The sequence below is a fragment of the Cheilinus undulatus genome, linkage group 9 (assembly GCF_018320785.1).
Source record: "Cheilinus undulatus linkage group 9, ASM1832078v1, whole genome shotgun sequence".
Classification (NCBI taxonomy): Eukaryota; Metazoa; Chordata; class Actinopteri; order Labriformes; family Labridae; genus Cheilinus; species Cheilinus undulatus.
In genome coordinates this window covers 26,420,840-26,491,908 of record NC_054873.1, presented here as the reverse complement: position 1 = coordinate 26,491,908, position 71,069 = coordinate 26,420,840, and the positions used below count along the sequence as shown (strand labels likewise).

General features: G+C 39.2%; 1 protein-coding gene across 2 annotated transcripts; it reads right to left on the bottom strand.

The window, feature by feature from the left end:
* Positions 1–11,430: 11,430 nt before the first annotated feature.
* On the bottom strand, positions 11,431–42,814 carry sema3ab (sema domain, immunoglobulin domain (Ig), short basic domain, secreted, (semaphorin) 3Ab). Of its 2 annotated transcripts, XM_041795425.1 has the most exons (18): positions 42,722–42,814; positions 42,258–42,626; positions 31,560–31,720; positions 31,050–31,112; positions 25,801–25,920; positions 23,829–23,919; positions 22,950–23,069; positions 21,339–21,481; positions 19,546–19,660; positions 19,379–19,448; positions 19,136–19,280; positions 18,842–19,061; positions 18,628–18,719; positions 18,495–18,536; positions 17,778–17,935; positions 16,615–16,682; positions 15,445–15,590; positions 11,431–13,850 (listed from the first exon to the last, which is right to left on the bottom strand). In XM_041795425.1, exons 2-18 carry the CDS (start codon positions 42,373–42,375, stop codon positions 13,314–13,316), a joined length of 2,409 nt encoding a protein of 802 aa, XP_041651359.1. In that variant the 5' UTR covers positions 42,376–42,626; positions 42,722–42,814; the 3' UTR covers positions 11,431–13,313. The 2 variants fall into 2 exon arrangements, with proteins under 2 accessions (XP_041651359.1, XP_041651358.1); XM_041795424.1 differs by lacking the exon at positions 42,722–42,814 and having other exon boundaries at positions 42,258–42,682.
* Between the last annotated feature and the right edge of the window lie 28,255 nt (positions 42,815–71,069).

The window sequence follows — 71,069 nt, the reverse complement described above, 5'->3', positions numbered from 1 at the left end:
GTCTTGTTTTGGGCCACATATTTTGAGCCACACATGAACACTCATCAACATCGTCTCACACAACCAGCAGGAACCGAAGATTGTGTGGTGGCAGAGGGAATTTCTTTCTTTAACCACTAATTGGATAATGTGGCAACAGCACAAAACAGATGTGCTATTTTCAAACGTTTGCCACATCAAAATGTAAGCTGAGGGTTGAATTTAGTTAACACCTGCGACTGACGCATCTGTTAAACAGCACTTCAGCTGCAAAAGTGTCATGTCATCCTGACAGGTATCAATATGTCAAAGTGAGTCTGATTTACATAGTCATACATAGTTAGGGTGCTGTTCTAGGACATCAGGGCAGGGGTTTCCTAACGACAGCCTGGGGGCTGACTGTGGCCCACAGCAAATTCTTCAAGTAAAATTAAATATTGCCTGCATTGGAACATGGTGCTTTTGCTTGACTGTCTCAGGGTGAACTAACTTTGATGCACTAAGAGTGAGGTACAGTGTTCTGAACATCCTTAGTTTTCTGTATTTGCCCTTAGCTCAAAACGTTCAGAAGCCTCTGCTTAAATGTGGCATTCATTTCTGTTATATCTGATTGACATGTCTACATTATTTTTTACTTTTTTGCCTTAAAACTCATAAAATGCCTCACATTTGGCCTAACTTCATGCAAGCGTTATAAAATATTGATTGAATATTATTAAATATTGAGCACCTTGTGCAGGTTCTCATGCTGACTGTCTACACCAGGGGTGTATGGCCAAATGCGGCCCCCAAGCCATTTTTGACTGGCCCTCAACAAATTCTTGAAATGAAATGAAAAATGGTCCACATTAGAGCATGATGCTTGTACTAGACTGTATTATTCTTAGTTTCAGCACAAAGCAGTGATACCATGCTAATTCTGTAAACAACCATTCTGACAAGATAAATGTATTCATGTTTATTTTTTTCATGACCAAATTGAGACAACACTGTAACTGGTAAATATACTGGCAACCAAAATAATAATATCTTGATTCATAACAATCTGATGCAGTACAACACCAAATAGTCTGATTGGCCACGCCCCAAACTTCTTAAAATGACCTTGTCAGCCATTGAATAACCATTTTAGCATGCCCAATCACCAAGCCTGTCTTAACCTACATGAGACTAGTTTTTATTAACTTTAATATCCTCAAGGTGAGGTATATGAAAGTGGCCCCACCATCCATATATATTTCTTTAGGTGACCCCCATGTGTTTAATGAGCTAACCAATGATTAACTAGTAGTTAGTTAGTTATTTGTTGACTAGTTGTTAGTTACTCATGTGTTAATGATTAACTAGAAGTTAGTAATACATTTATTACCTGCTAACTAATCAACATTTGTACACCTTATCTACTTGTTAAGCAGTGGTTAACTAATGGTCAGCTAGTCACTCTTTGGATTTCTACTAATTATGCAAAGTTATAGTACCATATTTTAAAGTTGCTGATTTTGTCATTGATGCTGACTTGGGTCACATAGAGGTCAGAACAGGGTGTTATATCCTGGCAATAGAGTATGCACCATTGTTGAATTTTAACTCACATTGCTGAGAGAAATTGTTTTGCATGCTAAACAGAAACACTGACAGTTAAATATACCAGAATCAGCTCCACTAAGCATCCTTAAGGTTGTTTGGGATAAAATGTGTGGAATTTGTTTTGCACAGAGATAAAAAGTCAAACTGAATAGCTCACAGCGCTGTCTGTGCTCCTGTTTGTTGTTTTTGTTTTCATTGACTTGACAGAAAATTAAAGGCAGTAAAAGAAAATGAGCTGTGAATGTGTTTTAGTTTTTCTTAGCCAATTAACTTTGCTTTGCAAGCCATAGAAACATGTGTGCTGTAGATTGTGAAACACTGATAAGGTTGTTATTTGTCTTGCTGCCAAAGTTTTTTAATTACATCTGGTGTGAGATAGAGTTTTGAGTAAATGTTGAAGCTTTTGCTCAATGCTCTTTACATTAGCTGCGTTTGCTAATCTGTTCTGACAAGGATTAAATTTGGTGGGGAGTATTTGAGCTCCTTGGTCTGCAATTCATCTTAGATTACATCAACAAAGGAAGCAGAGAAAGATGGGGATTTATTCTTATAAACTTTCCATATTTTAGAGAGTTTTGGAAACTTTGATTGCCTTAGAGAAAAACTTTATATTCTGACCTTTCTGGTGAACTTTTGTTTGCTCTGTTGAGCTCAAATGAGGAGTAAAGTATTGCTCATTCTCCTAATATTTAGTAAGAGGAGCTGAGCTAGCATGTCAAAGCTAAGCCTTCTATAGGGTGATGTATTCCAGGAGCTGCAGCCAAACCTCAATTAACAACCCTCAATCAGTCACAGATTAGACGTGTAGAGCAGCCAGGCAACAGTCAGACACACGGCAGGCTACCTGGACACATTACTCAAGATATATGACCTCTGCTTTTTGGTGCACAAACCTTTGACCCATCTCAGGGTCTACAAAGGTCAATCCTGAAGCCCCATTCATCCATTGTCTGATCCTATCTCATCCGCTCCTTTCAGCAGCTTTCATGTTGGTGTTTTCATTGCCCCCTCTAAGGCCTGAAGTCTGATATCTGCTCTACCCCCGAAGACTCGGAATATCATCCTTCCTTTGATTCAGACATTTTCTGCATTCTTTAAGTCCAATAAAACAATTTACAGGAAACATAATAAAATGTGTAAACAAGGAGCGGAAATTGAAAAATGTTCTCTTGCAGTGCCCACATTTTCCTGCCTCAGTCTGACCACCAACAACATCCTTATTTAGATTCATCCCAGGCTTACGCTATTGCTGATGCTGGTAATGTACAGTCTAGACCATAACTCCTACAACTCCATGGTAAGATGAATTGACTGGCCTTGTACATCATAGATGCTGCATAAACAATTCAAGGAGCCTACAAACAGACTTAGGATGATTGACCACTCATGGTGAGGTTTACTTTCGTCTAATTGCATGTTTATGAGAGCTCTCCATGAGTCAAGTGAGGGCCTATAAAGGTGAAGGAAGTGAAAGACTTCACGTTTCTTTTGTTTACGCCGTCTGTAGGATGTTTCCAAAATGCCTGTTGTCATCCATCTGTTGGCGGGGAAAATGGACAGATAGTTTTATTTAATGTGTGTTCTATATTTGTGATCTGACAAAACAAAAATTGTAATAATAAAAGATGACAGCTGCAAAATGACTTGCTCTTAAGGGAAACCAATAAAATACTTTGTGTGTTCATGGTTTACTGTGTGAGGAAAAAGCATTCGTGATATTACATGCATCCAGCTGTAACTTATGTAAGCTTGAACTCTGTATGCATGTTTGTCTGTGTTTTGTAACAAAGAATTGCACATACAGTTGTGGGCACAAGTTTTAGGAATGTAGGCCGGTAAGGAGTCATCACAGAGCCCAATGTGCCACAACCTGGGGCTGGTGGTGCAGCCGGAGTCAAGCTCGACACATGTTGACAAGGCCGTACATAAGGGGGGATTAAGTGGAGAGTTTTCTGGGGCTCAGCCAAATGGGGGGCCCATGAAGGTCAGCAAAATCATGGTCTATTGTAAAGTTAATCTGTGATGACCATGTGAATGCTAACCACTTTTATCATAGCAACAAGAATGAATTTTATTTGTTTATGCTGTAGTAAAGTATTGCATTTTGTCAAAATTAAAAGCCTTTTTCTTAAAATTGAATTATATTTTTTGGGTCATTTTATCACTGTGCATTCGCACGTAACGTCATGCCTCATCGCTAAGCCACGATGTGCACGAACATAAGGATGCTAGAAAATAAAGTAGAAGGAACTGAGACAACTTTATGGGAAAAATAAGAAAATAATTACAAAAAAATTGGTGGGAAAAGTGGGTTAAAGGGGTTTAAATAAAACTGGGATAAAAGTGGCAAAATTGATTAAATAGCCAATATAGGAGAAAATTAAAAAAAAAAAAAAAAAACTACAAAAATGCAAAAAGGATCAAGTGGTTGGGAAAAATGGGGAAAGTGGGTAGAAATAAAAATAAAAAACAGTTGAAGTGGCAAAAATACTTTACAAAAATGGAAAGGAAAAAGTTGTTTAAAGAGGCAAAAACTGTGCAAAGAAGTAGCAAAAATAGGTAAGGAAAATTCAAATTAAATTGGCAGAAAAGTTGTTTGGGGGTGTTAAAGAGGCTTCATTTGGTTTTAGTGTTAAAAACTGACAATTTTTTTTTTCAAAGAGGCAAAAATTAAAAACAAGGTCAAATGTTGCAAAAAGTCAGTGAAAATGGGTTACAGAGTGGGAAAAATGGGCAAAAGGTTGCAAAAATTGGTTATAAGTGGGAAAACTGACAATAATGAGTAAAAACAGTGGTGAAAAACGGTTAAAAAGTGGTCAAAAGTGGCACAAATAAGTAATTTCATAATAGCTTTACGTGCTTCATCTCCAACTAAGTGATGTAACTGTAAGCAATTTTAGTCAATCAGACCATGCAGATAAAGATATCTGCATGATCTAATTATCTCTATCAAGAAATTTTAAAAGAAAACCCCCTTTTGTCTTAATATTGCCTTTTTGTCTGTTTAACCAGCTTTTGCCTATTTTTGAGCAGTTTTTACCTGATACTTTACAAAAGATTTCTCTGTTATAAATTTAATTTATGCAAAGGAACTTTAAAGAAGACAAATCATGAAAAAGCCCACTTTTTCTACATTTACACCTAATTTTAAACCTTGCAAATTTCTCTGTCTGACATAATATATACAACAATAATATATATACATATATATACAACAGCCTATATGGCGTGTCAGGTTACATACCTTTGTGTATCTACAGTCCTTCACAATGTGAATTAAGCCAACTCAGTCCTCTGTTCATGATCTACCTTTGTCTGAAAACATGTAAAAAAAAAAAAAAAGGCATTATAATATAAGCATCAGTTCTGCAATTAACATGAGTCACTCTAAAGGTGGTAAAATAAAGCAATAACCTTGAATTAATGATTTTGTATTTTGGTCATTTATATAGTTTTAAGCATCTTTTACTGTTTTCAGATTTAAGATTTATGTAAGAGCTAAGATTCATGCTCATTTATTTGGACAGTTTTCCCTTTACTATGATAATTAAGAGACAAACAAATCCATTTTTCCCGAGACGCCCATGACTGTATGAGAGTCAAGAGTACAACAATGGAGCAAACTTCCTCCAGATATCAAATGAGCAAAAGGTCTTGCCGCACCTCTAGTCTTTGACTCTTGTGCCTCTTTGTCACTCATCACAGAGAGCCAGTCGAGGTTCCTGCCAACTGCACAGCTCTACAGCTGCCAAGCTGTAGAGCTAAATACTCTGTCCTCTATTTTACCCCAGTCCAGGGATGTGCCCCTGCATGCTAACAAAACGCTAACAATGCTAAAACACTGCTAGCATTTGGTAGGGAAAAGCAAACATAGACACATACAAACTTGATCACATTTCAAAGCATAATCTATCCATGATCTCATAAATCTCCCCAGGCCTGCTAAATTAGGTTTTCTAGATAATAACATTAACACTTACACTCTAACGCTATACACACACTTCAACAACCGGTCTTGACTGTATGACACAGACAGGGATACTGCCAAAATATGAAATGCCTTGGAGGACTGACAGCTGGAGGGGGAGAGAATAGATCATTACCTCACTCAGACAGGGCTGTGATATACCATACTCTGCTTTAAGATGACAGCACAGAGCTGTGACATGTGAATGTTATTCCTCACCTCTCTAATGGGCTTAGTGCTGTCTGGGTATATTCTTAAGTTGAGTTAATGTCGAGCATGTTGTGGCTGAGGAAGTTGTGCTTGGCTGAACTAGAGCTCTGCGATACAGCTCGTCCTGGCCTCTCTTTAAGTTTAATTGCCTTTTAAGCTGCAGGAAGTATGACTTAGAAAAATAATGCACATTTGATATCAAAGTAGGGAGTCGATATGCGCCAAATAAATGCGTGAAGTACACATTTGTTATAATAATGCTCAGAAACAGCTCCTCTTGCTGAAAAATGTAAGGCATGGAGGATTGTTCTTTGTTTGACATCTTACTGATTTCACTAACAACAGTGATGCATGTGACAAATGAGGATATTGCAGCCATAAGTATTATGTTTGAGTTATTCCAGTCAGAATCAAATGAAAAAGTAAAAGCCCTTAAAGGTATTTGTATACAAATGATTCAAGAAATCTATGCATTCCATATCATAATTAGCTGTGAGTATAGCAAGCTGGGTTTACAGAAATGCATCTATTTGTTGTCACAGTCACAGAGTAACTCTGATGACCACCCGACAGTCACAGAGTAACTCTGATGACCACCCAACAGTCACAGAGTATCTCTGATGACCACCCGACTTTCACAGTTACACTGATGACCACAGGAACATTGTTTAATTCCTCTACATTGAGAGCATGTCAAATTTCTTGTTGTGTAAGCATACCTGACTGCTAAAGCTGATTCTGGTTTTCAAATCTACGGATATCATACTAAATGAAAGCTGTTATTTTTTCACTGAACTCGACTTCCTCTGATAATTCTAGTCGCATGCTGACAAAACTATAATTTGTAAAAGGATGCAATAAATCAGCTTCCAACAAAAAGAAGACCATGGTTGACACTTAACAGCCAATACTGTCATGTTGCCCAGCAGGAAAGCTGACGCTGGAAAATAAACTTTGGGAATACTGTGTGACTTCTTCATGTATTTGTTTCCCAGATTATTAGAGTAATTTTGTAATTAATATCCAAACACAGCCATGCCCAAGCCAAACACAAATATCAGGAAAGTTTACAGAAACTTAAATGGATTAAAACTATTTTTCAACTCTTTTTGATTCTCACAAACCTTTAATTACATGGAGGGTTTTTCAGTTTTTGGTTTCCAGGAGCTTTAAGATAATAATCCAGACTGTTGGGAGTGTCACTGCTGTTTGCTGTTTATGTATGTTAATGGTAAAACTTTCATCCTTACTTTAACTGAATCTTCTGCGTTTGGAATTTTCCATCAATCTTCCAGATAAACTAACGTGTTGTCTGTTGAGCTGACCCAGAACAGAGCAGCTGGAACACGCCAGTGATCTGTGTATGCCTCCAGCAGAGCCCTACTGGGCCCAATGAAGCATCAACCCTGTGTATGGTATCTTGTTAAAATAAATGGCCCCATCTCTGCTCCATTTCACTTTTTCCAAGCCTCCTGAAAGAAGGGAATACACTGATGCTCCTTTCCCATAGCTGCAGTAAAGGATGCAGCTGCAGTAAAAGATGATGAGTGGCTGTGGGAAAGAGTCTGATGCAGTAAGTGTTGCTGCATCCAAACCTGGGCTCCTACATGTTCACCCAGCTGCCCGCCAGATGACTGCTGATCCACACATTTCCTGTTGCACATCTATAAGGCACAAATAGTGTTATATGTGTAAAAGTGCAGTAATCACATTCAATTGTCTCAAACGTTTAAATCTCTCCCCACTCATTCATTAGTCCAGTGAATAGTTTTTTTTATTTAATTTAATTTTTTGAATTTTTTAATAACTGAAAAGGGGAGCTTTTTGATGTGTTTGAATCCATGCAAAACTTTCCGAATTCTGACAAGTAATAATCTTTTCAGAAGAGACTGCCACACTGCTGCCATAAAAATAGCCACAACACTGTTCATAACTACTCCCTAGTCTTGGTATTCCCACCCTCATGTGTCAGATTTTCCACTGAGTTTAGTAGTCTTTAGTGTCAGGGCATCTTTTCTCAATCATCCATGGCCTTGGCTGGGAGTCGGAGGGGGAGCTGTTATTTTTCCACTTGACAATTAGGAGTTGAACTGTATCAGAAAAAAGGTCCTCTTAGCCACCAGAGGGCAGTCATATCCCATGTTATTGGTCCCACTGTATTGCCTCAGTGCAAAACTACTGGAGCTCATTTGAGCAGTAGTGGTAGTTAATACTGGAATTTTGTTTCAAAGAGACTGAATGACATTTGTACTAGTCTATACAAGCGACAAGTAAAACTGACCAAAAATGGGCCAAAAGGCAAAATGGGTGAAAAGTAGCTTAAAAGTGGCAAAAAAGGGCAACAAGTGGCAGAAAATTTGCAAAATATAGTCTAAAAGTCTTGAAAATGGGTTAAAAAGTGGTGTAATGGGTTGAAAAGTAATAAATAATTTTAACATCAGAACCTAGTAATTGATTCATATACTTTTCAGCTCCAAAAGGAAATAAAGAGTTAGCCAGAATGCAAACATCAATGCTACTTATCCAACAAACTTACATTAACATGATCATTCAATACAGCTGGGCAGAGCCCATTCTCTGGCCTTTTTAAGGGTCAGCTAATTAAGCCTGATGTACAGGAAGAGGGCAACATGTTGCTTCCGAAGTATCTTTTATTATAGAAAAAAAAAAAAACTTGAATAACTCGTATAATAGTATGGTATTATAGGGTTAGCAATGTCTTTATCAATTATGAATTTTATTTGTATAAAAGCAGCAAACCCATCATAAAAACTGTGAAACAAAAATAATGGACAACATACATGCACAGTTTTAAAAGCAGTTAGAAGTCGGACCAATGATAAAAACATAGTAAAAATGCTCATGAGTTTATAAAAAAATGTACTGGGATTGCAGCCAGACTGGTTTAAATATTAATGAGTCTATGGAGGGGGGGGACAAAGCTAGAAATGGCGCTGAGAAGAGAGATCTGAACTGGTTGTGTGGAGTCTGAGGCTATTTGTCATTCTTTCTTTTCAGTCCCCTGATAAAGATACTGCTCAGACTCCAGATCCAATGATTTACTGCTCATTTTGATGAGAGGGAACCAGGGTGTTGACTTGAAGGTAAGACCTGAATCAAGGGAGCACATGAAGAGTGTGAGTTAAACTAACTGACTGAGGTGCATAGCATGAAGTTTCAGCCAGAAGAAGATCATTCTGCATCTCCATCAGCCTAAATACTTGGATCAAATTCAGCGGGCTCACACATCCTCTGTTGAATACTTCATTCTGATTGGCCTGTCACAGAATTCTAAGTTCTGTTCTCTGCAGTACCACACATTAAACCCTCGACTCTTTCCTTTTGAAGTGTTCTAGGCATTCAAGACTTGAATTCCCCTCGCAGCAGTTGAACTGGCTGCAGAGGTGAAGGTCAAAGCCCAGGTGAGACATATGCTGCCTGATCTTTGACCTTGGACCAGAGGTGCCTTTAAAATGTCATCAGAAATCCCATATGATAACAAACATTTGTTGTGCTTTTTAACTGAAGCCTAAAACTGTTGCACTAGTACCTAGCTCCTCTAGCCATGATTGTACTCTATCAGAATGTGTATAACTCTTATCCCTATGAAGATGAAGGTGTAATTTACTAGTATAACCAGCAGAGGGCAGTAGTAAAGCACAGTTCAAAAACCGATGTGGGGCCTTTTAAAATCAAGTCCTCAAAGCCCCTGAGAGCTACCACTGATTGCAAGACTTAGTTCTCTATTTTTCAGAAGTTCTTCTAGGGAAACCAAGCCAGACTGTATCTCTTACCACCATGCTCTGCCTGTATGCAAATGTATCTGCTGGGTTTCAGTAAAAGACTGTGGGGGACCTTATGTATTATTCACTTCACATCAAACATCGAGGTCTGGCAGTAATTCCCGTACTGCCTGAGGCACACCATCATGCCCAGCTTCATTTCTCAATACCAGTTAAATGCTCTTGAAGTTACTGGTATTCTGCTTTTATCATTTTGATCTGTAATATATCATCTCTTATGTACAGTGCCTTTAAAAGTATCCACCCCCTGGGTGGTTTACCCTTTTGTTGATTTTACTGTCAAAATGAAAACATATGTCTACAAAATCATGTCAAATGAGTAAAACTAAGTTATTTAAAGTAAGTGACTGCATAAATATTCACCCCCTTCAAGTCAGTAAGATGTACCTTTGGCTGTAATCACAGCACTGAGTCTGTGTGGATAGGTCTTAATAAGGCTTGCACATTTGGACAATTTTACTCCATTCTTCTTTGCAAAACTGCTCAAGCTCTGACACGTTGCACAGGGATCAGGCATGAACAACCCTTTTCAAGTCCAGCCACAAGTTCGCTATTGGGTTGAGGTCTGGGCTTTAACTCAGCCACTCCAGAACATTCACCTTGTTGATTTTAAACCATTTCTGTGTAGCTTTCGCTGTATGCTTCAGGCCAATGTCTTACTGGAAAACGGATCTTTCCCCAAGCCTGAGTTCTCTTGCAGACTGAATAAGATTGTCTTAAAAGATTGGCCTATATTTTGTCACATTCATATTACCATCTACCTTTACAAGCCTCCCAGGGCTGGCTGCTGAGAAGCATCCCCACAGCATGATGCTGCCACCACCGTGCTCCACAGTGGGGCTGGTGTGTTTGTGGTGATTTACAGTGTTCAGTGTCCACCAAACAGCACTATTATGTGATCATCAGACCAAAGAACTTTTTCCACTCTCCCACATACCTTTTGGGGATATCAGTGACTTTCTCTTTGCCACTCTCCCATAAAGCTTTGACTGGTGAAGAACCCGGGCAGCAGTTGCTGTATGAAGAGTCTCTCTCATCTCAGCTGCTGAAGCCTGTAACTTCTTTAGAGTGGTCAATGGTGGCCTCTCTCACTAGTCTCCTTCTTGCACGGTCACTCAGTTTGTGAAGACAGCCTGATCTAGGCAGATTTACACATGACATATTTCTTCCGTTTCATGATGATGGATTTAACTAAAATCTGATGGAATTTTCAGTGCCTTGGATTTTTCTTTTTTATCCATCCCTTGACTTATACATTTCAATAAGCTTTTCTCTGAGTTGCTTGGAGTGTTCTTGAATGGACCTTCCAGACACAGGTGTCTTTAAACTATAGTCACTTGAGACACATTCACTGCACTCATGTGATCCCCATTTCATTAATTGTGAGACTGCTAGCACCACTTGGCTGGACCTCTATTGAATTAAGTCAGTCACTTTAAAGGGGATGAATATTTATGCAGTCACTTTTTTAGTCAATTATGTTGACCATGATTGATGTATAATATTAACAAAAGGGTAAAACATCCAAAAGGTTAAATACTTTGTAGGCACTGTAGGTGACTTTGGCTAATGTAACATTTTACATGCACAGCACATATGTAGAAAGTACATCATCAAAAAACTCCAACATTAAGGATGTATTAAGGATTTATGAGGACCTTTTTTCATTAATATGGAAATTTTGGCAACCAGGTGTGCCAACATCTAATCTTATAATCCTCTCCACAGGAAACTTTTCTGTACAAAACCACATGCCACGATAGCAGCAGGACATCCCACATTAAAAATAGATTAAATGAAAGCAGCACTTTATGAAGAGACATTTATTAGATCAGTAGAATACGTCACCACCATCATCATCATGCCAAAAAGCAGCAGCAGCACTTCATTTCCTCACTTTTATTGAATGTCCAAAATAGATGTAGTGAGGCATCTTTTTCCTCTTTAATGATAATGATCTAATCATATGCACATCTCTATTGAAAGTCCCATGACTCTGGTGTTTCACTTCCTGCACTAAAAGACTTTCTGGTTTGCAAACGCACACTGAAGAAGATCAAACATACTGATGTGTTGCAATGTTCAGCTGACATTGTTCGTTGTTGGTAGATATTTAAACCCACGTTAAGACCCTGTGTGGGTCTTTTTTAATAATTTTAATGACTATCTACTTTAGGAATTATCATTTATACAGTTCATAGTCCTAACAGAAATAGTATGTACAACTTTAATATCACATACCGCAGAATAACGCTGACAAACACCAGACGAGTATATCATCACTATGGCAAAAACAGGAGCACTACAATAGTATTCACATGCACTAGTAAACAGTGTCATACTAGTAGAACATACATCATAGTATTTATATTTACATAATGTTCACAGCTACATTCCAGGTTGTGTTTGTATTTTATGATAAAAAATGTAATGATTAGAAAATTTTATGTTACATGCAGTGAAATGAAGTTTTGACACTGCGCTGCCTGTGAAGAATATGGAAAAGAGGCAATCCATGTAGAAAAATATTCAGTATGGACACTGGGTTATTGCTCAGTGTGTCTGATATGTTATGCACGGTGGTCTTAGTGTAAAAAAATGTTAAAAGAGTAGTTTTAATACAGTATTTGTGATGATACCTAGATAGGTGGTGTAAACAAAAATGTGTAAAAGCAAGTGGGAAGAAAAAAAGCCTGAACATGGAAGACTATTTTCACAATTTACATATCTGTATATCAATAAATACACATGTAGTTAAAAAAATGCATGTTTACAAAGCAGAATGAACATGAAGGAAGCAGATATGACACACAAGAGGCAGACACCCATAAAATGTGACAGGACTGCTGACATTGGAAGGAATCTGATGAGTCAAATAAAGCAGATAAACAAAACAGAATAATAAAACCTGACTGAATTTATGGGAAGCTTATCTAGGGCGTAGACACAACGATTTATACAATATCTCCCTGTTTACATCTGCTTTCCAAAGATGTTTTTTCTTAAAGTTCCATCTAGGGAATTAACAAAAAGCAACAAGACAAATGCAAGCCATTCCCTTTTATATGAGGAGAAGTCCTAGAGTACAATATTTACACATATTAGCTACATTATCATATTTACTGATAAATAGTAAATGTCCCTAGTTTCTTGCAGCGTTTGGGCATTTATCTGTCCTATATTGACTGATTTAACCACCTTTACTTCCAAAAAAAGACCAAATATCCAACATTGTGCTTGAGTTTGACCTATTTTGTGCTTGTTATCCAGATACAAGTCCATTTACTCTGCACAGTTTTTAACAGAATCCCACTACCTCATATTTTCTTAACTGTGTAGTAGAAAATAAATTATTTTCAGGCATCTACTTAGTTTCACACCTAAACAGCATGCCATTAGACAATGCCATTTAAACAGTGATGTCAACATGGAGTCAGTCAGGTCTACATGAGTGGATGTGTGCAGGTCTTGCGCTGGTTGACACTATCCCTCTGAAGTGTTCAGTCCCCAGCTGAGATAATATGCTGCGATGTTCTGGCGTGATACAACATCCTGCGTCCTGCAGTCCTCTGAACTAGTGTTCTGTAAACATGGCTGCCCACGCACGAAAGCATCAACTATCTGATCGGGATAGTTTACCAGATCAACTTTTCGATCCTCATGGACGAATCTTGGTATGAAGGAGAAAAGTGGGAAAGTTAGTCAGGACTACAGGATGAGAGCTGAGTGTGCTTTCAGGTTGGGTGTTTAAAGTCTAAGTTTCTAGGTTAGACACTGCGAGGGGCCCTCTCCAGTTCATGGGTCCTGCGGTTGCGTCCCTTCTGTCTCTCTTGCAGGTGCTTCCACTTGGCAGACAGTCCTGGAGCATGCATGTGGGGTAGAGGGTTCACCACGACCTTCTGCTGCTGCTGCTGCTGCTGATGTATCTGTACCTGCTGCACCAGGTGAGCTTTCTGCTTCCTGTGCTTCCTCTCCCTTTTCCATACCTGCTCACAGAATTCATCCACGCTGTTCAGAGTCGGGTGGTTGACCAAAGACAGGAAGTCTCTGTACCACAGCTTCTGATTGGGCGACTCTTGAGGTGAGGAACGGTCCTGGGTAAGGACCCCAGCTGTGGTCTCTTTGTCGCGATGTAGTAGATCCTCCAGGCGCTCTGTGTCTATGACCTCTAAGGTGACCTTTAGGAGTGTCTGCATGAAGCCGTGCTCCACTGCCTGGCACAGATAGATCCCAGAATCCTTCTTGTTTAGAGTGCGGATCAGGAGTCCCTGGTCTGTGCGGATTAAACGTTCCTCTGATTTGATCTTTGGAGGAAGAAAATGAGAAGAATGAGACAGAATGAAGAAAACAAATTAAAACCTACAAGAGAGAAAGATTCAGATCTGTCTAGTTATGCCATATGGTTATTCTCAAGACAGTCTGTCTGCACATATCAGACCCCCTCCCATCCTTGCAGACCTTCATAGTTATTAAACATATTATAAATCAAAGTAAACAGTCTGCTATCAAGAAAAAAAAGCTTGGCAAAATTGGCTGTAAAAGGGGTGAAAAGCAGTTAAAAAGTGGCAAAAATTGGTTACAAGGGGCGAAATAAAACTGGTGGCTTAAGTAACAAAAAGAGGTTAAAAAGTAGCAAAAATTGGCTAAAAAAGCAAAAATTAGTTTTAGCGTGGAAACAAATGAGGCAAAATTGGTAGAAACAGTGATTAAATGGGGTTTAAAAATGCTGATTATGATTCAAACCTGAGAACCCAATTACAGCTCGACATGCTTTTTTAGCTCCAAAATGAAATAACTGTTAGCCAGGATGCTAGCACCAATGCCACTGGTCCAACACACATGCACTGATATCATCAAGAAATCACAACTGGGGAAGACCCATTCACTGGGTTTTTCAGGGGCCCAGCCAATTTTTGTTTGCAGGCTTGGCCACATAGCAAAAAAGTAAAGATGACAGAGCAATGTTAGTTGTAAAGGTAACATAGCTATATGATGTAGCCAAAGCTAAAGCAAATAAAACTTTATTAGATTAAGTTGCATTTATTCAAGCTAGACTCATTTTAGAAGTAGTTATGCAAATGGTGGCTCGTTTTAGCTGTGTGAGCTTTAGCTATAGCTAATATAGCCATTAGCTTACATCTTATGTCCCACTAGTAGTAATGTTAACTATGTAGCTAGCAAAGCTATGTTAGCTTTAGCTAAAGCTTACGGAGCTAAAGTGAGCCAACTTTGCATAACCGCTTCCAAAAAGGATCAGTACAGATGATACATCAGACCGTTTTTCTGTTTTATTTATTTATTTATGTACGTAATTTTCCTTCTTCTGTAATGTTTGCAATGTGGTTATTACCTCTGCCATGGAGGTTATGTGATCGGCAGGGTTTGTTAGTTAGTTTGTTAGTTTGTTTGTTAGCAACATAACTCAAAAAGTTATGGACAGATTTTGATGACATTTTCAGGAAATGTCAGAAATGGCATAAGGAAGAACTGATTAGATTTTGGGAGTGATCCGGATCACCGTGTGGATCCAGGAATTTTTTAAAGGATTCTACTACTGGGAGATAGGGCTAATGGCAGAGGTCTGTGCTCTCCGAGTGCTTTTCTATTTTCATGAATGTAACTGCCAGACTTTGTTTAGAACCAAAGTTGAATTAAAAAAAAAAATCTTAAACGTTGTACCAGCAAATTACGGCCCTTCTGTTCTAAAAGAGGCGGTGGGGCATTTTAGATCTGCGCTCTGCAGCCATGCAGACCCCTCTTGATACTTTGATGTTACTGATTTAAATGACCAATGGCATGTAATACTATTAATGTATAAATCTGTGTGCTATCAAAAATAACCCCTGTGGTTATATCTGATTGTATTTCAGATCAAATGTGTGCTTAAGCAGTACTTACCTCTATTTTGCGGTCATCTGCTGAGCGCTGATACTGCCAATATGTCAGAGCTCTCTGGGATTTGGGACTGCACTCAAGGAAAGTGCTGCTGTTCTCCACACCGTACACCATTTTATCCACAAGAGTTGACTGCCCAAATAGTTCATCTAGTGAAAAAGCAGATGGATTATATTTAAGTCAGCTATTTTGTTTCGGATACACATTATCAGTAGTTAATGGGTAAAATCTGAGACAGTAAAATCATTTTATGTACGCAGTTGTCTCTTCTTTTCCTCTTTTCTCTGACTGAAAGGTTAAAATAAATCTAGTGCTGCCTTTGGTTTTTGAATGACTGCTTCTGGAATTATTTTGTCACATTATCCTGTCTCTTCTCTCATCACACTCCATCATGAGCAGCTTCCACCAAAGAGGCAGTCACTGGAGGAAATGAGCTGTAACCAAACTCTGGCTTTTATATAGTAGAGTAGGTGCAGTGCTATTTAGTCAGAGAGCTCTGGCACTTTGAGGTCAGGGCTCTTCTGCTTCATCTCCTAAATCCTGTTGTAAATTTTACAACCCAGACTCAAGCCCGATCAGCTAAATAATAGTTACTGGAACTCTCTTGTTAATATTCTAAAAACAAATATATTTTTATCCTTTCCATCTAGATTGCTTGGGTGTTTGAATATAAAATGTCCAAATCAATGAAAAACAGTCCTTCTTTGTGTCTGGCATCCCTCTTATGAAATCAGCATTTTGGGAAAAGGATTTTTCTTTAGTTCCTGTCAGAAAAATGAAGGAAACTCACACTCAAGAGAGCAGAAATTGTACTAGACAGCAGTGGGAATCCTGTTTTTGGACTGAGACCGCTAACAGGGCAGTGGGGCGGAGGGCTTGGCGACAGAGAGGAGGCTCAGAGGAATCCTGCCCATGTTAATTATAAGGTTCACATGGACCAACTCTTATTTTCACACCACCAGGAAAACATAAAACACAAGACAGCACCACACACATTCAACTGGCTTCTTCCTCTAGTATTTGGACCGCTTTGAGGCCGTTTTTGCTCAAAGAGGAAATTAAAGCTTCAAAGCAGAAGCACTCCACATTCTTTCTTGTTGATAATTGACATGTTCTGATTGGTATTTCCCACAGTAAGACATTTGGAGCAATAATAATACAAAACTGGCATACCATGGTGCTGCAGATCTGAGCATTGTGTGAGTGGGTCTCCGTTCCTGATATCTTGCCTTCTTGTTCTCCTGCAGGAATAGGGAAAAAAATGAGTCAACAGACACAACAGCTTCTTTGTATGTGTTTGCAGGAACTTTGTGTGTAGGTGTGCATTTGCCAAAACAAATAGATAAACTAACAGCAGGCACCCATTCTCATCGTGTAAAAGCCTTAATTATAGGGTGCGTATGACGGGGGAATTCAGTCAATCACCTGAGGAAAAGGATCATCAGTCACAAATGCAACCGTTGCAAGCATGATATCGTGGATTATTTCCTATAAACAATAATTAAAGGAACTATGGCGAGATCAAATCAGACTGCTAACTTCCCTTCCCTTGCCTCGCATTGCTCTAAAGCAGCGTTGGTGTGCTGTTGCTAATTGGAGGAAAGAGATTGCTCTGGCTGTCTTATTTTTAAACGTAGGACTCTGGAGCCCAACTAGCAGAGAGAACAGGGTCCTGTGCAGCTAGCATTCAAATCAATAAACCTCACAGAACTCTGAGTGGGTGGCTGCGCACACATGCATGCACTCTTACACATCTACAAACACAACCACCAAGCCTCTAACAACCAGCAGCTCACCCCTGGTTCACCCAGACAGCCTCCAGACATCACCGACACTGCTTCTCATTTACAGTAAACACATGAGGCAGGTTGTATTTCCAGCTTTCTGGTAGAAACACGATACCGGACCTTTAGGGGGGTTTTGGCAAATACACAAAGTCTGCAGTATAAGTGTGCCTAGCCGAAGCCTTGAAATGAAGTATACAGCATATGTCCTCAATCTGTGAGAAACCTTTCTATATAATCTAGTTTGCCATTTGTGAATACATCAAACATAATTGTTTCACATACAATCCAACATTTGTTTTAAATTTAGCATGCTTAAAGTGAAAGCTTGTTGCTTGTGTGCAAAACCCAAATATACCTCTCTGTATATATTTTTCCCTTCTTTATGTAAATAAACTTTCAAAGAGTATGCACCACATTTACTTAAAGAAAGTCCATTACTGTGCTTGGTTTTCAGTTTAGGCAAACTTAAAACACCAGCGCAGTGTTTAAATCACTTTATACAAGGTGTTGAGTGTTCAAAAACATGGATGCATGGTTTGTGTGGAGTACCTCTTAGCCATGGGAAAGTATCTGGAGCACTCGGTGCCATCCCATGCACAGTAAGGGTCCCTTGCCAGGCAGCATTCAGCACAGGCCTTCCCATACACCTCACATCGATGCAAAGGCATCTGGGACACACCAATGTCTGAGCCGAGGTAGAGTTGTTGCTGTGTGGGTTAAAGAAAGATTAAATAGTAAGCAATGACATCTTAATTCTTATCAGCCACAAGTTAGGTTTTACGTCTGATGATTTGCTTTGGGGTTACACAGATGTTACACTCAGTGAGGAAATGATGCCAGTCTGGAATGTGGATAGACCATCACTCTGCAGGTTCTGAGCACCCTCCTAACTTTAAACTAACTGACTCATTTTATCTCTCCCTGTAATTTAAGTTTACGAGCTAACTGCTGCTGAAAAGCTTATAATTGAGATGTTCATGTGATAAAGTGTGTCATTCTAAATTGCTTAGAAAGTGCTACCAAACGTGCATGATCTGCATTTTAACTGAGCTGCAAGGGTGTCATATATGAAGAAAAAGCTCTTGATCACTGTTTTATTACTATCATTCTGTCACTGTACGGACACCTCAATTAAAACTGGTACATCTTACCCCACTCTTCCCAACTGAGGTAGTGTTATTTCCATATTTCCATATGCTTAAGCCTGATTTCTCTACATTGTTGCTTTAGTTCTACTAAATATTCATGAATAACTAAAATATGTACCTGTTTGGTTGACAGTTCCATGGCTGTGATAGCTGTTGGCTCCTGTAGGGAAAACAAGGGCAATTAATACTTATCAGCCACTTTGTGCTTCTGCATTCAGTCATCCTGTAAAAGATGAGAAAAGAAAACTTACTCTGAAAACAGTCATTTCCTCCAATAGGACTTCTTCCAGGTCATGCCAGGAGCCCCGGGGGATGGATACAACTTTCAGTATCGTCCCAATGTCTAGCATAAAATATAGGCACACATCAGTTAATATGAACTTAATGGAGCATGCCTATAATCATTTAATCACAATGTTTCTGTATGATATAAAGAATAATAATGCCAATAATTGAAGGGTGTACCTGTGCCAATGAACATGACGTCATATAAGCCATCTTCTGCTTCCACTTTATCCACCACTATCTGGGTGAACTGGTAGTCCACATCTGTCTTGACTATGATTGGCCGATTGTTAATTGGGTATACTGGGTTGAACATGGCAGGGTGACTTCTGGCAAATGTAACCACTTCATCAGGGAGGTCCTTGGTTGTATCAAATCCTCCAAATGTTTTACTTGGGCACTGTAGAAATAAAAACATTTTAGTATAACTCTGATTTTTGCTTAACCATTTTACTTAGGGAATAGTGTACCCACTGTGCCAGGTCGGGGGTAGGGAACACGTCCTTGAAAGGGCACCCATTGGTAGTTTGGCCCATCTCTATGAGCATAAGGGCCCAGGAATACTCTCCTGATGTCTGTCATGCTGTACATGCACACAGCTGAACCTTTGAAGATGTTGCTGATGGACAGAAAGAATGATTCAGATGAAGTTTATTGTTAAAGCAACATAGTGAGGGATTAAAACCAGTCAAACCATTTCAGTGTTTGCGTCAGTACCTGGAAGTGGTAAATACTGCATAGATGACTGGGCTCTTTGGATCCTTTGTGCTCATGAGAAAAACATCCTCTAAAAGCCAAAGAGATTTAATACATCAGATATATTCCCCTTTGAAAAGGCTGTATTTGAACTCCATAATAAAAGTGTTTTATGGTGCACCACTCACGTAGTTCATCAAAGTGTGTGTCTATTCCATTACTGCCAGGCACAGAGCAAATAAGTCGAGCCTTTAGGAAGGTGGTCCACTTATTTACCAGACTCCTGTGACCTCCCAGGTCGTTCTGTTGGACAGAAAATATGAAAAAGTTGAGCTTGAGTGTTCTTTAAAGATGGCTGAAAGGTTTACTCTTTTTCTTTCCCTTTTTATTGCAAATGTGAACATATGATGGAATTATATTCACCCATTCAATTGTTTGTCATCATATGCATCTTAACTCTTTATAGGGCACTCATTAAAATAATGTGACATTCAAAATTAGAACCCTGGAATATTATCAGTGGACATCCAATTGCCAATAAAGGTAATTGAAGTGACCATTGCCTATTTTTGGTAAAAAAAAAAAAAAAAAAAAAAATCCATAAAATGCCTGCACATAAAAATGTTATTTATAGGCAAATAAACACATAAGAACTCAAACACACATTAAAAATATTTAAAACAAATAATTTGTTAATATATTTTCTTATTTCTGAGGTACATAATGACACTTATGAAGTGTTGTTAAGGGTTAATTGTCCTCCAGGTTGGATACAAAGCATGAGAACATTTAACTTTGCCCTTTCATACACCACAGGCTACGCACACATAACATGGAGACTGTAGCTTTTTTCCTTTAGTGGCCTGTGGTACGTAAAAGTGTAAACTTGTGATGTAATGTACTTTTATGTAATAGTGCATCTTTGTTGTAAGGTCTTAGTTAGTACCTTTTAAGACTGTCACAGTCCTCAGATCTGTATAACACATCCAGGCTTTCTAGGATATGAAATAACTGATTTGCTAATCTCATAATACTGGATTTATGGAGAAGATTTTTTGTTTTAATGGTCTATCAATTCATTCTCTACACTACTCAGTTAGTAAACAGTTCTCTAAACTACACTATACATTGACATTTTCTGTTATTAAATGCAAATTTCCCTGAAATTATGGATTTTTAGATGTCTTGAGGGACTGTCTGTAATTGTATGTTCCATTTCCAATGTGTGTCTTTGCCTCACAGTGTAGTGTTTGTTTTCCAGAACATAGCACACAAACACAGGGGCACAGAGTGCTGCCTCATAAAAACTAATCCCACATGGTTTTGATTTATGACAGTGAATTAGAATGTGTCCAAATATGCACAGGCCCAAATTAATACCACATCTTGCATAATGGATGGCTTGTGTTGTGTTGAGCAAGACAGATTCCTGACATTCTGGGTAATCAGGCTGCTATGACAGAGGCGCAACAGCTAGCAGCTAGCTAAATGTGAAGTTAAGGCTGGACATCAGTGACTGATCTGCAGTCAGCTGAGGGAATTCCTGCGTAATGAAAAGGAAAAGGATTTGTATACAAGGCCAGCTATTTAACATAGCCATCCCCTGCAGCTAAGGGGCGTGGCAGGCTCAGTCAGCGCCAAAGCCTGGCATTAGGATAACAGTGCTGCCATTGAGAGCATTATTGACTCTCAGGTTCTGGTGACATTTACCATTTCTCTCAGGTTTCTGTCTTCAGGGGCGATGGTACGATGAACAACAAAGCCTACCCTTCCCCAGGCTAAAAATAATCACATTTAACAGCCCCTGAAACCTGGCCATTATGAGAGGCACTCAGACGCCCGCCAAGTGTTTTTTCCAGATACAGAAGCTATTTCATAGAATATGTGTGTTCAATGTGTGTCTGACTTTTTTTCTGTCACATTGTATATGCGTGAATGGTCATGTGTAAGAGCCAGTGTATGTTTATCTGTACATGCTTACTTTGCAGAGCTGTCCAATGCGAGCATGTGTGGCCTTCCCAGCATGCTCTCCATCAATGGCGTTTTCTTTGAAAAACAGGTAGATTTTGTCGTCTTCTGGGTTGTCGCTCTCAGGGATCTGATGAACGCCCACAAACCTGGGATCTACCACACAAAGACAAATATAATTTTGTGATATATGAAAAAATCAATTCCTACAACTCCTGACTTATATTTTGATTTTGAACTTAGACCATAAGATATTGAATGCATCCACTGATTTCAAATTATTTAGACTACACTGTTGGCCTTTGGTGTAGTTATCAGTTCCACAAGAAGAAAATGGAGAGATCCCTTAAATAAAGAGTTTACTGCACTACATGTAACTCGTTTCTCAAGGGTTGCAATGAACTGATATAAACAAAAAACTGGATACCACACTGACACATTTATTCTCACAATACAAGTCTCCTTCAGGATTTTCTGGCCGAGAACAGAATTACAGTTCCATCATTCATGGCAAGTCCAAGCCCAGACCATCACACTACCACCACCATGTCTGAAAGTTGCTATGATGTTCTATGCTGTGTTAGTTTTACTCCAGATGTAACGGGACGCACATCTCCCAAAAAGTTCAACTTTTGTCTCATCAGTCCACAAATTATTTTCCCAAAACTCTTGAGGACCATCAGGACATTTTTTTTTTGGCTAATGTGAGATGAGCCTTTGTGTTCTTTTTGTTTAGGGGTTTTGGCTTTAAATCTCTCTCATGGATACCATTTTTGCCCAGTCTCTTTCCAATTGTTGAGCCATTTACACTGACCTTCACTGAGTCAAGGCCTGCAGGTCTTAAAATGTTCTGGGCTCTCCTGGAAGAGTTTTCAGTGCTCTCTTGGAGTTATTCTGGTGGGCTGGCCACTCCTGGAAAAGTTCACTGCTGTTCCAAGTTTTCTCCATTTGTGGATAATGGCCTTCACTGTTGTTTGCCAGAGTCCCGAAGCCTTAGAAATGACATTTTTAACCCTTTCTAGGCTGATAGATGTCTATTTATGACCTGTTCTATTTAAGAGATTTCACAGGTCTGGCAGTAATCAGGCATGGGTGTGGCTAGTGAAATTGAACTAAACTTGAAATAAATGTGATTAATCACAGTTAACTGAAGAAATCAGGAGGGGAATACTTTTTCACAGGACTGTACATCTTGGAATTAGAGGCAGAAAGAAACAGACTACAGCAGGGTCTATTAGCACTTTTTAGGCCAGTCATTAGGCCAGTTATATCTTTGTTTAAATGTGGCAAAATTGGGGTAGTTGTTCGTCAAAGTAGCAGTCCTCAACATGAAATACTTGGGTCTTTTGATAGATTGACAAGTAAAGCCAAGTGTCATCTGCATAAAGGTGAATAACAGTACAACAACTACTAAAATAAAGGCCTGGGTGTAACATACTGTATATTAAATAAAAGTACAAATACAGTCTAAAACCAAACCTTGAGGATGGCCAGAGGTCATAGCTAAGTGAAACATTTTCTTAACCTGATTGAAAGGAAATAGACTTAATCTATAACAAAATTTAAGATTCCAAAAGCAATGTTAATGGATTTTATCAAAGTATTCATTGGGAGTTCTCCTCACCATTTAGCCAGCGGGAGTCATGCTGCTCCGTTCTGATTGGATGATGCCTACCAAGAGTGCGAAAGATGGCGAAATCCCGCCCCATGAAGTCAGCTGAGGTCCCAGCATACAGTTCCCCATCTAAGGCCAAGAATGAAGCATGTTAGTACATTCAGTCAAATAGAAAACAGTCTACGGTGATTTCCTCCTGTGGATGCAGGTGTTAAAGCTTGAAGTATTGTTCAGGGGCTTAGCAGTAAAGATAGACTAGGAGTCCTGGGGGAACACAAGCAGTGACGGATGTGATGAACATCAGGAGTGTGAAATTGACATTATTGCAGTGGGCAGGGCGAAGAAGGGAGGTAAGAGGAGGATGAATGCATGGAGGGACAGATGAGGAGGGACAGGATAGAGGTGTGAGACAGGGGGAGTACATAATAATGCTGGTAAGAGGGGAGAGAAAAAGAGAAGAGGAGATTGGGAGTGATGGGCTGGAAAATGGCCATCTGCTAGGTTAAACGGTGTGATATAACACAATGTGACTGGCAATAATTGGGGCTAGAAAGGTACGGCATGCTTACGCAGACACGCTTTATTTGATTCAGTGCAAAAGAAACTCAATAAAAGTGTCATCTGTCATGCACGCCCAGCACTTAAAGGAGGTAAATTCAGATTGAAATAGAGTTTACAGTCCTGTCAATGAGGGGCTTCAAGATTGTAAATACCAACTACAGAACAGATCCACATGTAATGAATGGCAGGAATGTCCTGTTCTGTAATTTACACCCTGTATATCTGCTTAAATGAGAGAGGAAGGCAGAGGGTATTTGCTGGTCTTCCATGTTTTTATTAGCCCTAACACACAGAAGAGCAGCACTGTGTATCCGGTCTCTAACTCACCAATTAGCATGGAGGCAGTGAGCAGCTTGGGGTCATAAGGACTCTTCCCTCTGCCGTTTTCTATATGAGGCTCCAGTCTGAAGACGCTGTCCTGTAGATGGAGAGATGGAAAGTCACATAAGTTAGTGAACTACTAAGCACACCAGGGTTGCCTGGGTGTTTGCTTCATCTGCAGTTTTCCAGGATGCCTTTGGGCATTAGACACTTTTGCACCATGAGTGAAGTTACTGACTGGGTTAGAGAAGTCCCACCTTTTGGGACCAAAAAAAAAATACTGTAAAGAAGACTTACAGAACCCTTTGGAAGTGCACTTTTTTGATCAAATGCACCTTTCAGTCTTTTACTGTAAGACTGAACAGTTGAAGGTTGTTAAAAAAAAGAGTTGGGTTGGCTTGAAAATCCAAAACAACTATTTCAGCTGTATTTTCTGAGTTAATACAAATAACTTTAATTTGTTTTTTATGAGCAGCACTCAAGTACTTTGAGTATTTTTTGTAATCGTACTAAAATTATTTGACAATTATTACTTCATCTGCAGAGTTTTCCCAAAATACATTTGGATATTAGACACTTTTGCACCATGGGAGAAGTTGCCCACCCACTTTGAGACACCCCATGTGTGGGGAGAAACCACATTACTCAATGGATGGTATAACATGATGGAAGAGGACTTTCTTGTTCAGTATGCACCTTTCATTTATTCTCACTTACAATCACGAAAGTTGCTCTACCTTGATTGGCAAAAATGTTCAAGATTTAAGTATGTGAAAAAAATTAAAGGAAAATTGACTGAATGAAGAACATATAGCTTTACGAGAAGTACTTTAACATGTTGTTTTAAGTTGGATTTGAACTGGGTTTTTGGAATGTAGAAAAGCTTCCACAATGCAATTCAATTTAAAAAAAAGTCAAAGTAACCCAACATTAATGTACAAATAATAATAACTCAAACAAATGCTTTTCACTGCTTAAAAACTTTGACGCAATCAGATTCAACTAAAAATTTTAAACTGTTTCAACTTGTGTTTTATGGTGTTGGTGAAAGAATGAAGGATACCAAGTTATTATTAATAATGGTAGTAAAGATTTTTGAGTTATTACAAATTCAATTCAACTCTGCAAGTAACATTTAAATTAACAAAAATTAGAATTAAAAGTATAGTGCCAACTCAAGAGCAAAACTATAAGGCTATGTTTAATTTTCAAACTTAAAATTGTGCTGTTATGCTGCCTTAAAACTGTAATGTTTAATGAAATTGGCATTCTTATAACCCACAAATTTAAATTAACAATTCAAATCAATGAGCTGATGTAGTAAAAATATATTTCTAAGCATGATGTTACCAGATTTTTTGTTTAATATACAGATAAATAAAAAGTATTATGACATAAGCTAACCAAGTGGATTATAGTCTTCTAACCAAAATGCAATCTGAAATTAAAAAAAAAAAAAAAAAGAACATGAGACTGGTGTATTAAGTTGTGTTTCCATCTTAATGTGCTCTACAAAGAAAGTTAGATGACAAAATAATAAATCTCTTCTCTTTATGACATGGTGACCATGACAGTCAAAGGAACCCCATTAGATGAATTTTATTTCTCATTTGTTATTCTGATGAGACATTTCTTGCCTCTAATTGTCTGTAAATAGTCATCTAATGAACAGTGAGCGCACATTTATAATGCTGACTCAGTGACATTTGGAGGAGAAAAGAGCAATTTCGTTCGCTTGTACTTAAATGAACACTCACATACACTTCCAGCAGTTCCATATTAGAGTGATGAATTGGAAATCCTGCGGACTATGAAACCCTGTGTTTAATTTTCCAGCTCATTTTGCTGAATGTCTCCATCTTTATGTGCTTAACAAATCATTTATTTGGAAGACTTTACAGCTATAATATGTTACTAAAAATGAAACTCAATTTCTGACTTCATTCAAACTAAGATGTTTTTGGAAATGTGCTTGTACCTCTGATTTCTTGCCCACTTCCAGGTAGGAGCACACTGGGTGGAAGGCTCCTGTCCCACACACGTAGAGGTGGGTCTGGTTGAACGGCTGCAGCACCTTGATGAAATTTGCGCACTCCCTCTGATGGAAACAAGAAAAATAGTCAGTCTACTTTAAACTTTCACTCTATTGTTGTACTTGTCAGTGCACCAAAAGGGTCATTTTAGATGGTGAAAAAAGTGGTGAAACTGATGGATAAACCTCACTAAGAGCCCAGTTCTCAGCAGAGGAAAATCCAATACTTAAATAGAGACATCTGTGATGTTGCCCGAATGCAAAGCCTACTGTAATCTGCTGTAATTCCCCGTGGAATGGCCTACAAACCCTGGCAATGTGCTGAGTAATGCTTCGGAAAATAATATTATGACCAGACTATGCATTATCATCCATGACTCAGTGCTTTTTCCACTTCATCTGCATAAAGCATCCAAGCCCTGGACCTTCTGCTTCTTTTTCTCTCTGAACCCAGTGACATCTATCACTGCTGGCTTCACATCAGCTGTTTAATTCTCCATGCATTAATTGGGACAGGAGGAAAAGACATGCAGAATAACCAAAGAGACTGTCAAAGCAGTCGACCTTTATAATCCTGCTTGAACCTGTTTCTTCCTTTGTCTTACTGCTGCAGCGTGGGATCTATACTTTTCTTGACTTGGGGCTTTAATGCTTAAAGCCTCCTTATTACTTGTGTAGGTGCAGATGTAGTTGATCTAATCCGTCCCTTGTTCTTGTGTGTTGTTCTTTGTATGTTTGCATTCTATATGTTTTATATGCGTTGCTACACTGCCATATGGCAGTACATATTTCCCCGTGCTCATGCAGCACGTGCCTGAGCTGACCCGGCCTCATATAAAACTGAATGTGTCATCACATTTTTAAAAAGAAAAAAAGCAAAAGAAAATATGCATGGTCAAGTTCATCTGGCGTTACTGGGTCAGCTCTGTTTGTGTAAGCTTTTGTTGTCATTTAAGCATCTGTCTTTCTCTGGATTTATACGGCCTATATGTGGGAGGGTTTATCTGAGTGATGAGCAGCATAAACAATCTGCTGAGAGCCTCTGTATGGTCTGGTTTCACTGTTTCTGTTGGATATCACGCCTGATAACACAAACAATACCAAACACTGCTGGGTTTTAAATGCTAAAATGAACACTGAGTTATAAATAGTGTGCAAATATCACATATTTGTAAATATCTGCATTACATGCAGCTTCCTTTCCCTCGTGGGTGCACTGTGACACCTTTCACACCCATCTATCTCCTCCGTTCATCTCCAGAAAGTGTTTGCTTACAGTGCATCGGGGGGCATCAGCACTCTTTCCCTGGCTCTTGTTAATTCTCACTCTACTCCAGCTTTATAAAAGACAGACCCCCCCTCAGGGCACCTTGTTCATCGGTGCCATAATGTTTACAGAAAACACACAAAGGACTTCATGGTGCTTAAAATAAGCCATGGAGAAGTGTGTAAGGGCAGGAGAGCTTGCTCTCTTCTGGCTAATGTCCAGGCAGCGAGCTGAGGCACACAAAAAAGCCGTGATTTCATATTCCAATGCATTGCCAAAAGCCTTTTTGAATTCATAGCATGTCTTCAGGGGCCAGGAAGAGTGTGTTTGCATAAGGTTTCAACAAACCACACGAAGTGTCTTCAAACTGCACTCAGCCACATACAGAGATGTGGTGTTTGGCTCGTCATTCAAGGGTTGAGTTAGGTGAGGGTCTGAAATACCTCTGAGCCAGAGTGAAACAACAAGTCATCTTTTGTCTCAGGTTTTTCTTAAGCAGGTTGGACAAATTAAATAGCAAAGTTTAACGCTGTACAAATAAATGAACTTTGAGGATTTGGAATACCCATGTGAGTATGTGTATGAGCTGCAACAGGAGAGTAATATTCTTCATTTCTTTAACTAGTTTAAGGTTTTAGCTTTATTGAATAGTCTGATTGAGTTTTAAGGTCTAATAGGCATACCAGCCACACCAGTGTACCTGACATGGTGACACAACATTGCGTAATTTGAAGTTGGTTAGTGGATAATTTACGTACTTTAAACAGGTCTGTCTGAATGGATTAGATTAATGGCAAAGTCAAGTTAAGGTCAAGGAAGGGATGGTCAAGCTTAGTACTGAGATGGTTACATTAATCTCATCCTCACTGCACTGTAAGACTGAACAGTAAAAGGTTGTTAAAAAGTGAGTTGTTTTACTCAAAAAATCAAAATCAGCTGTTTCATCTGTATTTTCTTAGTTAACAGAGCACATTTTTTCATTTTAAATTAACAGTAGTTCATACCCCAAGGCAGCCCATAAGGGGGATAGGAAAGGAGAGCTTTCTGGAGCATAGCCAAACTGGGGGCCCATGGAGATCAGAAAAATCATGATCCACTGTAAAGTTAAGCTGTGACAACAATAGTACACAACGTAGTAATTCAAATATAGCCCTTTTAAAACGTAAACCCCTTTACTCAAACCAAAATTAGCTTTCATTGGTAAAGTTAACAATGTGGATGAGCATTCTGAACTAAACCTTTTGGAAAGTTATATTAGACTCCAAAGCTAGGCCATGATGTGCACAAATGGCAGATAGTAATTATGTAATTGTGAAAAGAGGCAAAAAAGAAGCCAAAAATAGTGGCAATAATATATAAAAATTGACAAAAAAAAAGTGGTGGAAATGAGTTAAAGCAACTAAAATGAGCAAAAAGCAGCAAAATGTTACAGTCGCTAGAAAAAGTATGTGAACCCTTTGAGATTTCTCCATCTAATTCACAACAATAGACAAACACAGTCTGCTTAAACCAATACTGTACAAAAAATGATATGTATTCATGCTTTTATTGAACAAAACATGTAACCATTCACAGCGCAGGGTGGAAAAAGTATGTGAACCCCTAGGCTAATGACCTCTCCAACAGCAATTTGGAGCCAGGAGTCAGCCAACCTGGAGTCCAATCAATGTGATGAGATTGGATGTGTTGGTTAAAGCTGCCCTGCCCTATAAAAAAAACACACACCAGTTTTGAGTTTGCTCTTCTCAAGAAGCATTGCCTGATGTGAACCATGCCTGGCACAAAAGAGCTCTCAGAAGACCTACGATCAAAAATTGGAAAGGGTTACAAAAGTATTTCTAAAAGCCTTGATGTTCATGTGTCCACAGTAAGACAGATTGTCTACAAATGGAGAAAGTTCAGCACTGTTGCTACTCTCCCTAGGCGTGGTCGTCCTGTAAAGATGGCTGCAAGAACACAGCACAGAATGCTCAATGAGGTGAAGAAGAATCCTAGAGTGTCAGCTAAAGACTTACAGAAGTCTCTGGCACATGCTAACATTTGTGTTGACAAATCTACAATAAGTAAAACATTAAACAAGAATGGAGTTCATGGGAGGACACCACGGAGGAAGCCACTGCTGTCCAAAAAAAACATTGCTGCATGTTTGAAGTTTGCAAAAGAGCACCTGGATGTTCCACAGCACTACTGGCAAAATATTCTGTCCATAGATGAAACCAGAATTGAGTTGTTTGGAAGGAACACACAACGCTATGTGTGGAGAAAAAAAGGCACAGCACACCAACATCAAAACCACATCCCAACTGTGAAATATGGTGGAGGGGCCATCATGGTTTGGGGCTGCTTTGCTGCCTCAGGGCCTGGACGGATTGCTGTCATTGATGGAAAAATGAATTCCCAATTTTATCGAGACATTTTACAGGAAAACTTAAGACCATCTGTCCGCCAACTGAAGCTCAACAGAGGATGGGTGATGCAACAGGACAACGACCCAAAGCATAGAAGTAAATCAACAAAGAATGGCTTCAACAGAAGAAAATACGCCTTCTGGAGTGGCCCAGTCAGAGTCCTGACCTCAACTCGATTGAGATGCTGTGGTATGACCTCAAGAGAGCAATACACACCAGACATCAGAATAATGCTGCTGAACTGAAACAGTTTTGTAAAGAGGAAGGGTCCAAAATTCCTCCTTACCGTTGTGCAGGTCTGATTTGCAACTACAGGAAACATTTAGTTGAGGTTATTGCTGCCAAAGGAGGGTCAACCAGTTATTAGCATAGGGGTTCACATACCTTTTCCACCCTGCACTGTGAATGTTTACATGGAAACATCATAAAAACATGAAAACATATCATTTTTTGTGCAGTATTAGTTTAAGCAGACTATGTTTGTCTATTGTTGTGAATTAGATGAAGATCAGAGCACATTTGATGACCAATTTATGCAGAAATCCAAGAAATCTCAAAGGGTTCACATACTTTTTCTAGCAACTGTATATAAATTCCACAAAGAAATGGCAAGAAGGGATAAAGGGCAAAAAAAGCAATAACGGTTTAGAAGTGTCAAAACAGTGGCAGTAATTTGTGGCGAAAAGGGCCAAAATGAAGCCCTAATTGGTTAGAAATGGTAAAACTAAGTAGAAAAAGATAGATGGAATAAGTGTTGAAAAGAGGTTAAAAAGTAGCATGGGTATAATTCCAATATCAGGACCCAGTAAAAGTTTTATACACTATTCAGCTCCAAAACTGTTAGCCAGGACATTAGCACCAATGCTACACACCCTACATATATGCATAAATGGTGTGAATAAATCACATCTGGGGAAGGCCCATTCTTTGGGTTTTTCATGGCAAATTTTGTCATGTTTTCTTCATCTTTACAATATTTGACACTGACCTTTTGGCTGCATTTACTGAGCAGTGGGGTCCATATGTGACCCTTGAGCCCCAAGTTGCCTACCCTTCAGCTAAGGCAAGCAAATAAATCATCAAGTCTTGAGTGAAAGACACGCTAAGGCCTGTGATCCCTGACTATATAACCACGTGTATTATTTATATAATAGCACAGTGATCTGTAGGAGCTCACTCTGTTAAATGGAACTCCCAGGAGCAAGATAAGTGATTAAGGTCACATGACGGTTTCAATCTTGGCTCTGAGATTATAATCAGACCTATGGCTATTGTCCACATGGCAGATTAGAAATGTTAACACACTGGTATAAACAAACTGAAAGATTAAAACATTTGAAATGCCTTATAGCGCACATATTGGATGTAATCCCAGGGCATCTATAAGTGATGTTTACTTTAAGACCTGCACATTTGCACATCTTTCAGTACAGTAGAACAAAGATATTTTTACACAACTGTGGGAGAGCAGAAGAAAAATGCTGACACCCACTTGAAAGAAAGATGTTTTTAGCTCTTACTGAGAGATCTTTTCCTGCCCACTTGCATTCGTCTCTTCTGGTGGGAGAAGCCGTCCAAGGGATCTGCAACACAAACAAAGTTCCTGTGCATGTTAAAAGAGAATCACCCCTCCCTCGAATCAATTTTACACATTGAGTCGATACAGCTACAGCTTGTGTGCATGCATGTGTGTGTATATACACAGGCTGAAGGGGTCACAAATGTGATTTGTTATCCACTTTGTTTCAGTTTGCTCCATTATTCATCCAGGTGTGCAGAGAGCAGCTAACATGCCTGGCACAGCGTGTGATCGTGTGCGACAGCCTCACTCTGAAATATTCACGAGGCACTTTTCGGTAGAAACAGAAAAGAAAGTCCCGAGATACCTGAGCCTCTGACTGGCACTCTGGATAGAGAGGCACACTCAAGATGGATATTAAGTCGGTCAAACAGACTTTCAGTCATGATAAAAGGATAAATGGATAAAGCCTCCAGACAGATGAACTGAAAAAATCAGACAGTGGTTTTACCTGTGTGTAGTCTCTGCTGATGTTGATGAGGTTAAAGGAGAAGATGTGGTCTTTGGCTCCTACAACCAGTCTGCCTTTCTCCTCATCCAACAGGAAGGTGTGGTAAGACGAGCTGTTGGCCAGGCCTTCGAATGTCACAAGGTTGTTAGACTCCAGCATCTCTGCAGAGAGGAAAGAAGAGGAAGGGATCATCAGCATAAAGTGTTATTCACACATTTGAAAACAAGTGTGGGCTGCAAGTGGGAGAAAAGCCATCAGGTCAGTATTTATTTGCATGATTTGATTAATATTTTCAGGCGCTTTTAAAAGACACGGCATTAATTTTGGAAAGCTTGTATCATTCACATCCCTCTAATATATCTGTGGCTAAAGGTTTGTGTCTGGCAGCATTAAAAATGACACATTAGGCTGTTTTGGCTTCAGACTTTGTTTGTCCATGCCTCCTCCACAGCTTTTAAATGCTTTGTTTTGGTGAGAATGCTGCATCCTCTGCCTTTTATATTCTATTAAATACCCTGGCCAAGTAAGGCAACTAGCAGATTGTAAAAGACCACTGCCAAGCCAAATTGGACTGTGCAGGTAATGCCAGTATACTGGGAGCCAGTTACCAAACTGTCTGCATGGAGGAAATGACCATGACCAGAGCAGCCAAGCAGAACTTGGTGCAGCTTTCGTGGAAAACTGGGAGGAATAAGTCATGTGTTATGACTGCTAATATCTCATGGTCTAAACTGCAGGGTTAAGCTAAACCACACTGACTATTAGGACATGATACTCTGGGCTACAGCCCACATTTTGCAGTGTAATGCAGTCATCTTCCAAGTCTGACACAGACGCTACATTTGCTTTCACAGCGGAAAGCCAAACAGACATGAAATATCTCATTATCATAACGACCTCTAAAGGTGGCATGTGTGTTTCTTTATACACATTCATGCTCCGTCCTTCTCACATTTTGTTCTCACCTGCAAAGTCTAACCTCACAATGACCCCCTCCCACTGACCACCAACATTAAAGGGTGCAAAAAACATGACTGGTTTCTTCAGCACTCTCTTTCTCTCTCTCTCCCTCGTTCTCTTTGCCTTTTCTGAGGGAGTAAATAACAAATAAGTTCATGAATGTTTTAGCATGGAGAATGCCCCTTTCTCTGAAGTGTGTCAGAACCCGAGAGAGTGAGAGGACACATGCTGCAGCAGAGCTGGTGGAGCGGGAAAGTAACATAAAGAATAAAGGGTATCACAATGACCAATCTGATCCACAACAGCTTGGATTTCTAAAGAAATTACCTGTTAAAACAAGAAATAAACAAAGCAACAAGTCCAACACATTAATATCTAAGTCAGTAAGTACATTTTACCATGATTTAGTTTACTTGTTAGAATGAAGAGGCTTGGCCCAGCTGTGTTTAATTGTTTTACATCTTATCATCAAGCAAGTGTGCTTTATTTGTAACAAAAACCATTATAAAGCAGTAAAAATGGCAGGAGTGCTCTTTCTTTACTGGATTTGAAAGGATACATCTTAAACGGTGATCAAATACAGCTGTTGCAGAGAAAGGATAAAAATGAAAGGAAAGGCTTGGTTGGTGAGAAACTTTCTTTTTGTTATGTAACATTTTGGTTCCAGCATCCAGTTTGGGACAAAGTTTTATTTTCACATGCAAACAAACTACTTTAGAATTATTGCTGTGTAAACACAGGGGGGTTAATATGACACAGATTGATGATTATGTCTTGACTTGTTATTGTCTTAGTTTAGTGTAGTTTAGTCTTGAAGGACCCACCTTTACCATCTAACTAGAAAACCACCCAAATTCACAGTGTTCAACCACTTAAATGCATTTAATGCAATGCATTTATGCATGCGTTTAGACAGTGTGGAAATTTAGTAATTTCTTAAGGAATTTCACAATAATCTTTGTTATGGGGAAACCAGCTTTGTTATCCAGACTGATAAAGGGAAGTCTTAAGAAAAAGAAATTGATTGATTGGCCTTTAAAAGAAAAACTTAAAACAAATGTACAGATGTTAGTATATCCACTTATGGCTTTTATATATCATAAACATTTTGTTTTATATGTTTTTCCTGGCATATAATTATGACCCACTGGAAACAGCGTCCCATCCCACCAGCTGAGAACCACTGGTCCAGTTGGTATGCAGAGCCTTAGTATACTGGGAGAGATGTTAAGAGAGTCTCTAAATATAAACTAACATGATGCAGCCTACATGTTCTCTTAGTATCAATGCAAAGCCTTGAGAAAAGTTCAAATATAAATGTTGCTTAGTAAAACCAAAATGATTTAAAAGTACTGTTTATGTATGACATATTGATGTATCAGCATAAAACAAAACTATTTTATGAGAGCAGTGCTTCCCAAAGTGTGGGCGCTAGTACTGTAGGTGCACAGCAAAAAGTCTCTAGAAATTTTAAAAATGTTAATAATAATCATAATCGTGTTTTAAATCAGTTGTTCTCAACCTCTTTCGGGACCCCCTTGCTCATATCTGAGAAAAGCTTGGTCCCCAAAAACCCACTTGTTCTTGCAAAAAGATCTATATGTATAAACCATCCATTATAATGAGAGTGTATAAGGGCCACTCTTAAAATATCAAGAGTGTCTGTAAATTGATGTTTATTTTCTTAATCTTTTAGGGTGGCCCTAGTATGCCATGGTATGTTTCAAATCATGATGTTTTTTTTTTTAAATGTATGTACAATTTATTTAGACAACCTCAAAGCAGACAGGGAACCTCACCTCCCTTGAGATCTTTGGCACCCCAGGTTGGGAACCATTGTTTAACATGATCATAAAATACTTGATTACACATCATTATTTTAAGTCTTAGAAATAACAAAACACAGCCAGAAGTTTAATTTCATGTCACTTTTTATCATTTATTTTGTCTGATGTATACAACCAGTGTCACAGTTTAACTAGTGTTGGATTAACTTGTGACATTCCATAAAACATCCTACTCTCACACTAGCATCTCAATTTTAATAATTTATCAGTGCCTTTGGAGACATTAATGCTACCAGGGAAGAGTTTTCTGGGCCACGTAGTACGTTACAGAGATGAATATTAGAAAAGAAAATGTAAGTGACTGTGCAGATAGCTGATCAAAACAAAATAAATGGCAGTTGATCCTTTATTGTTCTTTGTGTCCTCCCAAAACACTTAGAGTAATGTTAATGCATCTGAAACCAAAGCATTTTGCATTACAATTAAATGTTAATGAAAACAAATATGATAAATAAAAGGTAAATACTTGAGTCTCATGTTATGGTTGTACTAGGGATTTGGTGGAAGATTTTCAGTTCTCAAATTGGGCCACAGTATACTTAAGTTTGTCCGATGGCATTCATGCTCAAACTCAAAACTTTACATACTATATACTGTACTCAAGATTTTACACTAAGATGTTTGACTCTCATTATTTTATAAAGGCATAGCTGGAGCTATGTCTCCAGTTTAGTGATATTAAACACAAATGAGGAAGGCAAGAGTAGAGCAAACTATGCACTGCTTAATCATCAAAAAAAGGGTTGGGAAAGATCTGATAAAAATAAAGTGAATGTTCAAAATAATCTTAGATATTATAGAAGGATTATTAAATAACATATTTGTACTCAGTGCTGGTGAAAACAAATGTTTAAACCTGTATTTGTACTTAATCTGAGAGAAGTGGTATCAGTGCATTTCTATGCCTTATCCATAAGCAGTTTATGCCGCATAAGTGTCTCTAAATATCCAAAGAATAGACTTGGGACTATTTAGAGTGGTTAATCCATGATAAATACTCCTAACTTCATTTCAGATGATATAATTGGGCTGCTAACCACAGCACATCCTCGGTCTTTACAGTGAAAAAGAAGCTCAAGGTCATAAAAAGTTGCTGTTCAAGTACTTCTCAGCCAAGCCCAAAGCTGCGTCCCAGATTTATGTTCCTGCGTGGTTTTGGTAATCAATCATAAGTGGAAACACTGTAAGCCCTTTACTGACAGCGCAATAACAGCAGCCTGCAACCTCTGACCTTTTTTCAACTGTACCTTGGCTGGGTGTGTCTACGGGAAGGAAATACACATAAAGAAGCAAAAATCATGTCATTTTTAACTTTTGCTCCATGCAGCATTTTCTTTTACCAACAGAAGTTACAAAGAAAATAGAACAATGATGAGTCATATTTGTGTACATTTTTTTAAACTAGAATTAAAGGAAATGAGTCTAGAATACTATGTATTTTATATTAACAGCATTGTGTCAAAGCTGCAGGGAACATCACTTCTCCTAAAACCACATCACCACATCCACCCACCATCCACACACAACTGTGGTGAGTGGAAACCGTCTCTGGGTGTAGTGTCCATGGTAACAGACCATTCAGCAGAGAATATGGCTAAGTTATTAAAAGCTATTCATCCAGAGACATGTTCTCTATGGGTATTGTGTGTGGATCTGTTTATGGAGCATGCTGTGTTATGTGTTATTGGAAAGAAACAGGATGTTTCCGAGCCATGCCAGCGATTTGTGCATGTCTGAACTGGTGTCCCGTCTAGTTAAATATCCAATGGGGCAACAGTTTGTTCATGAAAGGAGCAAAATTAGTTTTCCACCTGTTACACCTGTACATCAAAACTTACTTCTTGTGCTGATTGCTTTTGAGCCATTACTCAAGTAGAAAGAGTTTTTGCTGTATGGAGCATGTGTAGATGTAGGAAGAGGCGCTTTCACACAGACAAATAATCAGACGGACGTAAAGACAAGTTGAGGCAAATGTATCCTGGAACAGGTGTCAGCTGCTGCCCTGACGTATTTTTTTAAAGTTGAACTGCTGAGGACGGCCTGTCAATACTCCTGCACATTTCACTTTTAAACATATTTTCAGCAAACTTTCTCTTTCAGGTCCATTTGACAGGATTCTTTATCAACATCCTTGTTTTTCTATATTCTTCCCATCTCTTCCACCACTTCTATATTCTGTAACAAAGAATTAGCAAGAGAGCAGAGAGAAGTGGAAAGTGAGAGAGAAAGAAACAGAGAGAGATAAAGGGGCAGATGGAATGGATGCAAAGAATCAACAGTCCCATGTGAGACCGATAAAAATAAACTCTTTTAGCCTACATTCTCTTCAGCTTTCTCTCTTCCTCGTTCTCCACTGGAGGGCAAAGCGAGTGTTATCTAAGTGCTTCCTAAGAAAAACCAGAAACACGTCCTAACAATAACCCACGTGTGGCTGCTGCACTGTACATGGGAACGCTGGTGTTTGGCCCGGGTTCAGTGTCTTCACTTACGTTCATCATTCTCGAGGCTGAGTGTATGATTGCACATTGACAAAACACTTGAAGTGCGTACAGTGACTGATTCATTCATGCCCGAGGGGGAAAAACAGCACAAAGCTTCATCAGTGCTGTAATTTGTTTAGTGTCAAGCTGGAATGAACACTGCTCCTCAGCCACCGTCACATTCTGACGGACTGGTTTGAGGCAGAAGATCACTGCTTGAGTTTGAGTTTAAGTATATACTCCAGGGTTTTCACATTTTAAGTGTCAAATTTGAAATACTGAGGTCCAAAATGTTGGACAATATTTCTTATATTGTCATGTATTTTCATATTGGAGGTTATAAGTCTACTTTGTAATTTAGAAACTAGAAAGTCTAATGAATATCTTGCAGTCAAGATTAATAAGGCTATCTATTTAAAAGAAAATAGTAATTACATAAAAATTGTTGGTAGCACTTCATTTTAGTGGGCCCTAATTATCTAGCGATTTTGTAGGAATAAGTGCAGTTTTCTAGTAATTTCTCAAGAATAAGGCGATAATTACTTTGCAATGATTTAGCATTCTAACAAGTAATAACAAGTTAAAATTAGAAAAATATGTACCTAATAATAATATATTAATTATCAGGTTATTCCTTGTAATTTGTGGCATTTAGGTGGTATTTTACCCTAACCCCAACCCTTCCACTAAACCCTAATCCTCAGAGTTAGGGTTAGGATTAGGCTGTGTGCATTCCTCCTCCTTTAAGTTTTTATGATTTGTTTGAATTGTTTAAGACACTTCTTTAAAATCATTTTAAAATCGATTTTAAAATTATTTTTTTATTTTTTGCAGACCTTGATTTTAAAACTAACCTTGTACATATTTTACAAAGACTTTATGGTGGTCTTAATGATCTAAAATCTTATCTTATCTTATTCAATCTTACCTGAGTGTTGCACTTTGCCCTAAAACAACCCCTAACCCTAACCCCCTAAAAACTACATATTCAGGAAGGATTCATTTTTATTTAGTGGGCCAAAATAAAGATATTATCTATGAGTTATCGAGCAACTTGTATATAAAATTATCATCCTATTTCTGTGAAATTACTTGGTAAAATACTACCTAATTCCCAGAGAAATGCCCCAGTATAACTGGAGTTAGAGTTCGAGTGAGGGTTTGGATTAAGAAAGTTTCAATGACCCTCCCTGCAAATGCTGCTGCCATGGCAGTTTGGAGTAGCAGGCCAAAGGAAAGGCATGGCCACACACATTTCTCAGGGAATTCCAGCCCAGCATTACCCAGACATTCACATTGGCCACTGGCAAGTAAGGTGAATTTTGGTAGCAAATATTAGGAAAAGTTTCAGTCAGTAGGGAATCAGTCTATTAACAATTTGGAGTGTTTTGAAAGACAATGTAGCACATTGCGTGGATCTGAAGTCAATGAATGAATGAAGCAACAGGTAGTATTGGCTGCATGCCCTTTAGTGTACAAATGATAGGCTATAGTTTTATAGATGCTAATGACACTGGCTTTAGTGATAGTCTTAGCAACAGAAGTGGTTTAGTATTGGTCCAGTGCTTTCAAACAAGAAATGCTGGCATACAGTTGTCAATAGTTGGCATTATCAGGATATTTGGCCTCTTAAGAGGTACCCTAAATAAGGTTGTCCAACCAGCAAAGAACCTTGGAGGATGTCGACCTGCAGGCTGAGGTGGGATGAGTCCAGATGAGACTGATTTCCTGTACATCCTTTTTCTAAATGATTAGGTTTAGAGGATGAGGGGAAGTTAAAATACCATGAATAGCCAGACAACTGCAAGAATATTACAAAAAATACTACAATACTCCAAAAATCTTTATAACTAATACATTAATTTCTAGGTTAATAATTTCTTAACCCTTAGGGGTCCACGATCATGATTTCATCATGTGCTACTTTTGTCACATGACAGCATGAAAACAAAGCCACATTTGCAATTGCTATCACTTCATGCGGAGGCATGGTCTTTAAGCTTTCTTTCAGTTTTTGTTTGATGTCAATAGACTAAGTAAAACAGGAAATATAATCATTTTAATCTGATAAAAAAAAATGAATGTACCACGAAGGGGAGAATAGAACATGCTGTACAGGACTGGCACTGGTATTTTTTCATATTTTCAGCATAATGTTATTTCTTTTCAAAAATGACAATGCATTGTTTTAAAAAACATTTTTTTCTAATCCAGTTTTGGGGGGCATTTTGTTTTTTAGAGGCCCTACATCTAATACAGTAAATTAAACTTCAAAAAGTTGAGGTAGTGCTGAAAAAGATTATACCCAACATGAGCATGGTATACATTTTCTGAATGATTTATTTTCTCAAAAAAAATTTACAAAATATGGCAAAATTGTCAGTGGACCTCTAAGGGTTAATTTTACCATATTTCTGAGTTATTATTTTGTAAAATGCCACCTTGATACAAGGAAATAACCACCTTATTCTTGATAAATTGCTAGATGATAACACGTATTACTTTAAAATTACTGGATGATTAGGACCCACTAAAATAAAGTGTTACCAAATTGTTGTTAGGATCAAAGTAGCTGCTGATCCAAGTTATATCTGATGAAATTTGTCAGATTTTAAAGTTTTTAGAATTTTACCTTGGTGTAAATCTGAATGTAATGCTTTCAACCACACTGATCGACACTACATGACACTATGCCTCTCTAATTCCTTATGTGATTATGTAACCAGCTGTATCTTTTCTGTCCAACTTTAATGCCTGTACAGATGACTACAAAGAGTATACGTAGACCTAAGTTCAACAAAAAGTGAACACAGCCACCCATATCCTGACCACGGGGGGAGCGACAACTATTTAGAATGTGAGATAGCCTCCAAACATTGGGGGCGTATGCTTTCCATGACCATTCAGGGCCGTTCAGAGTTTATACTGTACACACCAGGAGAAACCCAACCCCGATCCGAAGATTCTTAACATGCTTATGGATTTATCGTCTTAAAGTGAACTTCTCCATTATCCAGCTCTGGTAAAAAAGTCAATAACACAGGCAAATGTGTCTCTACACAAACATGGAAGCAGAAAAATCCAGAGTAGTTTCATTTTTTTCACTTTTTTTCCTATTCTAGGGGTAAGAGTTTGACTGAGCGGGTGCGATTGTATTCGCCCACATGTGTGTCTGTGTGGATAAGTGAATGCGCTTCTGTGCCGGTCCTTGGCTCTGCTACGGAAAAGGGTGGACAGGTTGAACAGAAGGAGTACTTTTGGCAGTACACCCAAATCCTATAAAAGTGAAGTGCCCTCTCTTCCCTTCTCTGGATGGTAAACATGTGTGCTACATTACAAATCATATGGAGCTAGCTGTGCTTACTCCCCAGAGGATCAATCCACCCTGGGGGTGCTAATCGATCTCGAATCAGTGCATGTCAAAGTGTAAACCATGTTGAAATGACTCCATTTATAGCACCATGGCTCACAGTAAAACCATCACCTCCCACCATCTAATCATCACCCAGTCTCTAAGTTGTTGATACAGTTGGACCTTAGCTCATGTTTAGGTAGCCATGGGGTACCATTGTTATCTTTCCCCCTACTCCAGTGCCCTTCTGCCCCTCTACCCTGGTTTTCAAAGATCTGTAGGAATCTCCTGGGGTTCAGGAGGAGGGCTGGGGAAGTGTTTGTGTGTGGGTGCATTTGCGTGTCGGCTGACTGGGGAATTCGGTATGCGTTGGGACTCATACTGCGGAGGAGCAGGCTGCCGCTAAGGTTCACACTTTCTAGATAAACACTCCCCTGCTGTGTTCATGTTGGTAAGGTCTTCAGTTAAGTCAAAAACACATTTAAGTATGTATCTGTGCATGCACATAGGGTTACAGATTCCCCCAGTATTCCCAGTGACCTGTAGGGGTCAGAGTACCCATGTGTCACCAGAAACTTCTTGGACTGTCTAGGCAGGTCCCGCTCTGTAATTCACCATAGTAAATCATCTTTTTTTCTCTCCAGGAGTAAATCTGAGTCACCTATCACAGGGGTAATACATAATTTATATGATGGTATAAATGATTCATAGTGCAATAATCCCATGTCACTTGCCTAATGGGACCGAGAGTTTGATGAAATTCTACGATATTATGTGAATAATATTTCTCCCACATTGCAGGCATGAAAATGATACCTGCTTACTATCCTCTGGCTAGAAATTCAAAGCCAGGGACGGTGCCAAGTATCGTCCCTGCAAGCCTAAATGTGAATGAGGAGGAAATATTGAAAAGGGGAGGGTGGGACCCTCATAACCCAGCTGTCCACGCTGCTACCTGAAGGCCTGACTTCTAATAGAGATATCACTGCATGGGCGTGTTTCACCAAACTGACAGCGTGTTGTTTTAAATGACTGATAAGCTCACAGGTATCATTAGTTATCTACAGATGGCCATGTGTGTGTGTATGTGCATGCCTGTGTGTATAATTATGGATCTCCCAGTGCTGAGCGAGAAGCATTGCTCTTTGGGAAAGCCATCTGCTGAAACAGACCTGCACCATTCATCCTCAGTATAATTACCATGCAGGAAAGAACGGAGCGGAAAAATGACATGCAGGAAAAAGAAAAGAGAGGGAGAGAGAGAGAGAGAGAGAGCGATAAATGACGCTCAACTGGCAGAGAGTCCATGTCTGGCACCACTTTTCATAGCAAATGTGACTACAGCAGTTGATCAAAACAGGGTCGGAGAGGTGGGAAGAGAGAGATTTCATCTGTATGATAGAGATGCATCAGGCAGGAGCACCTCCTCTGATTTGGCAGGTGAAGTTACGTTCCCAAATTCCAGCTCTGTTTTTGGCATAATACTTTTTGGAGTGATTGTTTTAAATCATTTTTATGTGTCCTAGCCAGTTGTTTTACTGACCCACTTTGGTATTTTTTCAACTCTATGACAAGGTTTCCATGAGAGGAACATATTTTCCAACTAAACTTAATTTAACCGAACTTAAATCTTTCTTTACTACTAAACTCTAAATTACTATTTTATTACAGAGAGAGAACTGTCTTTGAGGTTATATAGATGATATTGATCTCAAATTAAATCACTTTGCCTGAGAAGCTTAAGCATGCATTATTCCACCTTGCAGCCATCATAAAGCTGAATAATCCTTGCAAAGAATCTAATTCTTCTTGAATATTTCTGCATATCCCACCAGGAGCACTCTCTACCTCACATGCGCATATGTGACAGCAGTAACTTAAGCTGCAATGTGTTCCAGTCACTTCATCATCGGCACAGTACATGCAGTGTAAGGCTTTAAGTCTTCATGTGCAAGAAGGAAAAGATTTTCAGGCTCTTCCTCAGAAAAAAAAAGGCAAAAGAGCTGAATTGTGAACATTTCAAACATTTATTCCAGTCAGTGAAAGAGCAAAGGCTTACCTTTGTAGGAGAGTTTTAGCCGTGGGACATTGTTCTTGGTTTCTTGGACTTGGTAGCCCCCCACCCTGGGGAGAACCACCCCACACAGCAGCAAAACGCTGCCCCAGAGAGCGCTCATGGTCCTGGGGCAAAACAGGCCAGAAAGGTCCCTTAAATGCCCACCTCCAGAGAGGTCTGTCTTAGATGTAGCAGAAGACGAAGTCCTTGTAGAAGAAATGTTTCTGCTTTCCGCTGATTAAAAATAAAAGCTTGTGGCTCAGTCCAGACTGGCTGTCAGCAGGTCTCGTCTCCTGCCAAAATCAAAAACCCTCTCCCGTTCCAGGGGTCAAAAGCCAAAAATGAAGAGTCCAACTCCAGGGGAGACAGATCCTGCAAAGCAGAGTTTGGGGTTATGGGTCAATGTCACAGCAAGAGAGCCTCCCAGGGTAAAGTTAACCAAAGTAAGCCATGTAAGAGAATCTCACCATAATAAATGCTAGGAAGAGGGAGAGGGTCTGGGTATGCCTGCCATACTTTTCTGTCTTGTTGCCCACCAGCATGCAGCGCTGTCTCTACAACCATCCACGTTACTGGTGAGTCTCCACCTTGGGCTAAAAAGAGAAAAACAGGTCCAGTTTGTTTCAGCTGTTAATCCAGTCTGCTTGGTAAGCACAATCTGCACCGACTCTATCTCTGAGTGTCTCTCACTCTGTTCTCCTTCAACCTCTCTCTCTCTCTTTCTCTCTCTCTCTCTCTCCACTTAAGAGTGCTCCGGACTAGTTCAGCCCCACTCAGCGCAGCTCTGCCCTGTCCCCACAGCACAAGGCACACAGTGCAACTGAGAACAGCTGAGGCAGACAGCAGAGTCAGAGTGAGAGTGGGGGGGGGGGGGGGGAGTAGAGAGTGTGGTGTAGGTGGGAGAGAGGGTGAGAGAGAGCATAGGAAGCGTGAGAGAAAACGGTGAAAGCAAAGGTGGAAGAGGAGGAGGAAAGGTTAGGGCAAGGCAAGAGGCTAGAAAGAGCATGAAAACTGAAGCACACGGTGGGACATGTGAGCAGAACTTCAGGGGAAACTCATTCTTAGAAAACATTAAAGATTTCAGTCAGTGAGACCCCTAGTACATCATGTTTTATTAGATTTTACAATCTAGCAAAAACTAAGAAAACGAGGAACACAGAGATGATTAACCTTTACTCTCAACTTCTTGAAATCCTTAAAGGTCTGTTGAGTCTTCTTTGTGTTTGTTCCTTGAACTCTATCTTTCTCACAAATACTCACAATTATTAAATGACTTAATATTGTTTCAAGATATCCTGCTGTTTCATAGCTTACCTTGTTTTTATAAGAAGTTAGAAATCAGATAGGGAGGCCAGACAGTGGGGCTGCACAGAGACTATTATCTGTATGCTATTTAAATGGCTCCTGTATCATGTAAAACATCAGCAATCTGGTTTGCCTGTGACTGATTGATTCATGCCTAAGATGACATCACAGTGATGTAGCTCAGGCTCTGTCAGGAACTATCTGGACAATAGACAAACACATCTTGTCAGAGCCCATCTGTCTGGTGATGGCGCCGCTTAAGTTTCAACAATCACATGGGTGAACACAAGAGTTCCTAGAATGAATTTCAAGCTTACATTCATTTTCAAACTGAACCTGTCTTAAAGGTTGAAGTGTGACAAATCTCATTCTGAGTACTGGACTTAGAGCATCATTCCATTAAGACAGAGTTTGATAAAGCTGGGTGTTGACATGCACGTGTGTAAAAACTGATTTAAACCTCTGCATCAAATCTAGTCTCTGCCCCTATGGTATATGAAACATGACAAAGTGCACAAAGAGGATGTGATTGTGGATGATAGATCTACAAACTGCCCTAAAAGTGTGTCACTCTGGTGAACGATACGTTAACAACGTGGCGTTAAAGGGTGCCCATGACAAAGTGCCCTAAAAGTGTGTCACTCTGGTGAACGATACGTTAACAACGTGGCGTTAAAGGGTGCCCATGACAAAGTGCCCTAAAAGGATGCCATTGTGAAAAATACATTTGAAAAATGCCCTAAAAATGTGCCAATCTAGTGGAAAAAAATGTGACAAAGTGCCCCTTAACAGCTGCCAATCCAGTGGATAGAATGGTACTTTATTCCCTAAAAGGCCAAAATTGACCACGTGACCTACAAGCGTTCCATTCATCTTGTCAAATTGTGGAAGTGCCCTAAAACTGTGCCCTTCCATTGGACAATATATGACAAAGTGCCCTAGTGTGCCCTTCAAAGGGGCAACACATGAAAAATTGCCCCAAATGGCAGTCACTGAAGAGGAAGATTCATGACAAGGTGCCCTAATGGCAGTCATTCCAGTGGGGGATATATGACAAAGTTCCACTTAAAGCTGGCTCAGACTACTGATTGTTTTAGTCATTCACAGTGGCACCATGTCAGACCATGCAACTAAAATCTTGTCCCACAGCCTGGCCATACTAAGAGTGATCCCAGTTGCTCACATCAGGTCAGGGTGTCAAACTAGACAATGATGTAAGAAAAATTCTGACATGCTGGTCTTGTTGAATCATGGTCGTTATGTCATACTACAAGGCCGTTTGTCGTTCCAGACACTCTAAATCAGGCCAGAGTTTTGGCGATGAGCTGCAACGTTGCAGTCAGGCTAAAATCTGGCTGAATTTGTGTAGTCTGAGCCGGCCTTTAAAGTCTTCTCTCAGTGGGCGATACATTACAAAGTGCCCTAGGGTGTCCTCTCAGAGGCCATTCATGACAAGGGCCCCATAAAGGCTGCCCGCTTAGTGGGTCATATTCTACAAGGCGCCCTAAAATGCTGTCTCCTCAATAGGCAATACATTACAGGGTGCCCCTTTCAGTAGGAGAAAAATGACAACGTGCCCTAGGGTGCCTTGCCAGTTCTCCATGCATGACAAAGTCCCTCTAAAAGGTTGCTCCCTCAATGGTCTTTACATGACAGGGTGCCCTTCCAGTCGTTGATACATGACAAAGTGCCTAAAGGTGCCTTTCCAGTGAGCGATACATGACAGTGCCCTAAAAGAGTGCCATCTCAGTGGGTGATACATGAAAAAGTGCCCTAAATGGCAGTTATTCCAATGGACAGAACATGACAAAGAGCCCAAGGGTGCCCTCTCAGTGAGATAATACATGACAAAGTGACTTGGGGTGCCATTTCAGTGGGCTATACATGACAAAGGTCCATAAAAGACTGCCCTGTCAGTGGGTGATAAATGAAAATGGGCCTTTTGCAGTGGCCAAAATCTGAAAAAGTCCCCTTAAAGGTTGTCCTCCAAGTAGACAACACATGACAAAGTGCCCCAAATGTGTGCCAATCAAGTGGACCATTCATGACAAAGTGCTGTTCCAGTGGGAAAACTTGAAACCTGTGTCCCTGATTAAGTGGGTATTATGGGGGAATCGCCAGTCTCTGAGCGATGTCTGAGATAAATGGCTGCAGATGAGAAGTAAATCCACCACTAACTTGCAGATAGCTGAAAGGTTTGCAGATGCATTTCCTCATCATATCTCTGAGTGGCCAAACAAGTGTGAAAAATGTCCCCGTCCTCTTCCTTTGCTGATTCAGTGGTTATACATTCAATCTCCTGTGATATCTCCTCTCTTTTCTCCTTTATAACTCAAGAGCTGCTCAGTATCTCTAACATAATATGCTTGGTATCAGCTTCCGCAGTTTCAAACAAGCAGGGAACGTGATGGGACTGGTAACCGGCGATATAGCAAACATAGAAATCTCAGTGTCGACAAGCCGGCACCAACAGTAAGTACAGAATCAAGTGCTGCATGATGTAGATTTGACGTAAAAGTCAAAGGGGATGCTGGTCATAATAAGGAATTCAATGTATAAAACAATCCAGATTTTTAACAGATACAAGACCTGATTCCAGCTTACATAGTCACCTCAGAACAAAGACAGATTGATCAGGACATTTGTGTGCTACTCCATCATAGTCTAAAGGGGAGGTTCCTGTCTTTTCTTTCAAACCATTCCAAATGAGATGTCAATCTCTCTCTAAACAGCAGACCCTCAGTGAGCTGATCCCTCCTCGTGGTGAATGATAATGACTTTAGTGGCAATGGTGTGGTTAAGACCTCTAACAGGCTGTATCCATCTGGATAAAGAGCCATCAGACAGTGGGAGGAGAGCAGAACTAATCCTGTAGTGAGTGGATGGGCCTCACGGTTATGCTAATGCGAGCTGGCGCTTGGAGGTTCCAGGGAGAACACTGGAGAGACTATGGAGAACAAGTGTCACGCCACAGTCTCTGCTTCCCAAACAGACCGGATTAGTGGCTTGAACAGACAGGTCCCTTTCTTAACTTGCTGTGTGGGATTGGCAGTGTTGACGTACTAGTTCATTGTTTCAAGAATCGTGTAACACAATCTGCCATAACTGATTCCAGACGGAGTGATTGTTTTAGGAGAATTAAGATGGAGTGGCCCACTTGAGAATGTGACTCCACACTTTAACTGGCTATCCTTCTTGCATGTTGATAGCTGCCCCAAGTTCTCATACATTTGAAGTTCGAGTGTTAAGCAGATAACAGCAACTTTAGCTTGGACTGTATGGCACCTAAATTATTCCATCTCAGCTCTTAGGTCAAGCACCATCATCTTCAGTATTCTCTTTCTAAGTATAACATAAAAGACATTTGAGTTAGTTGAAGTTTTTGAGTATTTGTATCTAAGGGCCTCGAACAGAACAAAAACCAAATCCAGTTGCTATTTATATCAAACAAAGAACTGCTCTGACCTGTATGATCAAAGACCTCCAGATATTGGATTTTGTCTGTTTCAGGCTTGATAAATGGCTACGAAACTCTCAGGTCTGCTCTTCAAGGACAGAAAAGACATTAGTGAGAGTTTCCTGACACAAAAAACCTTTATTGAATTTAGATTTTTAAGGGCATTTAGAGATTATTTAGCCCCCCTACATTTTTTTTCCAGTTTTTTGTATATCCCAGCCTGATAGATTAATCCAATCTTAGTATGCCATCATAACAAAGTCAAAACAGAATTTGAGGATTTTTTGCAAATGCTTGTTTTTAGACCCTTTGCATCAACACTTGAAATGTAGCTCAGGTTCCTCCTATTTCTCTGGGTCTTTGCTGAGATGTTCCTACACCTTGATTGGAGTCCACCTGTGGTAAATCAAATTGATTTGACATGATTTAGAAAGGCTCACATCCCTCTATAGAAGGCCTTACAGCTGACAATGCATATCGGAGCAAAAACTGAGCCATGAGGTCAAAGGAACTATCTGCAGAGCTCAAAGACAGGATTGTTGACAGGCACAGATCTGGGGAAGGCTACCAAAAAAATTCTGCTGCACTGAATGTCTCCATGAGCACAGCAGCCTCCATGATTCTCAAATGGAATAAGTCTGGCACAACCAGGACTCCTGTAAGAGCTGCTTGTCTGGCCAAACTGAGCAAATGGGGGAGAAGGGCCTTAGTAAGAGAGGTGACCAAGAACCCAAAGGTCAGTCCGAATGAGCTTCAGAGATCCTGTGTGGAGATGGGACAGAGTTCCAGAGGGAAAAATATCACTGCAGCCCTCCTTTATGGCACAGTGGCTAGATGGAAGTCACTCCTCAGTGCAAAACACAAAAAAAGAATGATTGGAGTCTGCATAAAACTTCTTGTGAAATCACATGGAGGTTCACATTATAAAGGCGAACAGTCATGCTGAATGTCTTGATAGGTTTTGTTAGTGTTGGAATTCTAGCATCAATTGAAATTTAAGAGGGAAATATTGAGTAACCATATTTGGACATACACCTGTCAGGGGTGTAAAATGCAATTTGTATTAAGACATATGGCCAAATCATCTAGCAACCATACTAATGGTATTTTCTTCACAAATAACTTAAAATAATATTGAATAGCAGTACTCTACAGAGTAGTTGGATGTTACCACAGGTTTGTAAAGAATTAAAGAGTGATCCAGCAGCAAATTTTACTTATTCATAGAAATTTTCAAGGAATGAATGGTAATAGATGTGATTTTTGGCAAGTTTTATAACCTGACAAAAGTTTTATTACACTTCTGTGGTTTATACCAGTTTCTGTTTTTTTACTGTGAGCCTTGTTTCTGCTTAAAGTTACTTAGACATTTAATATTTGTGATGTTTTAACATTTTTTTGGTGGAATTATAAAGAAAAATAAGTGGTTTGAATATTAAAATAAATGTGATTTGAGTCCGTTTTACAACAGTTTTATTGAAATTAAATGGAATTTTCAGTTTTGCTTTTATTGTGGGCCTCATCACTGCTGAATTTCACTTAGTAATTCAAAATATGTGACTATAATGGGAGTCCTGTTGAAATTATAGGATAAATCTGGTACCACCATTACTTATACAGTATACTGTGGCCAGTCATCCCTTGCAAACAGGCAAGGAGCCATATGTAGTCACTATATATATATATATATATATATATATATATATATATATATATATATATATATATGGTATGTCTACCTATAATTTTATAGGGCTTAAATTTTGAATTTCCAAGTATATCAATGGGTTAAAATTAAAATGCCTTAAAGCTTCAATCATATCTTTATTATTTTTTCCCTTAATAGCACTGTTTTGGTATTAGTTGACAAAACTCAAAAACCTTTTAGTCCAGTTGAAGTCAATATAGAGTTGTTTACTTTTTGTAATTATTGATGATTTCTTTGAAATAATTTTATCAGCCAAATGAGTGTAAAACATTCATATTCATGCACTCTCAATACTGTTACTGATTTAAAATTATACTGATGAAAATACTGATATATCTTAGATGCACAGAGGAGAAATACTGATTGATTTTGAACATCAAACAGTCCACATCTAGCATTTAACTTTTATTTTAGTCTCCTTGATAAAATGAAATATTCTTTTTGTCAGATTTTTCATCACATCTTCCTTGTGGAAAAGATGTGTTTATTTTTACTGATGCTTTACATATGCTTTATTAATGCTATAAGAGTGTAATAATAATTATTAGAGTTACTCATAGATTATGAGTCAACTTGTACATCTCTCCTGCCTCCTAGATTGAACATTTACTCAGGCAAAAGTTCTTATAAAATAACCGAATAGTACCCTCTTCAGCCTCTCTCACCTCTACACTGAGCTGGGGTTTTGATTATAAGCTGAATACTGAGTATTGTCTGTGGGTGTTTACAGAGCCTGGGGGCAGCTATGTGTTTGAAGGAGATACCCCATTCTGAAGTACCAATTCAGTCTTGGAGTCTCAACTCTTCCATTCACTAAGACAGAGAGACTTGAGTCCCCTGAATATCTCAGAATGCATCAACTCATAGGTCCAAGTGCAGTAGGGCAGGGTGGGTTTCTTTAATTTGTTGAGAGGCATGGTATGTTTGAGAGCTGTGAAGTAGGAACAGGACTGGAGGAGATCTGTCGATACCCCCTTGAAAGCTGGAGCCCCCTGTCACAGTTCACTCAGCCCTCCTTAAACAGTACCCTCCCCACCTCACCACACCTCCTGCCCACACAAGCACACCCCCAACCCCCAGATCTGTCCACACACAAGCTGCTTTCCTCCTCTGTCTCTCTTTGAGCATCACTTCCCCCGCCATATGTTAACCCCCAACCGCTGCTGTGTCTGTCAATCCCTCTGCACCTACACCCCGCATTAAAACACTTGTTCCAACACTTTCTCCATTCCTCCTCTTCGCTGTTTCATCCTTTCTGACCTCCTCCTACTCTTCACAAGCCTGGGAACATAATCCCCTAAATGAGAGGATTTGGCTCAGCAAAATCATCCACAAGTCCAAGACAAGCAAATTAACCACATTTGCCACCCACCTACCCTTTACAATACCAGGCTGCACAGTTCAACCTTGCATCCACCCACCCAGCTGTAGTTAAGATTAGCTTTGCGGCAGGCGGCGTTGAGTGACTGGAGCAGCCACCGTGTGACTGAAAAAAAGCCTCACATTCACAAAAAGTGAGCATAAAGTCCCCGTAAGGTGAAATCCAAGCAGTTGTGTCTAAACACATAAGACATGTTGGAATAAGGTTGCTGACACTGATATCTATGTGTGACTGAATGTTTGATTTAGACCATTTGAAAGTTTTCACCTCTTTCCTAGCTTGGTTTAATTTGACAAGGGCAAACAGAGAAGCCCAACACATCACCAGCCCCTATGGAGAATCACCCCACCCCTCTGATGCTACAATGATAAAAAAAAAAAATCACAGAGCAGTCCATTCCAATACAGTCTGTTGTTAGCTGACGTCACTGCCTTCATGGAAAATTAACAGCCAGCTACATGCTGAGTTTTTGTTCATGGCGAGTTAAATTTCCCAAATCTATCAGCCATGGTGGCCTACAGATCTTAAAAGCTTCATAACAGAGGGATTCGTGCCTGAAAACCATCAAATTAACCCTCAACTTCTGTTTCTCTGCTCTGGCACAGAGCCAGGCAGAGTTCACCATAAGATCAGAGAGAAGGCTTATTGCTGGAGTGCTAAACTATTTTTCACTTGAACCATCTTCTTACCTGCTGAAGGTGTGCTTTGATTCATATTTTACTTGTCTTTTGTCCTAAAAGAAGCAGTTTGTAGCTTTGTCTCTCTCAAAGCAGCCACTGTTCAATCCCTCATGTCTGTTTGCACCGCAGTGCTAAAGTTTTGTAAAGTATCAGACGACAGACATGTTCTATTCCTGCCAAGTCTGTCACAATAAAAACCTCTGATGCTAACAAACATTAAAGAATTTATTTTGAAGCGCAACATCAGGAAATTTAGTGTTTTCAGCAGTAACAATAAAGACACCATTAACTGGAGGGAGAAACTCACATCACTCAGAAAATGAGATATAAGAAAAAACTGAAGAGTTAAATGCAGGATGAGAAAATTAGCTTGAAAGTGTCTTGATATAAATGTGATTGTTTCTCTGGTGGCTTAAAAAAGAGTGTTATAGCAGATAGATTATTCCTCCAGTTAGGTTGTAGCATTTTAAAATTTGAGAGGATTGTATTTCTTGTGTGTGGGTGTGGCTTTGCTCACACTGGAGCAGATTTTACTGCCTCATTTTTCATGATCTTGAAGCTTAATGTTATAAACCTAGATATATTTTTCATCACTGAAATTTGGCCTGGTGGTTCATAATACAGTGGCCTGTCATACAACAAACCTAAAATACAGTTGGTGAGTTTTTTGCACTTAACATGGACTTTAAGATTGGTAAAGCTGATTTGGAATAATTCTGCCCTCAGTTTACCTGACAGGACAACATTCCCATGTGAGAGTTTAAATAACATAGTGTGTCACTGGATTTTGAAACCCCTGACAAGATGAGATATATGATGCAGTGATGCAGTTTGCCCTGGATATTGGGTTGCTGCCTCTGACAGGACTGATATATTGGAATAATGGTTATTATAGGCATAAAGCACACACATAAACATGCAGTGATGGAAGACAGATGTGTTAGCCAACATGATTTGGTAGGAGAGTTGAGGCTACTGGGATCAGCGCTAAGTAAATTACCCCAGGGACAAGAAGAAAAACATATCAGACGTACCCTTGTTGAGCACTGGTAGCACTGTTATGAACACTAGTTGGGACAGAGTAAAGTGGTACATTAGCACATTGTTCTCCTTCTCATCAAAGACGGAAAAACTATTTTCAACTCTGAATCTTCTATGTAAGCAGGCTCGTGAGAGTATGGCATAAATAGAATATGCTGTGCACTATTCATGACTGAATAAACCCAACACTGCTGGTGATTTACTCTTTCTTAATGAAATATGAATGAAAAATACTGCAAAAATCTCCAAGCTATGAATAAATTACTGGGAACAGTGCATCATCTTCAACACCGAAGCAAACCACACCCTTTTGGTTGCTACCAGAGGGTCCAACATGGCAAAAGTGAGAGTGTGAATGTTTCAGCAAAAGCATGCATCCTGCATGTGCATCCAAAAACTGAGTAACACTTATGCAGCTTTCCTAAATTTAATCAAATATTAATTAGTACACAAATTTCATTTCATTCACAAACAGGGCTTCTGCGGAGGACAGTGCCAGTCTGCCACAGATGGCGTTAACGCTAAGATCAGAAGACACAGCATCTGCTCAGATGTGCTTCACTCTTTTACCAGCCACATGAATTTATCATCATCCATCAATATTTCAGTCTTCTGGCTACCTGCTTCTCACCTCTGCAGGGAACAACAAAAACACACAGCCTTTCTCTGACTCACATGTAGTCACTAAGAGATCACATGAACACGGCCTGGGGCTGTGACAGCACCTATCTGTCATATTCCCCTCACACTGTAAGGTAATGATCAGCTCAAGACATATAGCCATTTAGACATTTCCAACATAAGATTGATTTGGACACTTTTAAAAACAGTGCAGAGACATCTATTATTCAATTTCCATGCAAACTTTTAGGCATGTGGAAGAGCCTAAAGCCACCCTCTTAATGTGATTTGGTGTTTGTCTTGCCTCTTCGGAGGTGAGAGTGCAGGGTCAGCTGACCTTGCTGTGGAGACCCTTCAGGATTTTGCTCAATATTTCAGCAGCATAAACTTGTTGCAGGATATTTTATCGATGGAGCTGTCCACCACTAAAACCTCCCAGCTCTGCTTCTAAGTTTCTTGGTGAAGTTTTACGGCACCACTTGGCAAACATATTTCCTTTCCTTGGCAGTCTTTTCCATTACTGTGCCTTTTAAAGCCTTTCTATTCATAGTGATGGTGGATCAGATTCTCCTCTTCACTGTCTTTGCCCCAGATGACTTTTGTAGTTGGGGGATAAAATCTAGATATACACTGTAGTTGAAGCCACATTTCATCATAAATCTTTGTGGTATTCCTTTTATTTAAAAGAAACCACTACACTTGTACAATCCCAGAACATTAAGAAATACCCTTTTCATAATCTTGAGGTACTAGACTGTAACCTAGGGCTGCACAGTTTGGCCAAAATGACAGTCACATTTATTTTGATAGATACTGATGTCACAACAATTTATCAGAACCAAATTTCAATTTGAGGAACAACTTTTATAGTTTTTTGTTTGTTTGTTTGTTTTTTTAAATGCACATCCTTCTACTAACCTTTTTTCAGAGCTAGACTTGGACAAAAGACCTGCTATGGCTGATTGTTCATCCACCTCGAGACCCTGATGAATGATATTAATTTGATTCAGCTTCTCCTGAAGACCTTGACTATGTCTCAGCTTTCCTAACAATGGACACTGACAACCAAGCAAGTCATGCTGTTAAACGTTTAAACTTCCCTTATCTGTCACCCTTCTCTAATGTTGTCCCGACAATAACTTCTTCGCTCCAGAACAAAGGTTAGATAGCAGCAAATATTTTACAGAGGACTCTCTTAAATCAATTTGTCGAGAAAGAAACTTTAAAAACTCAAATTCCTTCATATTATTTCATCTAAATGTTAGGAGTCTGCCCGAGCATTTTGAGTCACTTACTGACTATTTGACATCATTACCTTTACATTTTTCAGTTATTGGTCTCACTGAAACCTGGTTAAATGACTCGACTGTGTCACAGTACTCATTAAAAGGCTTCAACCATGTCTCCTTCCATAGAAAAAGTAGGTCTGGCGGTTGTACATCCCTTTATGTAAAAGAGTCCTTAAAATATATATTGCAAAAAGATCTGTTAATTGGCAATTTTGATACTGATAACTATGCTGAGTCAGTTTTTATAGAGCTATAGATGCTTAGTATATAGACCACTAAGCTGTAATGTTAACACTTTTATTGATGATCTTGATGAGCTTTTAAATACTATCACTAAAGAAAATAAACCTTGTTTTATATTAGGTGATTTTAGTATTAACCTAATGCAATCCAACTCAGAAAAAATTGTGAATATCTAATATGCAAATGCTTTTTATCCCCTTATATCAGAAGCCACCAGAATTACATAATTTAGTAAATCTTTAATAGACAATATCATTTCTAACTGTACAAATAAACAAGGGTTGTCTGGTAAACTGTGCACAGATATTTCAGATGATCTTCATATTTTTGCTGCTTTCAATTCTACTGAAATAAGGCAAATTACTGAAAATACTTTATCAAGAAATTTCAAGATCTCAAATATAAAAGTATTTGTTGACAAAATGTTCAGTATGCACTGGGATCAAGTTTTGCTGGCCTATGATGCATCTGAGGCATATTGCACTTTTTGTGATGAATTCTTTGTCATTTTTTATGAAACCTTTCCATATAAATACAGACCAAGTAAACATATAGGTAGTAAATCTTGGCTAAATAAAGAGCTCAAAAATGTATATCTAAAAAACCAAATTATATACAGATTATCTAACTAATCATTTCCCCTTGAATTTGAATAGTTATTCTAAATACAGAAATAAACTCAATCATTTATTAAGAAACTCAAAGAGACAATATTATCAACATAAATTTAGTGTCTTCATAAATGATATGAAAAAGACATGGATTGTCGTCAATGAAATTTTAAATAAGCACTCATCTAAAATAATGCCCTAGCACAGATTTCATACTAAAAACGCCACCACTGAGGATCCCATTGAAATTGCCAATGAATTCAATAATTATTTTGCTAATATTGGTCCCATTCTGGCAGCAAAAATCCCTTCTATGCAAATCAGTTCACCTATCATAGACCCCGTCTCATATTCGTCATCATTTACTTCCGTGAGCGAGAAAGAAATCTGTGACATGGTATGAAGTTTGAAGTTAACTGGTGCTGGTCACGATGACCTTAAAATGAAAATAGTAAAGCAGTGCCTCCCCTCTATTTTACAACCATTATGTCACATCTTCAATCGCTCTCTCCAAACAGGTATTGTACCAGACCAACTGAAATGGGCCAAAGTTATCCCAGTATTCAAAACTGGTGATCCATCAGTATTTTCAAATGTCAGACCAATTTCACTTTTACCCTGTTTCTCTAAAATACTTGAGAAAATAGTTTACAATTGATTAGTCAAACACTTCAAGAACCTGCTATATCAGGATCAGAATGCATTCTGGGAAAATCACTCAACCTCTACAGCTCTGGTTTAGCTGATTGATAAAATAGCTACAGCTTTAGATTAAAAGGAATTCACAGAGTTTTTATTGACTTATCTAAAGCCTTTGACACTGTAGACCACAGCATGTTAATGTCAAAGCTGAAGGCTTATGGAGTATCTGGAGTTGAGCTTGACTGGTTTAGAAGTTACCTGCTTAACAGGAAACAATATGTTGTTTTTAACAGAGCTAAATCCTCATACAGTAATGTATATTGAGGAGTTCCACAGGGCTCCATACTGGGCCCACTTCTATTCCTTATATACATGAATGACTTACCTTTAATATCAAATGATGCCTTTTTTACTTTATATGCCAATGATACAATCATTTTCATCACAGATAAAGATGAACATAAATTGATTGCTCGAATGAACAGTGTTTTAGATAGGATTGACTACTGGTTCAAGTGTAATAAATTATCTCTTAATTGTAAAAAAAAAGTGCTTACAAAATTTAAAAGACTAAATGTAAAACTCTGTCTGATAATACCCAGCCTATTATCATAGATAATACTGTGCTTGAACATGTTCCATAATATGTTAGGTTCTTCGGTGTTCTTGTCGATGACAAGCTCAACCGGAAAAAGCACAAATCATTTGTATCCACTGAATTAGCTAAAAAATATTGGGATTTTATGACATGTAAGACACATCTTATCAAAAAATATCTTGTGGATCTGTATTACAGTATGGTTTATCCTTTTATTTCTTACAGTAATTTAATATGGGCAACCACATACATATCTAATCTTCATTCCATATTTCTGTTGCTAAAAAAATTGTTAGAATTGTCACCTACTCAGAGTGGAATGCTCATACTGCTCCATTACTGCTAATATTAAATATATTTGATATAAATATTATGCAAATAGGCACTATTGTTTTGCAGTACCTTCATAATTTATTGCCTGAATCTTTCAATGGCTTTCTTGTGACTAGGTCTGATATCCACCATTATGATACTAGATCTACTGATCTTCTCCATAGACCATTCTACAGAACCAGCCTTGGACAGTTTTCAATCAGGTTCAGAGGCCCAGTAAACTGGAACAGATTTTCTGCCTCACTCCACGGTCACACTTCTATTTCTGGTTTCAAAAGAGATCTTAAACACTTTTAACTACATGTAGCAATTTTTAAGTGCATTGTACTACGGCACAAAAATTAATTGTTTTCCTGTGAACTGTATTATGTTCCTGCTTTTGACTTTGAGAATATGAATTTGTTGATATTTGTCTTCTGACAGGATCTAGCAAATGTTTATGTTTAATATTAGGTGGGACCCTCTTATAAGCCCTTAGGGGTTTCTTTTGTCCTGCCTGTGCATTTCATATGTTCATATACTCCTTTGTATTATTTTAATTTTCTTTCTTTTGCACAAATAAAGAAAGAAAAGAATAAAGAAAATCATTAATTTTCACATGCTGAAACCTATTAATTGATATATATTTGCAAAGTGTCCGAGCAGAGTTTCACTCACTAAGAAGAATAAATTACACTGTTAGTTTCTGTTAAAACTGCATGTGTGTGTATGTGGTGCAGACAGACAGGCTGAAACTCATCACTGATGCTGTTTATTGACTCAGCTCACTGTGGCAGCAGTCTAGACATCACACCGCTCACTTCCCTGACACTGTAGCAGACCTAACTGACATGACCATGCACTTCACGCTATATCTCTCAGTCAGTCACAGACCTGGTGGTTAACACAGCAAACCCTATGTAGCAGGAGGTGAGGAGAGGAAAACGTGAGGAGTGAGAAACTGAAAGGACCCAGAAACGTTAAACCGTGGCCCAGCATGTAATGGTATACCTGCTGGAAGTAGACATAACAATAACTTCTTCTAGGCAAACGTGAGAGCGACTGTCCTCTGGTTGTGGGTTGTGCCAGTGGCAGAGTAGTTAGAAAGACACACAGAAGCTACTGTTTCTCCAGTTTCAAGTTGTTCAAACCTGCTGATACACTTTTCTTAGCAAAGAGGCCAAATTCCCTGCTCACCAGTCTGTGCCAACTCAAGCAGAGTCCAAAGATAATATTCAACAATCAGTATTTATTCAAGGGTTTTGCCCCATGGAAAACAAGAAAGTGAATGTTTAAAGATGACTACTTTAATAATAGCATGGTAGTCACTCGCCACCCATTGAATATAATAATGTTACTTGGAGTTTACTGGGTGTTAAAGGTTAGACTTCATTTAAAACCGATTCTGAGGACTTGGGATCACACCCCTGCTGAGTCTTTGATCAGGAAAGAAGTGGGTCAGATAAAAGCCAGTGTCACTTTGGGTTAAGCCCAGCATCTAAGCCTTTAACTCCATTAGTCTGAAACCAATATCTCTCATCAGTGATGTGGAAAAATAACCCCAAAACCAAAGTTTCTAAACACCGACTGAAAACAGATTATCCAAACCAATATCTTTGTTTAAAAAACACTTCAAGAAAGTTTCATCAAATCAGAAACATTTTGTCTTTTTGTCATTTCCCTTCTAAAATAATGGTCTTCCATGAGAAACATGGATGTCTTTTTGGCAAGTATTTGTGCAAACAAAAGCCACAAGTGGTTTAGACTTCAGTGCAAACTTAAAACGAAACGAGGAGTTCTCAACATTTGTCATACTAGGGTTACGCATTTGATATTAGACTCTGGCAGGGATCCCTAACAATGATCGGCAGTAATAGTAACAATACAGTGTGTGTCGTTGTTTGTTTCTTAGTGTGTAGACATTTTTCCATTGAAGACGAGGAAGGTCACCCGTGTTACAGTGGGGGAGGAACTTTCTGACATGGGTGCTGTGCAAAACTTTTAGGTATGTTTGGGCCAACAAAATTGAGGCTGCATTAAGGTGTTGATGTGGCAGGGAAGCCACTTGAGGGCACCATCTGGCAGGAAAGAAGATTAACGCAACCCAAGTCAGGCTCTGGATGTCCTTGCATTTTGCATGCATGGAGTCCTACATGCCTTTAACTTTTGCACATGACTATATAGTTTATCATAAAGTTATTTATTCATAGTCATTGCCATGCCATTAGTTATTAAAGCATATAGAAGTATGTTATTAACTGATTATTAGCTTTTCTCACCTCTTTGCTCTAAGTTTCCACAACACCTAAAACAAATTTTAAATTGCTTGTTGGTTAAAAAGTGGTTGGATCCATCATTTCTGTGTGTTTTTTAGGTAGTTATGGAAAACTAACACTGACTGGCTTTCTCAACACATTGCCAAGCAGAGCTTGATTTGAGTGATAGCTCCACTCTCCTAGAGATAAATAAATCAGAGTTATAATGCTGTTTAGAGAGATCTCAGACAGCCTGCTACTTAGTTTCCATATGGACAAACAAGAAAACTGCCCATGATGAAAATTCAAACCCCTGTTTACAGATTGTGTTTTAATGTAGAATTTGATTTGTGCAAACTAAATCAACGTTACCTTTCCTACTTCTTCCCAAAGATCATACATGTTGAACGTCCTTGTAATGCTCCCTCTTGAATTTTAATGAAGTCACCTTGCTTGCCATTGTTGACCTCTGAATGTGCACATCAGCAGTGTCAGGTGAGCCCATAAACATTGTGCATTCTGACATTTAACGATGGATTAACTGACCTTGTCAATAGCGGGGCAGTCTGGAGGATAGGGGTGGGACTTGATCGATCGATCTGGGGCTGTCTCTTTTAATGGGGCCTCTGGTGTTAAGCTGAGGTCAAACAGGAGGGATCCATGAGCCTCCATCCTTCCACACAGATTTATTCTTTCAGTCAGAACCTTGACTCCGACATAAACCCAATAACTCCCATTCAGCCTTGGACTGTTCTGTCCTCACTGAATATAATCTATGTGCTGTAAATCTCTGAGAACCACAAAAGATGAAGAGATGGAAGAAGGACAAAACATAGGGCAGAAAACAAAAGGTTTAAAGAGACTCCATGTGAGGAAAGGAGCACAAGGCAGGAATATATCCTGTCTACATGTGAACATCAGTTAGCACTGAGATTCATATCATAGTGTAAAATTGTCTTTAGGAGGGGCCATTATCTGTCCCCTGTGTGGCTCCAGGGTTGCATAGCTCTGACTGCACTGACACCAACAAAAGGGCTTGTGTTCCAGCCCACATTGCCCCGTATAAAACCAACAGACAACATCCTCTTTCTTGTTAACACCTCTCTGCTCATGTCATGTCTGTATCTGTCTATACTCATCCAAATAACTTCTACAGTCTGAGCTGAAAGCTCACTGCCCTAAAGCCCTGGGGAGGTTGATAAAACAGCACCAATTCCACGCTCATTAGTCAAGAGGAAATTGCACCTCATTTTAGCTTATTGCTGGACACTGAGCAGAAATGTGACACAACATGTCTTCAGTTGGCCCAAGTGTGGTCAGATTTTACCATGGTTGATTCACATCAACAATGAACAGCATATGTTTACACTGCATGTTTGGCATTTTTGCTTTCCAAGGCGTTCACCTTTCACTTCCCTCTCCCCACATCTGTGAACAGGTAGGTCTTTAAACCCAAATGTTTGGTACGGTCTCCCAGGTGCAGCTATATATTTTAACTCTCAGCTCATAAATAATCATACGGCAGGTAGTGTTCAATATTATTGTTTCTTTTGTACAACGTCACTTCAGTAAAACTGTGCAACAGCCCTTAATATTTCGTTGAACGTCTCACAAACATGTTTTTTAACAGGTCAAATCCTATGTCACCTGAACAGCATTTATCAAAATGAGTGCCCTGCAGACAAAAACAAGTCATGAAAGGATAGTGAGTTTGGTTTCACCTCTAAGAAGGCCTGCATTCCTGAAAGGCAATATACTGCTCTGAAGGACTAAGAAGGGTTTCTGCTCCAAATTAGGCAGAGAGAACCCCTACAACCTGCAGGAAGAGAGGGGAGTATTATTGTATAACCCTCTTAGCTAAAGTATCAATAACTGCTGGGCTTGTCATGGTCGAGTGAGAAAGGCTGTTACCTTGGGAGAAGAGAGAGACAACACATTCATCTCTCCATCTCTGATTTCAGCACTGATACCAAGCACTCCACTCTGAAATTATGTCAATATTGGGAAAGCAGGCCTGGGAAGGAGCACAGACAAGTGCGGAAGAGAAGAGATGCTAACAGCATCCTCTTTTGTGAAAATATGTGGGTAAAACGGTCCAGCTGTCCAATTAAGCAGAAGCTCCAACCCAGAAACTCATGCCCAGGAAGGAACCCTTGGCCCTTCTTTCAGTACCCAGTGCATCACGCCACATTAGTCAGGCGCCAGTCTCTGCCAAGGCATCAAACACAACACAGCCTCAGCTTTCCAAGTCTAAAATCTCATTTATCTCCTCCTTTCCTCTCCTTTCCAAATCTATTTATCTCAACTTCATCCAAGCCTCCTGTTCTTCTGCTTGGGTGCCTCATCACAGCACCCATAGATGTATAGTCTTAAGTGACCCGCGGGTGAGCGAAGATGAAGGTAGCCACTGTTACAGTGAGCGGACACATTCACACTGCTGACTGCATACAAACACAAACAAAGGAAAGTGGGCAAACAATCCCCAAATGCACAGTTGTTCTATTTCTGTCTATGACCCGCTGACCTCGACGTTCAATAGCTGTGCCCCGCTGCCACTGATCACACACGGTTTGAGTGGCCAACCTGCCATTTCCAATCATCCCATCATGCTCTGGGTCTTTCATGTCTCCGTCCAATTGGGAAACATTGTGTAGCTGCATTATTTTGTTTTCATCATTATGGCTCATCCATTGAATATGAGCACTCTGAGTGTTGTAAACACGGGTTTAAATGATTGTTAATGAGGGCTTCGTTTTCTTATCTTTTTCTGGGGAGCCCACAAGTTTCCGCCACATAATATATTTATAACCCTTCTCCATGAGAATAGCCTTTGTATAAAACCTGGCAGGCTCTCCAGTGTTGATGATATGCTTTATCTGGTGGTGTACAGCAAAGTAAACCAGAGCCAAAATCATACCACATCTGAATATTCTTCCTTTTTCTGTCTGAAACAATCAAATTGAGTGGAAAGATGAGGCACACTGAAATTCACCCCACTGAATATGAAGCAAAGCATAATTAAGAACACAATGACAGCTACATTGTTTAATTAAGCACTTATCTAAACCAACAGTGCAGGGTTTTGATTATGCTTGGCTCCTTCACTTATCCGGTTTGTGATCTGCCATGCTATTGCATAATATATTGTGTTTTAATGAAGGTAGAGCCGAATAAAAAGATGCGGCTTAAGTCCAACTCAATAATGTCTGTAAGAAGCCTGCAGCTCATGGGATCCATAAGGCCTTATTACACCACAGAACAATATAATGTTAAGAACAAACACAGACACTCGAGCGTATTTGTGCTTTATTGTTATGATGTGCAATATTTCCTCACAGCCTTCAGATGAGGTTTCTACTACACTTCATTACTTTTATATCCCTGGAGTCTGATGTACTGAGGAGCTTCAACTTTTTGTCACTCACACCTGCATGGACATGCATGTCATAACCCTGCCCTGCCTATTTGCCTTGTGCTTCACGTTGAGGAAGGTCAGAGTGCAAAAGGGGAGTAGCAGGAATTAATGGCACACTTAGAGCGTCTTCTCCAAACAAACAGAAACTCACCTCAGGCCATCATGACCAATAAAACACCCCTTTACAAAGTCTGTCACCTTCACTTCCTAAACAAGACTAATGAGCCCTCAGGCTCCATGAAGACATTCCTACACTGTTGCACAAGTTGATAAATGTATTATCATTGTTAAATAATTATATTTACAAGATAAAAGTAGCACTCAATTAGTATCAGGTATGTTCATTCAAGGGTTTTCAAATAGCTTTGCAATGGCCTGGAAAAAGTCTTGATCCATGCCTTTTTTATTAGCTAGAAATCCATGCCAAGTCATCTGTAGAGAATCCCACACTGTACCAACGTAGTGACCTCATGAAATGGCACTTTTGATAGTGATGGACAAGTCCTATCCAGGTTTTTAAATCACTACTTGGATCGCCTCAATTTACCCTGTCATCAGCTCGTCACATATGTCTGTTCATCCTGTATTCAAATCCTGTCTTATTTCTCTGTGATAGAATGGTTGAATCGATGATTGTCCAGACCACATTTTTGTTGTAACTCTGTTTTTCATTCTATTTTTTTTTAATTCAGCGTATGCTCACATCATTGATATTACATGTCACGTTTTCTCTCCTACCTGTAGTCAGTGTCAGGTTGGACAGAGAGCAGTAACAAAAAAAAGCATCTGGTACTAATCAGTGGCATAGTCAGACTTGGTTGGTGGCCTAACTTTAGTTTTAACTTATGCAGGGATGGCCTGAAGTATGCGTGCTCTCATTCAAGAATCAGAAACATTTATTTACCTTGTCTGATTTCATTTCACATATTGAATTAAACAGCTGGCACTGAGGTATCCTACAGATGCTTTATTCTTGTGTGTGAACACATTTTTCTATAGTGTGATAACTTATCCTGGAAGTCCTCTAAGTTTCATTTTAATGACTTAAAAAGAAGCTACCAGACTTCATAACTTCAAACTCTAAGAAAAGGAAATGTGTAATGCAAATAAAGTTACAAGTGGCCTGCAACACAACCAGAAAAACTGATTGAAAGACCAAGCACACAGGTAAACACAGGGTGGTCACTGCCACTCAGGTGGCCAATCAGATTTAAAGGCCAACCCCTGGACACACCATTTACACCAAAGTGTCCCATACCATCACCAAAAACTTGGCATGTATGCATCTAAACACTGCTAGTTAGCTAACTTGTTGTTTATGACCTTGCTTTGTTAATTTATAACTTTTCTGCAGCCTCATTGTTTGGTTAGTAAAGCACAAATGCTGCCATTAGCAGAATAACGGTGCATTGAGGAGAACGGATAGAAGAGTATTGTTAGCCAGGTGTGTATTTATGCTAATCTCTTGGTTTGACATGTTTGTTTAGTGAAACATGAGTAGATTTTTAAGGAGCAGGGCAGTAAGTTAAAATGACTGAGAATAAGTCCACATATAGCTGACTAACAGCCGAGTCTCTGGTAAAAGGGCCTCCAAGACCTTCACAATAAAAGCCTGACTGACAACCAGATGTTACCTAGTCACAGTTGACTTGTATATACTGTTACATGGAAAATAATTTTAAACTGCAATATAAAAACAAGATCGTATTATGAATAGTACAAAAAATAATACCTTACAAATACTCCATCTTCCCTGTAATCATCTTTTTATCATGCTATAACCAGATAAAAGTATCACGACTTATTAGAATACACCAAAATGCTGGTAAGACATCCCTCCTTTCTTGAGGTTTGGGCACTTAGTTTGGGCAGTATTACACTGCAAATGTAAAAACTGCCTACAAACATAACAACCCACAAATGTAATACAAATTGGCGGTTTAAACATAATAATCCCTTCACAATAAAAGCCTGTATTATTTTGTCTACAGTGGGCAGTTGCTTTTACATTTATGGAAAATCTATTTGATGAATGAGCATTACACTGCAAACATAAAAACTGCCTATAAACATAATAAACCACAAATGTAATACAAATTGGCAGTTTTAACATAATAATCCCATTCATTAAATAGATTTTCCATAAATGTAAAAGCAACTGCCTACTTTAAACAAAATAATACATTTCCCATTGGGTTCTCATTGGGTTTTGTGGAATTTTGGGTTTTGTGGAATTTTGAAAAATTGATAAAAAAAAATCCTCTCATATTCTCAATCAAAAATTTCGTACTAAGATTCATGGCTCTACCATGCCATGAAAAAGGAAGTTTCATGGCGAACAAAAAAAAATCACAACTCTTTTAAAGGTTAAATTTACTTGAAAACACTTGTTGTTTTAAGGCTACAACAAATAATGACCACAACTTTTATTTTTTTCATGTTGCCATTAAATTTCAGGAAAGTTAATACACTTTAGAGAGACAGTGATTTTTCCGTCCATAAACATAATAAATCCCTGAAAATGTGTTAGCCACTATGTTTGCAATAGGCAACTGCTTTTACATTTGTGGGATTATTACATTCAAAGTTGCACATTTGTATCATGTTCGTGATTTATTACATTTGTGGGAAGTTACGTTTGCAAGTGTTAAAGGCTGACCCCCAATTACATTATGCTATCCTCTGATTACCATGTTCAATTAGCCCTATATAATATTCATAAACTAGTTGAAACTGCAACATTACCTTCTACCCATCTCAAGATTTACAAAGTGAAAGACTTTTTAAAAGTTAATTATTTAATCCAAACATGAAAGAATCTTCTTTCCCCTCTTGCCCAGTTGGCATGCTGCCAATCAATGACTGAGCAAGCCAAACTGATGACCTCATTCTTTTTGTATCTTTGGGTTCATCCTTTCTGAACAAACATTCCAGTTTTCATCTCTGTATTGTGCTCTGTGTACAGCAGCTGTCACTTTTAAAAATAACAGAGCTTTTCTGAAGAAGAACTGAGGTAAGCTAAAGAAAAGTAAACTCCCAACTAAAGTTCTTGCTATGTCAGTAGGCAAAGATAGACCAGTTAGATGGAGCTGTAGTGGCTTATTTAAGGCGACTTTCTGCAGGGAAAGCAGATAACTGTGATAACAGCAAAGCAGCAGATAATGTGTAAATGGGCGTAACAGACATTTCGATTCATCATGTCTTAATTAGTCCTACCTTCATTAACTTTATCTTAATAACACTGCGCTAAAGTTAATGACTCATTTAGCTAATTAGGATATATGCGTGTGTGTGTGTGTGTGTGGATAATTCTGTGCCTTGGAGTCACTTTAGCATCAGCCAAACAATCATTTAAGTTAATTTAATAAGGCTTTGTCCTTCAATGACACTGGCTGACTTTTATTCAGAACAGCAGGCTAACCACTGAGGGTTTCGCTCCTCTGGTTTTTCAGGAATGTGTGTTGGTGAGTGTGAGGGAGCACGCGCAGACATGTCTACATGTGGCAGTAAACGTGTGCATGACAGCGTGGGGTGGAGGTGTAAGAGGTAATATGGAGGAACATGCCCATATCCCCCTGTTCCTCCACGCTGCCTGCACCTACAGAAAAGGGTAAATCTGATACTTTGTCACAGTTTGCAAACAGAAGTGTCCGGTGGGGCAGAGGAGGTCACCTAATGGGTCAGCTAGCATGAACTAACAGAGCGCCCATCTGTGTCAACATCAAGATGCCTTTGGGTGGGTAGGTGGGAGGGTGAACCCCGCAGATGAGAGATTTTAGAGAAGAGGAGGGAATCTTGAATGAGCATTGCAACTATCAGCAGGTATATTTGGAAAGCGTTGAGGTTGATAACACTGACAGTTTTAGTCCCTTGTGTGTTTAGGAGTTGATGTCGTTACCATCCGTGGCACTCATATTTCTTCTTCAACATCTGGGCCGAAGAAGGGCTTGGAAAATGTAGAGCAATGTGGAGCATGTGACTATTACAGTTCAAGTCTGTCTGAGGGGTGCACATGCACCAGTAGATCGTAAACATATGGATCTTAGTTATCCTACATTATCCTAATTTATTACTTCTTTGTTTTTATGTGGGTGCTAAATGTGTGCAGCACTTGAAGTCTAAGGTCATTTTCACACCTGATAGTCTAGGGGACTCGCTTCAGGACTCAAGTTGCCACACTGTTGCACATTCATGAGGTTTGGTCGCTTTCCCATTACACTTAGTCAAATGAACCAAACTGTCTGGACAACGTCAAGCAGTTACACGTTCATTGGTGCTATCATCCCAAACCAACAACCACGAGGCAGAAAAGAGGACATAAAAGAAGACAGAAATCAATCTCCTTTAGCCGGGGCAGCAAGCTGTCCAGCATGTTGTTCTTTATATAAAACAAATGAATTGCATAAGTTGGTTTTCCGTGAAAACATATTGTATCGTAAATGTGGGCAAAAACCCAGGAGCACAGTACAAAAAGGACAGATTAACCCTGTAATCCTATATTCTTAAACCATTTTGTCTCGCCTGGACTTGTTGTCTTTAAAAAGCTTGTAAAACATCACTTTTGTGGTGGACAGTCAAGCTCAAAAAAAAAATTTTCAGGATAATATGGGCTTTAAGAGTACGTGTGTTGCATCAATGTCACTTGAATTTTAAAAGAAGTTATGATACTATAAAGTCGAAAGAAAAAACGAAACGGAAATTTGCACGAGTGACACAGTAGACTTTTTGGTACAGTCTTGTTCTCCCATCTCTTTGGGATCAAAAAGTGAGAAAAATAAACATTCTGTGACAAAAAGTCTTGGAATATATTCATGCCGCAACCATGGAACAGCCTGCCATTGGTCTGTTGTGGGAAAACAATATGGTAGCTAGTGCTAAGATGGTGGCAGAAACAATCAAACATGGGTCAAAAAATTGATAAAAAGGGTGTTCAGTGTTGGAGTTACTGGTGTGGGATTAATCATTAAATACCCCAGAAAGTCACCCAAGTTCCAGGCTCACCAGAAAAGCCTCTGTAATAGCTCCAAAGGCATCGATAGATTTATTAGCTTGGCACAGTGGAGCACGTCCATAGGAAAAAGGTAAGTGGCTAGGATTTATGCGGCGATTCATGCGTGAGCAACTGTTGTGTATAATCTTTTCTCTCTATTGCACAAGTGCATGCATAACTGTTTATGCATGTTGTGTAGACCATAGCACGTATGTGGCAAGCACACACGGTAGTGTGTATAATTTGTATAAACAAACAAGCTCTTCAGTGAGTGTGATCACACGGATATACAGTGCTTCACAAATTTATTAGACCACCACCCAAAGTAAGGTTTATGCCACAGCTGCCCTAAATTAAAAGCATTGGTAATTACCAAAATCATTTTTTATGTTTCTGCAATGGTTAATACACCAATATGTAGAACCCAAATGATATTTTTAATGCTAAAATAATAATTATTATTGTTATCCATGAATTTTCAAATTTACTGATTTACAAAAATATGGAAAAAAATAGTAAAGCACATTATTATTTCTTGATTAATATGTCAAATTATAGTTATTTACTTGCATTCCTTAACAGAAAAATGAGTTTTAGTGGTTGAATGTTATGCTTGATTCATTTCTGACTTATTAGAGAAGCCCAGTGAACCAGCTCAAATTTTGGTATAAAAAGGTGAATTCAGTTTGAAATTCCTCATATCTGTTCAAAGTGGTAAAATGTGGAGAGCTCACTGAAAATGAAAGAGTCTGCATTAAAGTACTTCCTGATGCTGGATGGTCTCTGAGACAAATATGACAGGTGGTCTAATAAATTTGTTAAGCACTGTACATACATCTTTTAAACTTCAGACTGGGTTTCAGGTGGTTTAAAGCACAGCCATTTTCTTCTCAAGTATTTTAGAAGTCCAGTTTTAGCTTCCATAATCAGACATGTTTTTGTCGGGAGCTCACAAGTGCTCCTGACCTGAACTCATTTGCTGAATGCAGTTCACTCAATCACTCAGAAAATTCCCTGTTTGAGTTTTAAGGAGACTGTTAATCACAGTTAAAGAAAGCAACATTGCCAGGAGTAAGTTGTTTGCATCCTTGTAAATACCTGCACTTTTATAGTCTGATGCCATTTGCTACAATCTAGAGTAAATCAAAAGCAGAAAGCATTTAATTGCATTGACATAATTTAATCACTTTGGGAAGTTTTTCCAATCACTGTAGATTATATAAGATAACACTGTTCATAACAAGAAAGCCTTCATATTTCTGAAGCTTTACATCAAGTTTAACATGTATTATATAAGATAACCTGAGTGCTTTCTTTTGGAATTCCTCTGTGTACCAAAACCAACCAGCTGACTCTCTGAGTCTTTCACAAAGAGTCTCTAGGAAGAGAAATATTGAATTGGTAAGGAATGCCTGTTTCATGATGAAACCATAATAATCACTGAAAATTTTGCTGCACATGCCAGCAACAGACTGTGGTTGGAGTAAACTAATAGCACATTTCTTTTGAGCTATGTTAAGGCTCAATTAGCCCTGCATGCTGTGAGTGAAGAGGCTGTACTGAGAGGAAATAGCATAAGTGGCTCCATGCTTTCAGTCACCATACCTGATGGCAGAAAATGGGCAAAGCCACATTTCCTGTTGTTTTAGCAGATACTGTCAGCAGTTTCAGGTGAAAAAAATTACTTTAAATTCTCATATTTGATCCTTTTACACTGAGTCTTATTTCACAGTGTGATCAGAGAAATTTCACAACATAACTTATGTAATCCAATTTTCCTCCGATCCTTCCAAGCTTATAAAAGCAAAAGCTGTTTTGTCTTGCTACAGATCTGTTTTTGCATACTTCATGTTCAAACACTGAGCCCCCCTTTTCTTTTTCCTAGAAGGTGTTCACACTTTACAGGATCTGGCTGAGCAGTAGCAGATGAGTTATGCTAACCCCTCTTCTCCATGTGGTAACGGTTGGCTCCCCCTAATCAGAGGTATTCTGTTGTGTGGTGCCGAGAGAAACAAGAGTTATGGTTAACTCAGGCTTTGCAACAGATGACCATGTAGAGAAATTCTAGACTAAAATGTGGAGAAACACTGTATTTTCAGTTCCAGCTGGCATAAATATACTTGTGTTAAGTAAGAGGAACACAACGAGTTTGCAGGAGCTCAGATACATGGATACATTTCAATATGCAGCTATGAATTTCTGTCAGTTTATGTTTTTTCTTCCATGCATCTGCAACTTTGTCTAAAATAGGGTGTGGTCTTGTTGAGTAGTACCCCCCCCCCCCCACCACCACCACCACCACCACCACCACCACCACTCTCCTGAGACGGAGCAGTGCACTATCTATATCCCCCTAATTGCTACATTGGTGTACATGTCCATATGTGTGTGTCTGTGTTTTGCATGTGCTTCAGTCTGACCAGCATGAGTTACTGTCATCACCTTTAACTAGTCCCCACAGGGCAGCATGGCAGTAAATAAGCTTTCACACCTTTCAGCATCTCACTTAAGAGAACACATCCCTGCACAAAGCTTTAAATACAACATCTAAGAGATTGGTGTAAACGTTAACAGATGTAGTGAATGACATGCTTTTGATGATTGCATAATTTGCTCAAATCTTTCAGCAAAATTTTGCTGCTTACTGGTTTTCCAAAATGCGAGAAAGTGCAACTCCTGAGAGTTCAGTGAATTCTCCCCATAATGTTCTAGTTTGTCCCTACAGGTGGGACTTCTTTAACTGAGTTAGCAGCGTCACTCATGGTGCAAAAGTGTCGAATGCAAAAGGCATTTTGGGAAAACTCTGCAAATTAAACCAACACCCAGCCAGGCAACCCTGTCCCAGAGAACGGCGCAACAAGCTGCTATCACAGCCTCTCCCCTGTGAATGAGGGCTGGTTTGCTAGAAAGCACCAAGATTCTGTACTCCAGAACGGAGCTAGAGCCAGAACCAGGACGGTGTCTGTCTATCTTGAAAACACTAAGTGAGGCGCAGGAGCTCGGGTAGGCAGTGGATCTCACATACATGTTTGTGAGGGGCATGTACCCTCTGGAGTCAATGTTCCAGGTCCACCTAGAAATTACAAAAGGATCAAATAAATGCTCAGACGTTATAACTTTAAAAACAAATAGAATAAGACAAATTAAAAACTTACTTAAACTTAAGTTCACATTGCCTTCAAATTCAGATAGTCAGAATGGCTGTGTGCTTGTTTTTAACTAAGCAATACACGGGATAGAAAACTCTGCTGGGTCATTCATCGACTGTAACACATCTTTTAAAGTGTAAGTGAACCCCCGGCTCAGAGCTAACTCCGCCCACCTCCGCAATTTAAAAAATGCACAGAAAGTGGGCTGTTTGGTTCTGAGAGGAGGGAGGGGAAATGTACGGGGCTTTCCAGATGAGGCAGGAGTGACAGTGATGTCCCCTTGTCAAAGAGGGACAGACAGAGTCCCACAGCACTGCTGCCTCATAGCGATCTTTTAAAGTGTTATCCCCTCTAGAGTCCCCCTGACGCAGGCTATAGTGTTGTGGTGGACCATGGTGGTTCTGAGCACGACCTGTTCGGTCCATTGGCTCCAGCAGCGGCGTTACAATAGCCAGAGCTCTCGGAGCCAAGACAGTGCAGGTGCAGGCAGGAGAGGATGGGAGTGGTCTTTGAATGGTAAAGTCAGTTAGAGGCGGTAACACTCTACCTTTAATATAGAGTTTGTGATGTAGAATCTGACCATTCTACATCACATAAGCCCCACCTTTTCAGAAAAGATTTTTCAAGGCAGATGTTCGTTTGAGCTAATTAAAAGCTGTAAAATCCTAAATTTTTATCCAATTGGTGTAAATTTTAGCTATAAAACCAACACTGATGTGTTTTATTATAGTCAAGTCATATACCTCAGTGTACATTTGAAAAAAATTGTTAAAGTGTTCACTACCTCTTTAAAGAGATAGTAAGCACTTAATTTTTTTTTTTTTAAACTGAATTATCGTATTGTACTTTGATGTAACACATCAATGCTGGTGTTATTTCTGACATTTGCACCAAACTGATTAAAATCTGCATTTTATGGACTGAAATTAGCTCAATCTGCTTTGTAAATCATTTCTCAAAGGCATGGCCCTTGTGATGTAGAAACCAACAAAATGTTACCCTCCCTCCTTTCAGTATCAGACTGCCCACTTTTTTTTGTGGGCAGTGGTCTGCTGTCGTACCCCCCGACCATTTGTTGTGGTCAGAGGGATTCTAGCATGTTTGATATTTTGGTCATA

Excerpts from the sequence above, each read along its gene's own strand:
- sema3ab (XM_041795425.1), bottom strand. The coding sequence starts at position 42,375 with ATGAGCGCTCTCTGGGGCAGCGTTTTGCTGCTGTGTGGGGTGGTTCTC. Across the intron at positions 31,113-31,559 it reads TCAGCAGAGACTACACACAG|ATCCCTTGGACGGCTTCTCC; the intron begins GTAAAACCACTG and ends TTTGTGTTGCAG. Across the intron at positions 19,661-21,338 it reads GCATTGGACAGCTCTGCAAA|AACGACCTGGGAGGTCACAG; the intron begins GTAAGCATGTAC and ends TCTGTCCAACAG.